At 29.1% G+C, this 72,089-nt stretch overlaps 2 protein-coding genes across 2 annotated transcripts; both read left to right on the forward strand.

Moving 5' to 3' along the window:
- Nucleotides 1-21,384: 21,384 nt before the first annotated feature.
- Nucleotides 21,385-47,842, forward strand: LOC100214879 (ubiquitin-conjugating enzyme E2 H). Its single transcript, XM_065817057.1, has 7 exons — nt 21,385-21,569; nt 41,045-41,121; nt 45,844-45,918; nt 46,001-46,040; nt 46,557-46,609; nt 46,746-46,874; nt 47,324-47,842. The coding sequence occupies exons 1-7, from the start codon at nt 21,517-21,519 to the stop codon at nt 47,446-47,448; spliced, it is 552 nt and encodes a 183-aa protein (XP_065673129.1). The 5' UTR covers nt 21,385-21,516; the 3' UTR covers nt 47,449-47,842.
- Nucleotides 47,843-64,271: 16,429 nt separating this feature from the next.
- Nucleotides 64,272-65,654, forward strand: LOC136091098 (uncharacterized). Its single transcript, XM_065818085.1, has 2 exons — nt 64,272-64,716; nt 64,783-65,654. The coding sequence occupies exons 1-2, from the start codon at nt 64,272-64,274 to the stop codon at nt 65,652-65,654; spliced, it is 1,317 nt and encodes a 438-aa protein (XP_065674157.1).
- The last annotated feature ends 6,435 nt before the right edge of the window (nt 65,655-72,089 follow it).

The following is a 72,089-nucleotide window of genomic DNA, read 5'->3' on the forward strand; positions in this document are numbered from 1 at the left end:
GAGGATGTAAATCAGTCTCTTGAAATGGCTGCTACCCATAGTGTTCATTTCAGTGCCTTACAAAATGCTACAGACCGAATGCTGACACCGTACCCTGCAAAAATCGATTGCCATGAACAAATTTCCAATTACATGGAATTTAAAAGGAATATTCGAAGCGAAGCAAAAGGTCAATAAAAAAAAGATATAATAAAAAACTATGCTTATACAAATGAGTTACGTAATATTTTGCATCCATAAAAAACTTTTTTTAGTATAAATATAATTTTCCTTGATCGCTTATTTGTCTCTTGTTAAGAGTACTTCACCGGGCCCATCTTCTGAAACTTCGTACCTACTTTTTAGGTGCCACCACGTCCCTGTTCTAACCGGCATTGGTTAGGAAGAAGGCGTGAACTTTCAGTTAAATGCACTTCCGCGGTGCTCTGTAATAAAGACTTCTTGGGGTACCTATAGTAAAAACTAAAAAAAAAAATTTAATAACAGTATTTATTCTGAAGATCTTTTAAAAAAATATTTTAAAAAGATGAAAACATCTATCATTTCATCAGAAAGCGAACTACGAAACTTTGTGACAAATCTGGAAGACGAGGAGAAAACTCTTTCTGCTTCCGAGGAAGTTGCTTGAATTCTGTGGATGACTTGTTCAAATTTCAAAATTGCTTCTGATTTCATACCAGTTACTTCGTATTCTTTTAACTGATCGGTGAAGGTCTTGACTTTTTTTGCCTTTTTAGCTGTTGATTGATTTTAATATAAAACTTCTTGAGTTTCGACAAAAAAAGACGTCGATTGTGATGGTTCTTCTTGTTTGCTTTTAGCGTAATCACCTGATTTTGTTTGGAAACTATTTTTTTTTTTTTGCTGCAAATGGTTGATCAAATAATGTTGCAGCATAAACTTGAATATCTTATTTAGAAGCGTAAAAAAATGTGTGGTTTTTATTTTTAAAAAAGTCGGGATTGTGCAAATAACGACTCAATGATACCAACATAATGTTTATACGATTTTCGTATCTGGAGATTAACGCCTCAGCAAAATTAGAACTGATGTTAGTTTCTAGTTCCTTCAATGTCCTTACTAACCTTTCCATAACGATGTCACACTTCAAAATTGTAGTATTTGGTTTTTCCAAGCGAACTGCAGCGTCAGTAATGACTTCCAATAAGTCAGACAGCGATTTTAAGAATTCCAAGTCAATTTCATATAACATGTATAAGCAGTTTAGTTCTTCGAGTGTTTTTTTTACAGCTTCTAAGCAATCCAAAATCTTTTGATCATCTGAAAAACACTGTTCCATCTAGTGCGGTTGTCGAGCAACAGTCCTTTGTCATGCGAAGATCCGTAAATTTTGTGTATTATTCTTTTAAGAACTTCATATTGAAACGATGAATATTTTAAAAACTTAATTATTATTCAAAGTTTCTGTAGATTTTTTTCGATATTTTCATCATATTCAATCTCATTCTCCAAATATTCAATAAAAAAACTCTCCTTCAGTCTCTCCATCAGTTTCCGTTTCTGTTTAAATATCCGATTCAGTTTCTTTGTTCACAGTTTTGCGACAATCTTTTTTAGTATATCAAATTACAAACACTCAAATGAATTGAATGATTCTGGCAGATTTGATGTGGAAACTTAAATATAGTATCCGATTTCACCATCCAACTAAAGCCATCTGTAGTTTTACTTGCAACATCTTCATCATCTATCCGAATTCTTTTAATTTTTGCATTATCAAAATGTTTAATGTTTCGGCAGAACAAGGAGTTTGCAATCTTACCATTCCTAAACAATATGTTCGCGCGTGATGAACATTTAAATTGTAGTATCTTCTACCTCTATTGCTACACCATTCGTCACCTGTTAGTCCAAATTTTTCTCCTTTTGCTTTTAATGTAACATCTTAATTTTTTCTGGAATTTTGAACGCTGACTTGGGCAAACTATGCCCATAATTATCAAAAAGCATTCTAAGTGTTTCAGATTGAGTTATGGACCTAATCGAATATTCATCAAGAGCTGTCAACTTGGCAAGAAGATAGTTTAACGACATCTTAGTCAAAACTGGTCTGGAACTGGATGGTTTTAAATCTATTTTCTCGCAACTTTTGACGTGACCAATTAGGCCGTTTGTGCTGCTTCCAAGTGATTATTTTATGGCATTTTTTGCAATCTCCGTATTTCTTAACATTTACCACAACTTTGTCAAAATACTTCCACACTTCCGAAACCATTTTTCTCTATAAAAGAAAAATTATCAGTTTGACTGTGATAGATATTTGTTCTTAATTTTATTTTAATTGTGATTAGTTATCACATTTTAAGTTATTAATTAAGTTATTTATTCTAATAGGTAAGTATAATGAAACATTAATTATTTTTATTTGTTATCAGTGATAACATTTTATCACATAATTTCGTCACAATGCACAGTGGGCCAAATATTAGACTTATGGTGGACAAAGTTATTTTGATCATACGATATACGACATTATTGTAAAAAAAAATGTATTATATGTTTAAAACTTACCTCGTTGTTACCTCGACCAGTTTTTGTATATATTATAAATAATGATCTTGATTTGAAAAATTTTTTTCTTATAGTAAACGATTAAATAGTTAAACTACATTAACTAATATCACACGCGCATAATATTTTAAAAGTTACTGTTTACAATCTTTGCTTAAAAATTAAAGAATTCTTGCTTTTTTGATAAAAAAAAGATATTTATTATGCATTACATTTTATTGCACCACAACTGGTTTTTGTGGATTTAAAAACTTCTATTATTAAAAAGATACTATTATACTCAAAAGAGTTTTGGAAATAGTACAATAGAAAAGTACAAGAATGTTTTATTATTTGGTTTTGAATAGAATAAGCTTTTTTTTTGAGGTTTTTTCATCCACCACCACTAAGCCCACTGTGCATTACTAATTGCTTTGTGATGTAAATTAGTGTTGGTATTGAACAAAGAGAACACTTATATTTTGAAAACAACATGAACTATTGTAAAAACAGCGTAGAAATAAAATAAGAATTTAATTATTTTACAAGTAAAATTTGATATTTTTTAAAAACCTCGTCGAAGTTCCGTCGAGGTTTCTCGATTTCTCTCGAACTCCGAAACTCAGAAAAACCGAGAAAAATCCGACTAGACGGAGTTTCGAATGGATCCTTTGATTAGTAGGTCTAATTGATTTCTTTAATAAGATAGATATATTTTATTTACCTAACAACGCCCATAGCAACAGTTTTTCAAAGAGTATTTTAAAATTAGCATCTCAAGAATTAATAAATACATAACAAAAATAAAACTGTTTAGTCTTACATGGGTTTTTGATAATTTTGGCTATATTTTAAAAGCCTATCGCGATGTGCATTTACGATAAAGTGATATATAAAGTGACAACAGCAGTACAAACATTTAAAGTTATATTTTAAATTGAAGTAAAAATTGTAAGTTCTTCACAAAAATGCCAAGATCTATTAAATATATTAAAAAAAGAGTATTTCGAGGTAACCAACATGTTAGGAATCAAAGCATACATAGTTTTAACCAAAACTGTGTTGAAAACAAAAAAGGAAGTTTAAGTGAAAAAAATTTGCGACAAAATGTTGACTTTAACGATGTAGAAAATAAGGTTGATGAGGATAATTACAATATTATTACAAACTTTAAAGTTTTAAAATCAATGTTTAATAATTGTATATGTAAAGAGTGTTGTTCAAATGATGTAAAGTTGTTACTAAAAAACAATATACAAAACAAAAATGGGTTCTCATACGAGTTACAGTTACCATGTGATACATGTGAATTTATCTCAAAATACGATACATCTCTTCAAAGTTATAAACAAATCTTAACCTCTCCAGGAAAACCTGTTATAAACAAATCTTAACCTCTCCAGGAAAACCTGTTGCAGCTGTAAATTGTAATGCCATTGTAGTTTATAGAGAACTTGGCAAAGGTTATGAATCTCTGCGTGCTTTTGAAGCATTCATGAATATGCCACCTCCTATGACGCAAAAATTTTTTAACTCTTTGACTAACAAATTATACAAAGCATATGAGACTGTTGCTATTCAAAGTACTATTAAAGCTGCATTCCAGACCAGAATGAATCTTTGTGTTGATCATAATGAACCTGTAAGTTGTCAGGTATCTGTTGATGGTACCTGGCAAAAGCGTGGACATCAATCGCTAAATGGTATTGTAACCATAATTTAAAATAGGTTGTTTGTACTGGAAAACGAAAACCCTTGATCTTGGATATCTTCATTGGAGTTTAAATCATGTATGTGATGCTAATCATAAAAAATCATCTGGGACAATGGAATCATGTGGGATGGTGATGTTATTTTCTCGATCGTTAATGAAGAATAATTTAAGGTACACTTCATATATTGGGGATGGTGATACCTCTTCATTTACTGATGTTGTTTCCTCAAGACCCTATGGCAATATAAATACTGAGAAACTAGAATGTGTCGGTCACGTTTAAAGACGAATGGGAACTGATCTTCGTAACTTGCGCTAAAAGTCAAAAAACTTATTCATATTAAACTTGGTCAAATTAGTCTAAGTGGCAAAGGTTCACAGACAACGCGATAAATTTGTTTCAAAACTATTATGACATGGCCATACAACAAAATGTTGACAATCTCTACAATATGCAGAAATCCTTATGGGCTGTACGCTTTTTTATAACTCTGACATTGAGGATGAAAACATCCGCCATCAATTTTGTCAAAGGACAAAAATCAAGCTGATACTTGCAAGGACACATGGAGTGCATGGTTAAATGGATGGAATTTTATAAAAGAGTCAAAAACGGAAAAACAATAGATGAGAAAAACAAGGGATTGATTATTGGTATAATTTGATATGATATATTGGCATAATTTGTTTGAAAGATTGATTGATATAATACTCTTTTTAGCCTCTCTCATCTAGCATTTAGAGGTCATCGTGAATCACTTATCCTGGACAATAGTAGAAATAGTGGTGACTTTATAGACTTATTTAAGTTGTCATCCAAATATGACTTGACGCAAAAGGAGCACTTGCAACAAATTAATGAAAAGCAAATTGCTCAAAATTATCTAAGCCAAGCCATTTAAAATGAATTAATTACATTGATGTCTAAAACAGCTATGATGAATATTGGTGAAATTATACAAAAGTTAAACATGCAAAATACTATGCCTTTTTGCTCGATTGCTCCAGATATGCAAGTTGTGTTGAGTAAATATTAATAATATTAAGATTTTGCAATTCCTCAACTGGAGCAATGGAGTAACATTTTGTTGGTTCAATTGCCGTTAGAGAAACTACTGGGGAGTATTTGGCAAATTCTACATTACAAGAACTAGAGAGAAATGGTCTAGATATACGAAATCGTCGACGACATGGATATGATAAAGGCGCCAATATGGTAGGCATTATTAAAGGTGTCAGAACAAGAAAACTAAACATTAATCCAAGAGCATTCTTCACACCGTGCGGATGTCATGCTGGAATTTACTTTTAACACATGCAGCGAGTTCTTCTACAACAGCTAAAACATTTTTCGGCTTTATTAATAAAATATATGTACTCATTTCAAAGTCAAGCAAGCGTTGGGAACTTACAAAAACCAAATTGAAACTAACACGAAAACCTCTTTCAGAGGCACGTTGGGAGAGTAGAATAGGCGCAGTAAAAGCTTTACTGTTGCAATTTGATAATGTTTTCGAATTTGTGAATAACTTGAAAAATAAAACGGACGATTCGGAAACTCTTAGCGACGGCAAAGCAGTTTTGAATGAAATGTGAACTTTCGAGTTAATTGTTGTTATACATGTATGGTATGAGATTTTATTACATGTAAATAATATAAGTAAACTATGGCAATCGATTTCAGTAAACTTAAAAGTCGTTGTTGATACTTAACGTTCATTTTGTACTTGAATTCAAGAACTCCATGATCAGGGCCGTATTTAAGATTTTGGCGCCAGTGGAAAACAAAATTTTAGCGCCCCTCCACCACTTTGCTTATAATTAAATTTAAAACTAGTTGGTAAGTAATACTACTAATACTAATTTTAAGGATTTGTGATGTCTGTATTAAGTATTTAAATAAAATAACAAAAAAAAAAGCTAATGCAGTGGCCTGGTAAATATTATTAATATATTTAAAAATGTAAAAAATAACAGAATAATATAGGTAATATACTAATAAAATATAAAATAAACATAAAATATATAATATATTATTAAATACATTATAATATATAAAATAATTACTTCAGTTTTTTTTTCTTGCTAGGTAAAAAATGACAGAATAATATAGGTAATATACTAATAAAATATACTAATAAAATATAAAATAAACATAAAATATATAACATCCTATCAAATACATTATAATATAAAAAATCATTACTTCTGTTTTTTTTTTCTTCCTTGTTTTGCCGCAAATGTTTTTATCACATCTGAGTAATTTAAGCTCTTTGTAAGAGTAGCTTCTATGTTAAGAACTGCAAGACTATTAAGTCTTTCTGATGATATAAATGATCTTAAATAATTTTTTATTCTACGGAGTGTAGAAAAAGACCTTTCCGTTGAACAGTTGGAAGGCCAAATTACAAAGGAACATTCTTAAAGCTACATCAACATAAGGAAAAATTGTATTTTCTTTTATAAATTTACTCATATCTAATTGGGTTTTAGGAGGGTTGGTGGTTAATTTTAATACATTTTGAAAATGAACACATTCATTTTCAAAGGATTCATCTAGATCTTGTTTGTAGATAGTTTTGAATTTTTTTGAATCTTCACGTATTTTTGAAGGGTCTAGTTCATATATTTTTAAAATAAAGCTGTATTTAGATATTATACAGTCGTAAGCAGATTTTCTTTTGTTGAGTTCGACTGTTAAATTGTCACATATGACATAAAATGTATTAATTTTAAAATTGTTTTGGCTATCAAATGTATGACCAGGATCATTGGATTCATCAAAATGTTTTTTTCGTTTTCTTTGTTTATTTTCAAATTCCGGAATTTTATTTCAATCTATAAATTTTTCTTTTGCTGCGTCTTCATAGGTTCGAAACATTTCTCGTACAGATTTAACATAACCAACTAATGAATTATATAACTCTACTACAGTACTCAAATCTATTTGAACAGACTGTAATAGTTTACTAGTTTTATGAAATGTATGAAGTACATCATTCCAAAACTTGGTCATAAATGATGCTTCTAGTCTATTAAGTTGTCGAAGTAGTCCCTCAGCTTCTGACCTTGTAAGTGGTTTTTGTAGTTTATCATGTTTCACATCTAATAATGCTTTTTTCACGCCAGCCCAATTTGTTTTCAAACTATGGCAAGCATCATCTCGAGCAGACCAACGATTATCTGATAAACTCTTAAGAGTGGAATTATTGTATTTTTTTAATAAGCTCCAGCGATAAGTTGAAGATGAGAAATAAACATATAGGTTTTGGATAAATGAAAAAAAATTGTTTGCTTCTTCGCAACAACTAGCAGCACACATTCCAACGAGATTTAGCGAATGAGCAGAACAGGGAACAAAATCAGCTAAGGAAATAACATCTTTAATTCTTGCTTGGACACCGGAATATATGCCAGACATATTTTTGGCGTTATCATAAGACTGGCCCCTAAGAAAACAAACATTTAAATCATATTTGTTCAATATAGAAAATATAGCGTCAGTAAACGACTCAGCCTTATGCCCAGCATCGTCAATGAACCCAATAAAACGTTCCACTGGTTCTCCATTTGGTAATACATACCTTATAATAAAAGAAAGTTGGTCAATGTGAGTTATATCTGGGGTTGAATCAATACTAATTGAAAAGTATGTTGCCGCTTTGACTTCTTTAATTATTGTTTCAAGGACTTTTTCTGACATTATACTAATGAACTGCTTATAAGTATAAAAAGATAAATATGATGTATTTCCTTTACCAGGATTCCCATATTTACTTATATGCTGACACAAAAAAGGTTCATATTCTGCAACTAATTCCATTGCCATAATAAAATTACCACTATTAGCAACAGAAGATCCATACTTTTCTTCAGTTCGTCTAAATGGTAATCCATGACTAGCTAATGACTTCACTACAGAACATACTCGAGTTAGCACATTAATCCAATAATTTGCCTCTATTTTTAATTGAAGAGTAAGTGTCTATTCGGCCTAAATCAGTTGCCCGTTGTTTTATTGGTTTCATGTTTTATCAATTTTTCTGGATATTTCCAATTTGAGAATCCTTTTTTAGGAAAAACAGTCTGGTTTTCAAACAAATAACAAAGGATGCAATACACTCCATTTGTTTCTGAGTAGGATAAATAATCTCGTTGGCATGTCTCTCCATTGACTAATACAGTTTTAAACCAATCTTTATATAAGTACCTATTAAAAGTCCGGTGACCTCCGGATTTATGTACAATGAGATAAAAAAAATAAATATCAATTAAATAGATTATTAGAGAAACAAATAACAATTTACAATATTGTACAATTGTCAATTACCTCTTTTTTGAAATGTGTAAAATCTGCATTTATATTTTGGCAGAATCCATTTCTACAAATATAATCTCTTGTTTTCTCGTCTAAATTCCACAATCCTGGATCAGAACTCAAATTACCACAAATTAAAAAAAAAAATAATTAATAATAATCACTATTTGCTATACCTATATGGCTATATGTTACAAATTTAAGTAATTTGTTCTCTAATAATCTATTTAATTGATATTTATTTTTTTTAAACAACATTTATTGGTTAGGTTTAATTTTAAATTTTACTAATTTTGCATAGGAGATTTACACAAGTCAACAAAGATAAATAACTAACATTTTTATACAAATTGTATATATTATAAAGAAATATTTTAAAATATTGTGAAATTACTCACTCTGGAATATCACTGGAATCTGGTTTATGTAAAACATCGATATCCAGATTAATATTTCTAGTCTTATTGAGTAATACTTGACTACTTGTTTTCTTGGACAGTATAACAGACTCAATTTCACTAAGTGCCTCTTCATTTTCTTCATTGTTACTTCTAAAACGACAATAAAAATTTAAATTAAGAAAATACTAAAACATATTCTTTTAAATAGATCTCAGGCTAGTTTTTAAAACAATTAGGCACAATTGAAAATACTGGAATTTTAATTTATTTTTCATACAAAGTTGGTTCCAGTCAGCAATTATAAAATGCCAACATTATTTATAAATATGTAACTTATTATTTTAAAGGAATATTTTAAAACTTATGAAATTACTTACAATGGAACACCACTGGAGTCTGCTTTATGTAAATCATTAATATTTCTAGTGTTGCTGTGTGATACTTGACTACTTGTTTTCTTAGACAATACAACAGACTCAATTTCACTTAGTGATCCTTCATTTTCTTAATTTTTTTTTAAACCAACAAAGTGTATAATGAGGTTATTGTGTTAATGTAATTTTAACTAAATTAATATTAATTATTTTAAAAATGTATTAAATGTAACTAGAGAGCTAGATTATAAAACATAAAACTAATAACCGACAGTTGCTAAAAACACTTACCTTTTATTTCTTGTTTTGAAAAAAAATCAAATATTTTTGGAAGTTTTGAAATATTATTTTCAATTTGCAATTTTCTTTTTTTGTTTGCAGCTCCGCTAAGTTTTTTTTTTGATTTATTATATATCAATAATAAATATATTAATTATAACTATATAAGTGTAATATATTTTACCGTGACCGTGCTCGCCGCTATACTCATCTATGACAGAGACCGAAACAATATTCCGCAGATTGGGAAACAAATAACAATTTACAATATTGTACAATTGTCAATTACCTAATATTTAGTATTTTGTATTATAATATTATATTTTAATATTAATATAATTTATAATTTTTCCGAAAACTTTTTATAGTCTCCGTAAAAATTTTGGCGCCACCTTGACATATTTCAGGGGGGCCATTTCATTGCCCCTCCGAACCACCCCTCAAATACCTGTCCATGATACTGGATTTGAGAAAAGCGTTGCAGATGCTCAATTGTATGTGGAAAAAAGTGCTTAAGAAATTGAGTCACAATTAAATAAAAAAGAATAGCACGAAAAAAAAGAATGTTCGGTTATGAACAGATGGATGAACCTATACAATCTGCTGAAACACAGTACAAAGTAAATTTTTTCAACACAACGATAGATGCAATCATAGTCGACACAGAATGTCGATTCAAAGCGCTTAATGAACATTTTGACCGTTTTTGTTTTATTTACGTTACCAAACATTTGAAATTTTTGCCAAGAGAGGACCTGCTCAACCATTGTAATAATTTAGGTACAATACTTCAGGAAGGTAAAAACAGCGACATCCTTTCGAACTTTATGAAGAACTGCAAATTTTAAAATCCACTTTATTAGAAAATGTAAATGACGTAAAGCAACTTATACAGTACATTTGAGAAAAAAATTTTGAAGAAATATATTCCAATCTTTACCGAACAATGAGAATTATGCTCACAATTCCAGTAAGTCAAGCTTCTGCTGAAAGAAGTTTCTCAAAGTTAAAACTGATTAAGACCAACTTAAGAAGCACAATGAGCCAAGAAAGACTATCTGCTTTATCCATTTTGTCCATTGAAGTTGAAATAGCAGCGGGTGTTAGTTATGACACAATTTTATAAAAAAATTCAGCGAGGCTAAAAGACGAAAAGTTTTCTTATTTAATTTGTGTTTGTTTGTGGATTTATGGTTATTAGTTCATATCATAATTAACGATAAAACTTATATGCTCCCCCTTAAATTTTTGATCGAAATTTCTAAACTTGTAATGAAACCTAATATATATAAATATATATATAATAATATTCAAATATTAAGAACAAATAAGTGTGAATACCTATATCAAAATTAAGTGTAACATAAATATATTTAAAATAATTAACAATAGCAGCTCTGACTTGTGTTTACACTTTTCAATAAAATATAGTGCTCAATAAAAATTTAAGTCCAGAGATTTGGTCAAATCAAGGTTTGTTTTAATTAGTTTTTTTTTTACATAAAGGGGTCTCGCAAAGCTAATTTCGCCGACGTCCACGATTTGCCTAGCGCCGCCGCTGTTTTTTCTTAAGTAAATCTTATAAATATAGAACTCGATGTAGTCATTAAAACATAGTCGCGTTGTTGTACAAAAATAGAAATCGTCGAGTCATTAAAAAATTGTATTGAAGTAAGACAAATTTTTTTAATTAATTTTTATTTTCCTTTATGTTTCTTTGCTTTTTTGGTTTGTTTCGAGTCGCTTTTAAACATAGAAAATCTTTTAAACATTTAATATTTAAAATTATGCATTTTCAGATAATATTTATATATTAGTTTGCATACGAGAGCGATGGCGGGCTTGTTCTAAAGTTTGTTTCGCATTATTCAAAGCAATTTAAATGTTGTTTATGTATTTCTTAGTTAAAAAGGAGTTTGTCATAATTGCAGTAATGTTTTTGTTAACGTTAAATGTTTTCGATGATTGACTGTAGTGATATGTCTTTAAAACGGAATTTTATCCGTCAATTTCTTTTTGTGATACAAAATTATTACTGTTAATAATATACCTAACCTTGAAACCACCGTCACTATTGCATTTTTATTAGATACTAGGGCAGATTATGGTATTATAAGCACCTTAAGCAAAAATTGGAATATTTTCAAAAATAGTTATGCTGGATCCAAAATTTCACTTGTCAAACTTTTTCATTTTACACTGTGTTTCATCCCAGCTAACATAATACGTTCAAAAAAACGTTTCCACAACGTTCATTTAAGTTCATGTAACGTTCGCTGTAAACATTACATAAACCAACTTTTGTGAACCGTGATTTACAGTTCTTGAACGTTCAATACGAGCGTTCAATACAAACAAACGGCAAACTTTTACCTAAAGTTCATTGCAAACGTTTTTTTGATTTTAAACGTTCACCTCAAACACGCAATAACGAACACGGAAGTTTACCCAACGTTTTAAGTTTATTTTTTTATTTTTAGACTAAATATATAAATGCATAAGTTCAGGCAGACTTTCTGCTTAAACCAACATTTGCTAGTTTTTGTGTAATGTAATTATTTTTTGAACTTACGTAATCCTTAAATAAGGAGCTAACCAGCACAATAATAATTACTATTATTTGATATAACTTTGTTTCAGATAAATATTGGTAAATATAATTAGGATTAAAAGACACATACTGAAACTTTTAAATCCTGTAATTGTTTATAAGAGTTTTCCAGTGACTGAGTTTCTTAAGTTACTATTATTAATATTATTATTTGCCGTATATTAAAATCTACAATGAAGTAAATCGTGTTAATAAATAAGAGAGCTGGAGCAAGCAGAAGACATAAACTGTCTTATCATCGAGCCCCATTTACATTGAAAAAATCGTCAGTTTATATACAAAAAAGAAAAGTAGCTAATTACGTAATAAGAATTTTACACATGTTAGTTACAATATAAATATTAATATAATATAAATATTAACGTTGAAATATAACTCAATATATCAAAGATCAACAACAATATAAAAGTATTAAAGTTTTTTAACAAAAAAAAAAAAAAAAATTAAATAAAAATAAAACTGCAACAAAAGAGAAGTAGTGTCAATAACAATTTTTTTAGATAATTTATATTATTTATGTATTTATTTTAAAAGAGATATTTTAAATCAAAGTCATTTTGTAATAAGAGACTAAGAGACATAGATTCTTTCATGAATTGTTCCAAAGAGTTGTCTTGAATATTCTTTTTTTTTTTAATAAATTTTGAAAAGTGTTTCCATAGAAACGGTCCACGGTATTGGATTTGGTAAGAACTTAGTTTTAAAATAATTTTTGGTACAATAAAGTTTTTAATTATAAATTTAGTAGGATACTTAGGCGAGATTTCACTAAAGTAAGACTGAAATACAATAGGAGAAAGCCCATGTTTTATTTTAAAGATGAATTGTAGAACTTGCTGTATATAAAATTTATAGATACTTAGGGCACCAAGCTTCCTTAAAAGAGGTTCACAATGAAAAGCTCTGTGTGCACCAAATACAATCCTGCATGCGTGTTTTTGCTTACTATAAATTTTGATTAATTTACTATAATTAGTACTACCCCATACAATATTACAGCTAGAGATAAAACAATGAATAAATGAAAAGCATATTTTTTTCAAGGAAGCAGTGTTAAGATATGGTTTAGTTTTATATAATATGGAAATATTTATTGAGATTTTATTTTCTATGTATTTTATATGCGGTTTCTATGAAAAACTTTCATCTAGTATTACTACTAAAAAATTAACGATTGGTTCCCTTTTAATAAATGTTTTATTGATTAAAAGATTAGGTAATTTTAGAGGAACATCATCACGTTTACTAGGTTTGGAGAACAAAATAAATTTAGTTTTTCTAGATTTAACGAAAGCCTATTACTTGTAAGCCACTCGTTTATTTTTAATAGTTCTTCATTAAATATATTAAAGAGAACTTTAATGTTTTTGTTGGAATAAAAAAGATTGGAGTCGTCTGCAAACAATATAACATTTAAAATATTTGATGCTAAGTACAAATCATTTACATACAATAAAAATAATAACGGTCTTAAGATTGAACTTTGGGGCACACCACATGTAATGTGTTTTTCTATTTTAATTTTTTTATAAATAATACATTGTGACCTGTTCGCCAGATAGTCTTCGAACCAAAGTAAGTTTTTATTTCTTACTCCATAGAGTTCCAGTTTTTTTATAAGTATCTTATGGTTAACAGTGTCAAAGGCTTTTGACAGATCAATAAAAACTGCTAAGGTAAAATAGTCATTATTGAATGCATCTCTGATACATGATTAATCAGTTCAATTACCGCATTGAATTATCTTTTTTAATCCCAAATTGTTTACTGTACAGCAAACTGTTTAACATCAAATAGTTATAAATTCTGTTGTACATAATTCGTTCCAATAATTTTGAGAAGCAAGGTAAGACGGAAATAGGTCTGTAGTTGGAAATATTAGTTTCGTCACCAGATTTAAAAACTGGAGTGATTACGGCAACTTTAAGTTTTTTTGGCACAACACCTAGTTTTAATGAAAGGTCAAAAATATGAAATAATGACGGTTCAATGATATCGAAAACTTTTATTACTTTTAAGACTATTAAAATAGCATTCCTTATCTCGCTTAGATTTAAATTAGATTCTTCCATAATAGTATTACACGGTTTAATATAAGATTTAAACTCTATGGTACTTGGCGGAATTTTACTCGCCAAGTTCGGCCCTACTTCAAGAAAAAATGAGTTTTTAAGCTATTTTTTTTTTTTATCATAAATCATTTCCCCGTCAATTAAAAGCTTTTAGGGGAGATTATTTTTTACACATTTATTTTTACCAATTATTTGTTTAATTATATTCCACGTTTTTTTATTGTCGCCGTTAGTTTTTTCCAGCAACTTTGCGTAATAAATTTTTTAGAGTATTTTTTTGTTTTTTCAAATAAGTTTTTATAGTTTTTGTTGTTTATTTCATATTCATTTGTTTTATGCCTTAAATATTTAACATAAAGCTTTTGTTTTTTTTTAGACGATTTTATTAGTACCTTGGTCATCCAGGGGTTTAAAAGAGACTTAAATTTTATTATTATTTTTTTAACAGGAAACACTATGTCATACTGTTTACAGAATCGCGCTAAAAATAGTTCATATGCATTATTGACTTCATGGGATTGTAAAATAAGATTGAAACCTATATTTTCTGATAAAAAAGTTCGAAAATACAATAAGGAGTTTTCATTGATCTGTCGCGTTAAAATTGTAGAGTTCGAGGGGGGATTATTATGGTTAATGTTATCAGTAATAAGGAATATTGGAAAGTGATGAGTTAAATCTGTTTTGATTATGCCCGTTCCTAAACGACAGTTTTGAAAATTGCTAGTAACTATATTGTTAAGTAATGACGATGTAGTCTTAGTTATTCTCGTTGACTTATTTATGGTTGGTATTAGGTTATATTGAGTTAGAGTATCTAATCAGGATTGAACATTTTTATTTGAAGCATAATTAAGCAAATTTAAGTTAAAATCACCAGCTAAGTAAACATGTTTCCGTGTTAAACTAGTTTTGGTTAAAAAACTGCTTTAATAATTTTTAAATTTTCTTAAACTACCAGATAGTTGGGAGATAATTGGGAGATAGTTGGGAGATAATTAGTAGATAGTTGGGAGATAATTGGCAGATAGTTGTCTATAAATAGAATTGTTTATAATTTCTATGCACAGCGATTCATAATCTGTTTCATTAACGTTAAGATTATTACATAAAATAAAGTTAATTAATTTGTGGACAAAAATACCAACACCACCACCAGCGTAGTTAAAACGCGGTTGGTGAACTGATGCGTAATTATTTAATTCAAAATTTGAATTTTTTCTGTTAGTTTTAAGCCAAGTTTCCGTGATACAAATTATTTGAAATTCATGGTTTAGTTGATGCAATAAGAGTTTAAGATTTTCAAAATTTTTGTTAATACTTCGAATATTTACATTTAATATAGAAAAGTTATTTTTGTTCTGACGGAGATATTGAGTAGATTCAGAAATTGAATTATACTGGCTTTCTGAATTTTTTCCATTAAAATAGTTATCATCACTAGCATTCTCATCATTAAAATTAAATGAAAATTTGACCTCCATTTTTATAAGTAAAATGACGTGTTAGGTTTTTTTACAATATAAAAATTGATCCTTAATCTAACCCAGCAAGTTTTTGTTAACAGTACCTTTTATAATAGAAAAGAATGAGCTCGGAGCAGCAAGAATAACAAGATTCACAAACAAAACAAAAAACAGGATTTTTTGTGTGTTACAAATCTCAAAAAAGACTTATTTTTAGATTTGTGTTGCTTTTGAGAATTGAGCAGGATACGAAAAGGATTCCTAAGCTGTTCCCCTATGAAGTGGTAGAAATATGTTTAAAAAACCGAAACGGTTAAAAGGAAGACACCTTTAACTCAAAGGTTTTATTCAAATTGTTTATGTTGCAGGTTTATCGAAAATGTAATAAAGTAAAAATTATTTCTGTTTCTTATTAATGAAATAGTATTACAGAGACAAAAGATATTAAAAATAGCAGATCTAATAATCTACCTTAGTAATAGTAGTAGCAGAGCCATGTAATAATTGAAGCGGATGCAATAATCTACTACTACAGAAGATTATTGTATATTATAGTATTAGTATATTATAGTATTAGTAAATTATTGTATATTATAGTAGATTATAGTATATTATTATTCCATCCACCTGATTTATTCCATCCGCCTAGATATTAATCATCTTTATTTGATTTATATGAATTAAAAATTTGTAAATGACTTTTAAATGACCATTATCTTTACAACATAAACATGAAAATAAAAAAAAGAAGTTGTAAAATTAGTTTTAATTTGATGTTTTACACATTGGGATGGAACAACCTACTACTATTGTAGACTATACCATCCGTCTGATTTATTCCATTCCACAGTGGAACTATTGTCAAACTATGTTCAGTCATTTCTAACGGTTATAACTTTAAAACGCATTCTCGAGTTGAGTTTGACCCAGTGGTATGGAATCAATCAGGCGGACGGAATAAACTACCACAGAATTCGAATACGTCTTTGCGCGTAAACTTTTAGTCCAGATTAGCTCCTTGTTAAAACTTCAAAAGATCTTTGTTTAAATTTTATTATAAAGAAATATTTGGTTGAAACTTTTTTTGTGAGCGAATCTAGGTTTTGCGTTTTTCATAAAATCCTGACCCGATTATAATAAGTGCTTGAATATCGAATTCATTTTTAATACTGTATAAATTATAACAAATTTTACTAAACACTATAATAAACCTATCTATCGAAAATTATTATAATAAAATGAGTATAAACACTGCACAAGTTGTTAGTTTGTTTTTTTTCGTCTTATGTGAAGTTGGTAAAAATGACTTACATGATGTTGTTAGCTTAGGGACGATCTGCCGATTGAAAAAATTATATTGTAGTATTTAAAATCTATTGTTAAGTAGCCTTTAGTTAAGATAATTAAAATAGTCCAATTCTTAAAAAATTTTTTACGCTTATTTACTTTTTAAAATCTCTACAATAAATTTTATCAGATTTAATTATAGCAAATTTACCTTCGATTATTGATTATCGATATTAAATCTTAAACATGTCAAATTTAAAAAAAAAAAGAAATTTTGAATTAGAATGTTGGAGAAAATTTCGAATTTTTGAATAAATTTCGAAAAAATGTCTGTGTTTAAATGTATTTAAAACCTATAGAAACACCAAAAGATTTGGTTGTACGTGATGCTGATGATAGTGACTCAGTCACAGATCGTGCTGATATACCACCACAACGTAATGATTGTGACTCAGTCACAGGACTCACAGTCGTCACAAATCCTGCTGATATACCACCACAACGCAAAACTGATAATAGTGACTCATTCACAGATTGAGCGGATATACCGCCACAACGTGATGCTGATGATAGTGACTCAGTCACAGTTTGTTCGGATATACCACCACAACGTGATGATGATGATGATGATGATGATGATGATGATGATGATGATGATGATGATGATGATGATGATGATGATGATGATGATGATGATGATGATGATGATGATGATGATGATGATGATGATGATGATGGTAGCAACTCTTTCACAGATCATACTATTTTGGTGAAGCTCATTATTAGTTTCCAAGTAAGCTACCCAATAGACCCTCACTTATTTTGTAATGAAAGCATTATACCTGCAGTTATTCGAGGCTTACTACAATACGGGCCGTGTCAGCCATGACTCTATGATATTTTTAATGATTTCACAAAAGATGACTAGGGAAGGCATTTTAGCACAGCGTGGTACAAAAAAAAACTGTTAAAAGGTTCACGAGAAGAGGAACATAATTGTCACAGGTTGATTTATTCCTCGTTAGTTAACGCTATGTTTTGTTTTGCCGGCTGGCTTTTCAGCAATAATAGAGAAGACTGTTCTTGGATTAATAGTCGAAAAGGTTGTTTAAACTTTACAAAAGGTGTCTCCAAAAATGAGAAGCACGAATCATCAAAAAGCCATGAAGAATCTATGAGACAATTATTTTTAACAAAGTTTCGCATATCTAATGACAAAACGGTTTTGGCAGAGCTTGTGACCTCAGAGAGAAGACTAAAACAGGAGAATTTTAAAGACTATCATAGATGGAGTATTTTTTTTTGGCAAACAAAGATTGGCTTTTCGTGGACACAGAGAATTCGGTGGTAGGAGCTCTTGTAATTGAAGGCAATTTTCTCGAACTCGTAAAGCTTCTTGCTAAATATAACAATGTATTAGAACAGCATGTCAATCAAAGTGACCCAATTCCTCCTATCTCGGTCCAGACATCCAGAATGACCTTTTTCAGTCTTTGGCATATGAAATTAAAGCAAAAATATGTTCAGAAGTGAAGAATGCAAAGTATTTTGCAGTTATTATAGATTCCACCATAGATATAAGTCGAACTGATCAATTTTCTATGTCTTTCGGATATTTTACAGCTCGTGGAAATTCAGCTAAAAGGTTTGTTCAGTTCTTAGAACTACCCACTGCAAATGCTGCAACCTTTTTTAATTTTCTAAATTCTTTTTTAGATGAACTGAGTATCCCAGCAGAACTGTGCTATGGTCAGTCACATGATGGTGCAAGCACCATGTCTGGTGAAATTTTTGGCTTGCAGAAAAGAGTTAAAGATACTGCACCATATACTTTGTTCACACAATGCTGTGCCCACAATTTAAAACTGGAGCTGGTTGATGCTGTAAATTCTAATGTACAATCAAAATTATTTTTTGGCCCTATAGAAACCGTATACACATTTTTTACTAGCAGTTTGCCTGGGTTAACTTTGCTCAAAGAAGAGCAACGTCAGAGTGTGGAAAACTTTGCCTAAAGTCTGAAACGTCTCAGTGACACAAGATGGGCATATAATAAAGTAGCTGTTGATTCCAGTTTACAGAATCTTCCAGCATTGGTAGAAGCTTTGAATACGGTTGGTGCAGGGCAAATAAAAAATTGTACAGCCAAGCTCCTAGCGTTGCTAAGGGAATTTTAGTATTTCTTTAAAAATTTGAGTTTGTTGTTCCTCTAGTCTTTTGGAGTAAGCTGTTAATACTTGCTTTTCATTTGTCTCCATACTTACAGAAGAGTTGTTGGTGTCATGGTTTTTGCTGCCAGCTACACCAAAATCTTTGAATCTCGACTTAACAATATTAAAGAAAACTATAATGCTAGTTTGACTGATCTGGAAAAAGAAGCTAATGACCTTGTTTTACAATGCAACATAGTAACAGCTTATAAGCAGAAAATATTTGGAAAATAGAAACGACATTATGACGAGCTTGCAATTGATGAGAGAAAATAAGATGCCCGAAAGAATTCTGTGGTTGATACTTATTTGGCCTCACTAGACTCTGTGGTCAGCACAATAAAGAATTGATTTCAACAGTTCATGAAGATTGCTTCACATTTCAAATGTCTAGATCAAAAGCATTATGAGGATGAGGATAGTTTAGAACTTATCAAATTTCTCTCAGAGCAATATTCGATTGGTATTAAAACTCTGGATGATGTTGTTCAAGAATTTTTTTATTCAGAATTCTTTTTGACGTTGCCTATTTCGAGTGCATCAGCAGAAAGGTCCTTTAGCAGATTAAAGCACCTTAAGTTACATTTACGGTTCACTATGAGCGAGGAAAGGTTGTCGGCCTTAGTATTACTGACAATTTAAAGAGACTTAGTGAATGACTTTGATCTTGGAGTTGTGTTAAACAGTTTTGCCCGGATGAAATCAAGATGAATTAAGCTTAATAAAGTTTCACACATCCAACTATTGTTGTACTGTTAAAAATAGTATATTAAATTATTATGACTGTTATTATATCAAATTATTGTAGTGTAACTAATTGTTGTTTGTTATTGTGGATGTTGCCTACATTTAGGGGGAAAATTTCTGAGGAGACTCCTCCCCCCCCCCTCCCATACCTCATACCCCCTCTTCATGGTGACCTGCCAGCCTACAGGCGCTTTTTCAAAAAACATTCCCTCCCCAGTTGTCAAACATGGTTTCGCCTCTGCTTACATATTCCTCTTGCTAAATAGTTAATTTCATTGCTGTGATTAGTCGCTAGTTAGTAGCTAGCGTTCCGCGTGGCCAAATCGCTGTCTTTATCGTTACGAATATCGTTAGCTAGCGTTCCGCGTGGCCAAATCGCTGTCTTTATCGTTACGAATATCGTTAGCTAGTCACTATCTGATTTCCCACCGGTATATTATGTTTTTCGTTTATTATTATGTTTTTTATTATTACATTATTGTAAGAATTTTAAAGGAATTTAAATATTTTTTTTGTTATTGTTTTTGTAATAATTTTTCACCGGAAGTGAACAGGCTATTGCTTTTTTTTGTTTTCTTTGCGTCAGTGACAACAATCAGTCGAAGGATATAGGGTTTAGATTTAATTTAATTTTAGCCGTTTAAAGAACATAACGTTAACAAATATAACATTTATAGTGCGGAAATCAAAGTATTAATAATAAACCAAACACGGCAGAAGAAAGTTCTTTCGTTAGAAAAATTGATCCACGAGCCGTTTTTTTAACGCTTGTGAACTCATATAAAAGTAATTATTAAGATTTAAATCATATTTTGGAAATATTCAATTACTGAAATTTTTGTAGAAATATAGAGGCAAAATATAAATGTAAGTATCATATTGTGAAATGTTATTTATTCATATAAATAACATTTCACAGTATAATACTTACATTTATATTAGACAAAACAGATATCTTTTTTTAGCCTTCCATGAATTTAGTGAAAAAGGTTTCAATATGAAGAATAGAGAAAGATTTTAATTATTAGCGATAAGTTAGTTTAATTTCATCGGAGATCGGAGGGGGCACGGGCATATTTTAATGAAAGTCATAAAAATGAATATCGCCTGTTTATTCACAAAAATAAAAAACAAAAAAGTATTTACGTCATTAACTATAATAAATTATAATAATTTTTTTTTTCTTGGGATAATTTTGAGAATACTTGTTTTTTATTTAATTCAAAGCTTTTTAAACAACATTTTTGCTAAACAATTAAATTATGTTTATGTTTCTTGTGTTATGAATTTGTTGTTCGGTTTTTAATTCAAGTAACAGGCATGTCATAATGGAGATAACAGTTTTTTATAAAAAAATACGATACTATCTAAATAAGTCCAAACTTTTATTTTTTAAATCAGTGTTTCTCCATTATCACAAGCGGCTTTAAAATAAGTGTTTTGCCAAATTTTAAAATAATTTTTTTAGTTTTTTTTTTTTTTTAATTATTTACTTCATACATAGTTATTTCAACCATACATTTAAAATGTCTTCCCCTTCACCTGGAAAAAGAAGAATGGATACTGATGTAGTGAAACTGTAGGTTGAAGTATTTATACATACATATATATATATATATATATATATATATATATATATATATATATATATATATATATATATATATATATATATATATATATATGTATGTATATATGTATATTTATATATATGTGTGTGTGTGTGTTTATGTATAAATATGTATGTATATATATGTGTGTATGTAGTGAGATATATATATATATAAATATATATATGTATATATATATATATATACATATATATATATATATATATATATATATATATATATATATATATATATAATATATATATATATTTATATATATATATATATATATTATATATATATATATATATATATATATATATATATATATATATATATATATATATATATATATATACATACATATATAAAAATTCTTATACTTTATGTCACATCACACTTGAATATTTCAGCAAATATACGCATTTTTTTGTTCTAACAAATCAAATAAAACAAAATAAACTATATATTAAGTAGCTATAATATTTGTAAGTAGAACAATGTATTGGAATGGTAAATAAATAAATTTAGTAGTCATTTTTAGTTTAAAACTATTCATCTGATTCTTTTGAATTACAGTTTTTAAAGAGACTCTTTACATTTCATTACTTTCTATTGATTGCTCCTATAATGCCATCTCTAGAATTAAAGACAACAGCTGCCTCTTTTACAGAGGATAGCTGTTACAAGTTTCACTTATCGTTCTACTGTTTGGTAAGACAGAATAATTTTTCAAAAGTTACACTCAGTTACTGTGTAACCTGTTTAGAACTTTGACCAAATCTTTATATCCAAGACTCTTAACAGAAAAGGTTTTGCGAAAAGCATAACTTTGTTCTAGACAATAATATTGATGATGTCGGTAGCAACAAAAATATTTTGTTCCTAATTAACTTTCTTTATTAAGCTAACCTTCCTGCTTCTATAACTATTATAAACCTAGTTCTCTAATATAAAGTTTCTGAACAGACAAAAAGGGCTTTTCTATCAATTATTGGTTTTATCAATTTCAACAAAACATCCTGCAGGAATTTTACAATTCAAATACATGTTATAGTCCATTTGTAAATTATTTACTTTTAATTGTGTAGAATCATAAAAGGACACAAAATACAAGGAGTTTCACAGCCAGATAATAAATCAAATTTTTTTTGAAAATTTGACTTTAAATTTAATTTTCAATGAAGATTTTTCTTTGGTATGAACATACATTATTACGCTAATTTCTTTCAATCTAACTAACAATTATAAAGATGTTGGTTTGTAAAAACAAAACGAACAATTAGTTAAGTCATTTTTATAAAAAAAAGTGAATATTTTGGTTTAGCAGTTTCACTTCTCTCCACCCCTCATATAAAAGTAATATAAAAGGACTTGGTAATGATTTTGGTTTCTCTGTTGAAAACAAAGAGACCGATATCATTACCAAGTCCTCACCTGTTCTCACTTTTATTATGTTGTGTGTTACATTAGGTCCACTAATTTATATGATTTTAGTCGCTTTTTCATCTAAGGTACGAAAAAAATGCTGGAATGGTAATTCATTAGAGAGTAAAACCAACTTACTCAGAGCCTGGTTGTTTTGAAATTAAACAAATGTAATTCATTATTAGTTCTTTGAAACCCTGCTGAATTAAATTTTACACTAGAAAACAGAGTTTTATCCTTTTACCCATCAAAATATAGTCATTGAAGTAAAAAAAGACACATACTGAAACTTTTTAGTCCATGTGTAATAAGTATTTGTGTTAATAAGCTGACTAACATATTAAAAAAGTTCACAACAAGGAGGTAATCCACTATTTTAAAAGGTGGTAGCCCTCCTTTCATTAAAGGTTATGAAATTAGAACTGTGGAAATGGCGACTGCTCAAAAAATCCTTAAAGGTTCAATAAGTGAAGTTAAAGATAAAGACAAAGTCACAATTTGCGAGAAAAATGAGTGTGGTGTTTGTGACAAGATCTACATTCTTGTCACAAGCGCTATACAATGAGTATAGCAAAGTATACAGTATAGCAAATTTACAGTATAGCAAAGACATCATTCAGTGTGAAATATGCAACAAATGGCATCACTGTAAGTGTGTAGGAATAATAAATGAGTTCTATAAAGTTGTTAGTTTGAATGACCAGGCATATTCGTTCTGTAAAGGTTTATATATAAATAAAAGGCGTTCTGTAAAGGTTTATATATAAATAAAAGACGAAAAACAGGCGTTCAAATAAATAAAAGCGTCAAGTATCAAAAGAAAAAATGGTCTGAAGTTATTTCTCAACAGCAAGATAAGGAACTAAAGACCAGAGCAATAGACGTTGACAAGATGCGAAATGTTCTACTACAAGTTCAAGAGAAAGTCATGGAGAATCTAAGTTAACTTAAAAATGCAGATACTAAGTATAATTCAACCAAAAAGGCTCATGATTTGACAATAAAAGAAAGAGAAGTTCTCAAAATTCTTGTCTCAGAGGCAAAGGAAAAAACAGCAAAAGAAATTTAAGGGGAATGAATACATATAGTAGGAGGCAGACCAGAGCGAATGAAAATCAAAATAAGGCTAAAGACATCTTGGGGAAATATATAATTGATAGAGTTTGCACAAATAAAATTGAGCAAATAATGAAGCCCTGTTATCTAATTACTTTGAGGAATCATCGTTAGTATGTTTGTACTTAAATGCAAGAAGTTTGATTAATAAAATCAGTGAATTCTGTTTATACTTTACAACCAGATATTATTGAGATAACTGAGAGTTGGGCTACAAAAAGGGTGTTGGACTCTGAACTTAAATTACCTAATTACATACTTTTTAGGCATGATAGACCAGTCAAAAAGTAAGGGGGAGGTGTGATACTATATATCAAAGCAGTATGGCAACCTGTTGCATATAAGCCTAAGTCTAACTATCCTGTGCATATATGGTGTTTTATAACTGGTTTGCAAAATGACAATCTACTGATTGGAGTCTGCTACAGAACAAACAATGTTAATATATTTGGTAAAGAAGTGGATAGTCTTCTGAGAGATCTTCTTCATTCAATTTCAAATTCAAGTTCAAACTTAAATGAAATAGTTTCTGACATGGCCACAGACAGAATATCCATTAGAGCTATCACTAGAAATCAGTTCATTCGCGATGCCATTAAAAAAGAAGTATATTAACTTCCAAAAAAAGAGAGATGGGTAATGAAGCTTATCAATGCTGATTTTCATAACAAGAAAAATCAAATGGTTTCAGAATTCGTTTTAAAAATTGGGAAGGGAAGAAAATCCAGTATAAATGTTGACAAGTATACAACTGTTTGTCACCGCCGCCTCTTTGGAATAAATCTGCATTGTAGTGAAGAAAATAAAGCATGCAAATTGGAATTAGTTTGCGTCTTTGGTTCATGCAATGCTGAAGCAATGGTTGAAAAAATATCAAATCACTTGAAGAGTTTTTTAATTAAATTTGAAAAAGATTTGGTAGGATCAACACAAGGTGATGCAGCAATCAACAAGAAATATATGAAAATTGTCAATATTATCGACCAGTGTTGCATTAATCATGGCATTCACTTTGGAGTAACTGACATTTTGTATAAAAAAAACAACCGAGTTAGTTTCAACAATCAACGATGAGTTCAAATGGCTAAAATAAGAGTTTTTGCTATTTCGGAACACAGCGAAAAGAACAGAAAATTTACAAAAATTATATGAGACTCTCCTAACAAATAAACCAATGCCCACAGACATTAAACAAGTTTTTTCAATTTCAACAAACTTTTGCACAAAGAATCGATTGTGCCTTTCGGACAAATTTCTAAGTTCTTTTGAGTTCCTTAAATTTTACTATAATAAAAAATAATGAGAGAAATTGGACTATTATTTTGTAAATTCCAGAAACAGAAACAGAAAACAGCTGTTAAAAACTTTTTTTTTTAATGTAAAACAGAAAACAGCTGTTATCTAAAACTGCCTGTTTTTGAGAAACTCTAATATGAAGTCAGTAGCAAAAAAAATTTAGAACCATATTTGACTATAATAAAGGAAAATTTGATTGCATTAGACAGGAGTTGCAAAAAATCAATTTAAAACTTAAAGGAAGCACCCTAGATTATTGGTCAACATTTAAATCAATATTGCTTGACTTAGAATCATCATATGTTCCAATATGAGAATATTGACCAAAATCTGAAGGTATCCTTAATAGGCCTATTATTGGTAGGATGAGTGAATGCATCTTTACCGAGAATGATGTGAGGACAAAATTGTCTAAACTTAGAATAGATAAATCGACTGGAGTTGATGATATAGGACCAAGGTTACTTTACAATATTCAAAATGAAATTTTTTTTCCACTTTATTTGCTGTTTTGTAAATCACTTGATGATGGGGTGGTGCCAGATGATTGCATGTAGTTCCACTATTTAAAAGCGGTAGTAGATCAAGCGTAGAAAATTACAGACCTGTTAGTCTTATTAGTCAAATTTGTAAGCTATTTGAATCACTAATAAGGGATGCTTTAATCAATTACCTTGAAATAAATAGAGTAATAGTAGACTTGCAATATTATTTATTATTGTTTTTAGAGCAGGTAACAGGATTTGTTGACAATGGAGATTGTGTAGATGTGATATATTTAGATTTGGCAAAAGCCTTTAATAAGGTTCCTCATCAAAGATTGCTAAAAAAGTTGAATAGTCATGGAATTGAAGGCAAACTTTTTCAATGAATAAATTCTTGGTTGATTAAAAGGGTTTTAAGAGTAGTTTGAATGAAAAAAAATTTACTTAGTGGCATACCACAAGGATCAGTGTTAGGTCCAATCCTATTTTTGATATATATTAATGATCTGGATACCGGTGTGACAAACCATATATTAAAATTTGCTGATGATACCAAAATATTCTCTTAAGTTAATACCAGAAGTGATGGTTTGCAACTCCAAGAAGATCTGCAAAAAAACTTGTTAAGTCTATTGAATGGCAAATGCAATTTAATGTTATGAAATGCAAAGTTATGCGCATTAGAAAAAAGAACATTGGTTATGAATACAGTATAAACAGGGTTATTTTAGAAAAAATTGAGACTGAAAAAGACCTTCGGATTGTGATATAACATGATTTGAAAGCATCTAACCAGTGTATGAGGACTTATGGCAATGCAAACAAAATTCTGGGAATGATAAATCGCACAATTGCCTATTTACAATCTGATATTATGATGAGACTAAATAAATCCTTAGTTCATCCACACAGAATATTGTACATCTATTTGATCACCTTTTTATGTCAAAGATAAAGAACTAATTGAAAAAATACAACATTGTTTTAGTAAAATTATAATAGAAGTGAAACATCTATCGTATGCAGATAGAATACTTAAACTAGGTCTTTGGACACTTGAGGAACGAAGGAACAGATCGGATTTAATAGAAGTGTACAAGATGTTCCATGGGTTTTCTACTATTTCATATAAAAAAAATTTTAAATCAGCCACAAAGAAAAGAACAAGAGGTCACCCACTTACACTCGTTAAGCATAGGTTCACAACTGTGGTCAGACAATATTTTTTCTCAGAACGCGTAGTGAGCCGCTGGAACTCACTTGATAGTGATACTGTAACAGTCACTTCCCTAAGTTGTTTTAAATCAAAACTTAACAAGTTACGCACAACAAGGATGGGCTTCTTTATGGACTAATGTCTACATAGCTCAATTGGTCATAACTGGATTGCTTTAGCAATACTGGTGTGGCCATACCAGGTAAATAAATAGTTAGGTAAGTTGGTTGTGCTTGTTCTTGCTCTGCATTCGAAGGTGTGAATGGTTATTTATGTTTTTCTTTTTGTTCGTTCTTGTTCTTCATTTGAAAGTGTGAAGTGGGGTTTTTCATATTTTATAACTTTTAACTTTATTTTTGTAATCATATTTGGTCACAATACTAAAATCATGCAAAACACTAAGGACAATAGCTCTTGTTGCTCTGTCTAATAATCAACAGTGAGCACTAGTTAGAGCATTCAGTTTCAGTTAAAATTTTAGTTGTAGTATTTTTTTTTGTTTTTTTGTTTCTTGAATGCTGATGATTTAAAATATAAAATTAAGAAGAAAACAAATTTTCAAATTTTCTGTGGTATAAAAAATATTAAATTCACCCCAAAACAATATATATATATATATATATATATATATATATATATATATATATATATATATATATATATATATATATATATATATATATATATAGAGAGAGAGAGAGAGAGAGAGAGAGAGAGAGAGATATTTTCTTTAGGAGAAAAGTTTTACCATATTTTGTTGACATAACAAAAATTTAAAAAAGATTGGAATTTTTTTTTTTATTGCCTGCTCTAGCCAAAACCCTGAATCAGTGTAGTCGCACTCCTCGCATGTTCTAACTATTTTTCAGTTGATGTAGCAGCACTACTAACATGATCTACCTATTTTTTTGTTGATGTAGCAGAATTATAAAATACTAATACCAATCTACTTATTGTTAATTTGTATATAAACTACTTGTTGGAAATAAAAAAAAATTTTTTATAGCTTTCAAAAAAAAAGCTTTGGCAATTTCAGTTAGCTCTAATTGATATAGCTTGATCAATAAATTAAAACGTTAATGATCATTTTTACATTAAATAAACTGCTGTTTGTTTTGTTTAAAAACTGATTCAGTTGGTTATGTTTTGTATGAACATTTTAAGAAATTTGTTTCTTCTTTTTTGTGATAGCTATATTGGAGCATTCATTGATTTGCTTTTGGTCAAAATGTCAGAGGTTTTAAAAACACTAAACCTAAAACAAAGGAAAAATATTGACTTGAAGTAATGAATTCTGAAAATATGTTAAAATACCAGTAAATATTCAGGTTTCATAACTGGAATGTGCTTTTATCTAAAAAAAAATTTAAATTAAAAAGAAAATACAGAAAAAGTTGCCAAAAAAGCTTTAACAGAACCGAAAAAGTCTAAGATTTAAACTTTTTTGCAAAAACAACTAACTTAAGAAGTGATTTCAAGACTTACAGCACTATTATTTTTCAACTACACTGGATGAGTATATTTCTTTGAAAAATCAAAGGTACACCAATGTTAATATTCTTCAAAAGCATGTAAAAGCTGGAATCTGGGTTGACTCAAGTTTCAGGATCTATATTGCCTAAAAAGGCTGCAGCAGTTGTCACAAAAAAAGTGGTTGAATTATGTTTGAACTTTGGTGACAGCAATGTCTGTGCAGTTACAGATAGAGCTTTCATGATGGAATACTGGTTCCAACTGAGTACCCATGGAATGCATTTGGCAGTTCAAGAAGTGCTGTACAAAAAGCCTTCTCAAAAATTGATAACAACACATTGCAAGTAACAAGCCACAAAGATGAAGTCAGCAGTGAGGAATCTTAATCTGACACAAAAGTCAGTTTTCTTGGTGCTGCCATGGATGAAAACATTCCAAAAGTGAAATTAGACTTGCAATCATCACAAAAGTCAGAAAAGTTATCAAAATCAAAACATCAAAAATCAAAACGGAAAAGAGATTTTGCTTTTGAGATTTTTATCAATATAACAATTAAAAATAAATATATTAGATCTAAATCTTATAAAGATATTATTTTAATTAGTTCATTTTAATAAAAAAAAATTTTAATGAGTTGTTATGATTTTTTACCAATTTTACCAGTAAATTATGCTTTTTTTTTTACCAATTTATTGGTAAATTTGATTGTACCAATATATTGGTAAAGTTTAATAATACCAATATATTGGTAAAGTTGATAAAAGTTGATACAGATGTTATTTAAAAATAAAAAAAATTAAGGAAATTATAGAAATGAGATTTTGACTTCAAGAAGTAATGCAGGCCTTGTTTTAAAGAGTTATGTTAGAGCTATATACGTACGCCTTAAGCAATTTTATGTAAGCAATTTTGGTTAAGTGACTTTTTTAACTTTTAAATTATTCTATAAACGGTAAGATAAAAGAAGTAATTTTTAAAAAAAATAACATCATGTTATTTATGTTAGATATAAGCGCTATTTATTAAGGAAAAAAATCTCAAATAAAATAAAAAATTTATTTTTGTTTTTATTTTATTGTAATGATTGATTTTTTGCTTAAAAATGCTTACACTAAAAGCTTGAAGCAATGATCATAATAATATACTTTAATTCTGATTTAAAAAAAATGATTTAATTTAAAACTAATTTAATAAAAATATATATTTTTTTATTCTGATAAAAAATATATATAATTTAATTTAGATTTAAACAATATATTAAGTTGATTAAAATTAGAGTTAAAGCTTGGGTTTAACTTAACTGTCAAATTTATTTAAAAATATTATTAAATATTGTTCAATATTTAAAAAATTAGCTCATTTTTATAGCAATTGTTTTTTCAATTTTCCTTCCTAAACATTTTTTTTTTACTCCAAATTAAATTTTAAATAAAGGGTTGCATCAAAAGTATGCTCACAGCGTAAGTTAAAATTATTTTTTTTATAGCGCAAGTTAAATCGCTTTTTGTAGTTGCAAAGCTGCTAATTGCAGCTTTGCAACTACAAAAAAATTTTTAAATAAATAATCATTTGTAGTTGCAGAGCAGCAATTAGAAATTTAAGAAATAATCATCTAAAAATTCAAAAATTTAACATACTTTAATTCATTTATGCAAATGTTGAGAAAAGAAAGAAATTTTTTACTATCTAACATTTTTAAAAATGTAATATTAAGTTGTTGTTTTTTTTTTAACTTAGTTTAGGTGCCCTAAGAAGTCCTTACAGTCTTATCACAGATCACCATGGATGAGCATTTAATCGGAAGTTCACGGCTCCTTCCTAACCCATTTTATAAAACTTGCCCAGAGGTGGAGTGGCTGCTCATTTTTAATTATTTTTTTTTCCTAATTATTCTAATATTAAAAAAAAAAAAATGAAATAAACATTCCCTTATAGTAATAATAAAAAAGAAGTTAAATAACGTTAACCTTGTTTCGTGGTAAATAATATTGCAGTAATTTAAAAAAGTTTATGTCTTTAAGAAATAAAAAAATAAAGAGAATTTTATGATGCTAAATTCACATTAAGCTATTGCGTTAAGCATTTTTTAATTTAAAACAAGGCTTGCAATGGTAGAAATTCTTCATTATAAACAGCTTTTATGAAAAGTGACATATTGCAGGCCTTCACAGGCAGGTGTTTATATCTTGCTATTATATGACCATGCAAATAATAATTTTATTTAAATTACCTTTGGAATAATAAACTTCGAATCTTTTATATTCACTCATTTTTCCATGCTTTATGTAAGGTTACTTTCTATATATATATGTTTGTGTGCCACAAAATTTGAAATCAATTTTTGAAAGCTTTTTTCTCAACCAATTTTGCTCAAATTTTGCACACTTAATCATTTTCGATGACAATACAAGGAAATGGAAAAATTTGACCAAAAAAAGTTAATTAAGTTAACAAAAATTTAATTTGTATTTCCCCATAAGAACACTGAATTAATAAAAAAAAAATTTAAAAACGTAACAGTAATTTTTCCTTCTACAAAAGATAACAAAAAAAGAATTTCTAGGCCCAATAAAATTCTGCTTGCATAAAGCATGGATTTGAAAAAAGAATTTTTTTTTGATTTACTAGTTTATAATATCATGGGAAACCATTTTAAATAAATTAAAAACTTACTTTTAATGATTGTTAATCAATCAATTATCTCTATCGTGACGTAAGCGCAAAAAATTTATACCGCTGTTTTAATTTTTATTGGAATTTTAAGATTTTTTAAAAAAAAGCTTAAAATTTCCCTCTCTCTCTTTTGTTTGTTATAGTATATTAAATTTTTATGTATCAATAATAGATCTTTAAAATGTTTTAATTTGTATTTTAGAAAATTAAAACAGATTTAAAAAAATTAATATGTAAGCAACTGAATTTGAACCCTCACTAAGACACACTAAACTGTCAATTTTTAACACTATTTAAAAAACAGAAAATGGAATGCAAATAAATAACTATATAAAACAAAAAATAAGTGCTTTAAATCAAAGTTAGGGAGATTTTGCCGCAATGCAATATTTATATAAAAGTAAAACTTAATAAAAGTAAAAGTATTGAATTAAAGATGTTTAATTTTTTGTTTTAAAAAATCGAAAGAGGTTTCAAAAAAAAAAAGTGGAAAAGTAAGGGTTTGAACCACGGTGATCTACTTCAGAATGCTGCAACCTAACCACTTTTGCCTCTAAGGGGTATATTTTGATAAAAGTTTTAAAAGTATTTAATTAACAAAAAACTTTATAAAACGATTAATAAATGTTATAAATCAAAATTAAGGAAATGTTGCCGCAAATCAATTTGAAAGTAAATGTAAAACTTGATATATGTTTTAACATTTTAAAGTGTTTAGTAAAAAAACTTTAATAAAATGTTTCAAAAAATAAGTTTTAAAGTAATTTATTTCAAATCTAATTAAAAACATAACAAAAAGTAAATTATGCTTCGAGTTAGAGTTTTGTTTTAGTGCTTAAATAACATATAGTAAAAATCTTACATAATAAAAATACATAATTAAAAAAAAAATTATTTTCTTTTTCATAGCGAATCGTTTTCATTTTTCTATAGTTTTTTTTATTTTTTTTTTTCTTCCTAGTTTAAGTTTAGCTTAGCGTTTCTTTTTTCAGTGCATTTCTGAAGTGTTTTCATCCAAACATCTAAACAGTTATGGTCAAGTTATTAAAAAAAAAATCATTTGTGTGGTCAGCAATGGCATTCGATTGCACGCCATTTCTGTCCAAGCCTATGTTTGGACTCAGCATAAACCACTGTGATGGAGCATTTGAAATCAATTAGTTCTGTTCATAATATTCTGTGTATTTCCACTTTTAATGATGACAACGCTTTTCTTTTTTTAATATTCTGATTTACTCCCAACAAGGCTGCAAGCAACCACTATTAAGTTGGGAGTTAATAAAAAAAAAGAATAGTATTGTATGAGTCAGAAAAACATGAAGATGGGAGAGAGTTCCAGAGCGTTAAAGTGCAAGGAAAAAAACTAGGTGAATAAAAGTTTTTAGAGTATGCAGATTTCTGGGACAATATTTTTTGCCATTGTTTCCTAATTTTCCTTTTTCTATTTAAACTTTGCAATTGTTTGAAGCAGTCTTATGGTATGGTTAGGTGTCTGTTCTGAAGGAATAACCCCATTGGTCAACTTGAACAAAGGAACAGTAAATCACATATTTTGTATAAGAAATTGATCACTGTAGCAATTGCTGCTACCTATTTCAGTAGTGTCCAATGTAATCAATTGCATTACATGAAAGACTATGTTTACAAATTTGTTTATATATATATGTACACAAATATGTTTATATATATATGTATATATATATATATATACATATATATATATATATATATATATATATATATATATATATATATATATATATATATATATATATATATATATATATATATATATATATATATATATATATATATATATATACACACACACACACACATATACAAGGGTTGAATTTAGCAATCGCAAAATGCAAAATCTAGAAAAATATCTAGTCTTCAAAATTTTAGTTTATGCAAAACCGTTTTCTTTGTTTGTTCAAGGGGCGAATCAACTTAAATTTGTTAGCAAAAAATTTATAAAAAATAAAACAATAAACTCCTAACTACTAAAGTAATAACACTCTAGCAACATTATTATAAAAGTAATAACACTAAAATAGTTTTATTACTTATATAAATAACTTATAACTTTTATAGTTCATTCTTTGTTCAAACAACATAAGTTCCATATTTTAATTGAAGTAGATAACCATCTAGTAAAAGAGTGGATATTCGAATAAAATTAAAAACTTGAGGAACTTAAACAACTTTATAAAAATGTGCTGTATTAAGGTACTGCATTAATTTTAAAATTAACCTATAAACATTTTTTATTTGTTGATTTTGAAATTAACGCGCATTTTTATGGACTATTGGTAACATTTTTCATTATGCTAAACTTTTATAAAGTTGTTTAAGTGTATTTGTCAAAGTTCCTAAAGTTTTTAATAGTATTTGAATATCCACTTTATTTTTTTTTGATGTTTTTCTACTTTAATTAAAGTTTGGAATTACTAATATTGTTTGAACAAAGAATGAACTTTAAAAGCTGTAAGTGCTTTATAAAAGTAATAACACTATTATAGTTTTATTACTTTTATAATCCAGTTAATGACTAGAGCATTATTATTATTGTAGACATAAGTTTATTATTTTGTTTTATTTTTTATAACTTTTTTGCTAAAAATCTTATAATAAATTGCTCCTTGAAAACAAAGCACATGGCTTTGCCTAAACTAAAATTTTGAAGACCAGATATTTTTCCAGACTTTGCAAACCGCGAACGCTCAATTCAACCCTTAATATATATATATATATATATATATATATATATATATATATATATATATATATATATATTATATATATATATATATATATATATATATATATATATATATATACATATATATATATATATATATATATATATATATATATATATATATATATATATATATATATATATATATATATATATATATATATATATATATATGTATATATATGTAAATATATATAAGATATATAGATATATAGATTTGACACTTACAGGCATTGTGCAAACTCCAAACTTTTGTATGTTTATGCTTATATCAAATAAGAATGTTTTGCAAAGAATTGGGGTGATTGGAGCTTGGGAACAAAAAAACACTAATTTTTGGGCCCACCCAGCCCTTAATGTGGGAGCAACGAGTTTATAAAATATTTTCTTTACTGTTTTTATCTAAATTTATATTGATCAACAAATTTCAAGTTTCATGCAATAATCTCATAGTGTTCAGTTTTTATGACCCTGCAATGTTTACAGCCCCCTCAAATTGAGGGGGATTAAAACTTTATATGGTCATAGTTTTTGAAAAATAAGAGATTATTGCATGAAATTTGAAATTTGTTGATGAATATAAATTTAGATAAAAATAGTGAAGAAAATATTTTATAAACTCGTTGCTCCCATGTTAAGGGCTGGGTGGGCCCAAAAATTAGGGTTTTTTTGTTCCTAAGCTCCAATCACCCCAATTCTTTGCAAAACATTTATTTTTGATATAAACATAAACATACAAAAGTTTGGAGTTTGCACAATGCCTGTAAGTGTCAAAACACAAACATCTAAAAATCCAGTGTACACCACTGTATATATCTTATAAAACTTTTGTATAAATAAAATAATTTACAATTCAAAAAAGCTTTCGCAAGACTATCCAGGCAGGGGGCCCCTGCCTAGATAGTCTTGCGAAAGCTTTTTTGCGAAAAGCTTTTTTGAATTGTAAGTTATTTTATTTATCCAAAAGTTTTTTTTTAATTAATTTTTACATATTTTATATGTACTTATTTAATAATATAGTTAAAATTTAAATAAATATGTGATACTGCTAAAATTGTTGTAACGGATTCATTTTAATAAAACAACCTTGTCAAAATAATGATAACCATATTACGTTGTTCTATAAAAACAATTAATGGTACTTCTACATATTGTTATAAAAGTTCACTCATTTCATTTCTTTTTTATGAATAAAAATGTCATTAATTACGAAAGCTTCAGCAAACTCTTTAATTACATTTGGGAAAATGACAAATCATTAAAAAAAACTTATGTAATTAAACTTTTTTATAAATAAGTTGGATGCTTGTAAAGTTAAGATAATATGTTTTTAAAGGTACTTTTTTTCTTTGCTCAGAGCTATTTGTATATATATATATATATATATATATATATATATATATATATATATATATATATATATATATATATATATATATATATATATATATATATATATATATATAGTATATATATATATATATACATATATATATATATATATATATATATATATATATATATAAGTATATATATATATATATATACATATATATATATATATATATATATATATATATATATATATATATATATATATATATTATATATATATATATATATATATATATATATATATATATATATAGATCTATAGTTTGTTGTCTTTGGGAAGAGCGGAAGGAAAAAAGTGATTCTTACGCCAACACATACGTCACTTTTAATTACTTTTGACTTTCGTCCAACACGAAAGTCAAAAGTAATTAAAAGTGACGTTTGTGTTGGCGTAAGAATCACTTTTTTCCTTCCGCTCTTCCCAAAGACAACAAACTATAGATCTATATATATATATATATATATATATAAAGTAAAAACCATTAATTTAATTACAAATAAATTGTTTTTTAAAAAAACCACAAAAACGCAAATTTAATTGATCAGAATGTTTTAAAAACATTCTGAGTGTTTTTTAACAATATAAACAATGTTTTTATTTTTATTTTTTTTAATAAAATGTTTTTATTTTTAATTTTTGTAATAAAATGTTTTTATTTTTATTTTTTTTTACATGTAACCATGCGCGGAGTGTTGCTACATCGACTATCTTATAGCCTGACTCGCAAGGGAGTGCTGCTACATCGACTGACAAATAGCCTGACTCGCAAGGGAGTGCTGCTACATCGACGGACAAATAGCCTGACCCGCAAGGGAGTGGCTCTACATCTACTATCTTTTAGCCTGACCCGCAAGGGAGTGTTGCTACATGGACTGAGGGTTTGGTTGGGGCAGGCAGTCTATCAATTAATAAAAAAAAATAATTCCGGTCTTGCGTTTTAATTTTTACTTTTTGTCAATAAAATATGGAAAAAACTTTCGGACAACATCTACGGGTTGTGTATATATATATATATATATATATATATATATATATATATATATATATATATATTTATTTATATATATATATATATATATAGAGAGAGAGAGAGAGAGAGAGAGAGAGAGAGAGAGAGAGAGAGAGAGAGAGAGAGAGAGAGAGAGAGAGTCTTTTATATATAAGCATAAAAGAGTGTCCCAAATAATAACAAATTTTTAAAATGTCTATACAGACTTAAATGTGTTTAATATAATAAAATATCAACTTAAAATAGTTTTTATTTTAAGTTTATTAAATAAAAATCGTTTTTTATTTAAATACTCAGTTTTTGGTATTCAGGAACTCCAAAAAAAATAAAGCTGCTTGTAGGCTACTTTTGGGAAGAAAAAAAAAAATTATTTATACATTTTTTTTTTTCTTTGTTTTTTTTTTTTTTGTTTAAAGAAAAGTCTAATGACTTCTTAAGTCCTTGGTTGATATATGTAGTGAAACCTATCCCTGGTAGTACCAGGCTCAATTTTTATGATCAACTTATTCATCAATTTTCTTGTTACATGACTGAGAAACTTGTAACAGCAATATAAAACAAACAAAAAAAAGTACTATTTAAAAAGTAGCCCCTTTAACTGTAGTTCCCTTCCAGGCCTTGGTGAGGTGAATTAAGTAAAAAGTATTAATATTTAATTTGTAATTAATAATATTTTATATAATTATTATAATTTTTAACATTAAATAAATTTTTATGTATAAATTATAAATAATTTAAAATTGGTTTACATATAATATTCAAGACTTTAAAATGTTGTCAGCAATATGTAAAAAAAACTTTAAATCAATAGCTTTCAGATGAGAAACTTGCTTGGCTTGCCAATTTCTGTCAAATAGATTGTTAGTTAAAAAAAAACTTTCATTACAATATGCTGTCTCAGAATTAATTTAAATTAGCAACAACAGCATTGAAAGATTTGTTTACTGCATGAGGTTGGCAAGTAAATTTGAGCGGCGAATTTAAATATCTTGTAAACTTTGTATTGGAAATTAAAAATATATATTTTTTTTGTTTTTGTAAATTTTGTTTTAACGTTTTGTCTTTTTTTTTTTCATATCACGTGTCATTCATACATCAATTAATTAAATGTCACTTGTTATTGAGTATCACAGGTACATGTACACATAAAATGATATTAAAAACAAGTGCAATGTTTAAATAATTATAACACATTATTTAACAAAATATTACACATAAAATTAGTTCACTACAATAGATTTTTTTCTTTTTCTTTTTTACTAGTTAAAAAAAATGCATAAGGAAAATATTATTAAATGAAAGGATATTGTTATAACCTATGTGTCTTCTTTGTGAATGTTATAGAATTGTAGAGATAAATTCATCTCTACAATTCTATAACATTCTCAAAATAATGATTTTATTATAACAACCAATCATTAAAGTCAATCAGCATAGTTATTATTCATGGTATTAATTTATTATGCAAATACATGGTTTTTATTATTCTAGTTATGAGCAAGAATTACTGTAGCATGTTAATTGTACAATTAGTTATTTTACATGATTATCTTATGCAAATCCCAAGATTGATTGATCAAGCTATTAATATTCTGTAAAATAATTGTGTTAAATAATTATGATTAAATAAAAGTGACCCACTTATTGACTGGTATCTAGTTAATCATTTGTATACAAGATTATACTTGGAAATGTCCACAAAATACCAGAGGCTTCAAAAAGCATTTTTACTTCCTGCTGGTACTTCTGAATGAAATTAAAGCCACATGTGTACTGCTCAGCATGTGTTCTTACAATGTTTGCCAAAAATGAGAGACTAATTTAATTTTTGAAAAGTATAAAAACTGGACAGCACAAAAATGAGTAAAAGTGACATTCTCTCATGGTTGTATGCATGGTTACACAATTCTGTTCTTTCTCTTTGCATGTTTATCAACCTATTGAAGGAAGATTCAAATAACAAAACTCTACCTTAAGGCACCATTCAAGCTCAACAAATTACTTTTTTTTTAACAAATTACATACACAAAGGTGACCACTAGCTTAACATGTTAGTTGCATAAAAGTTTTATTTTGTGTTAACTGTTAATTAACAGTTTATATTACTTGTTATTACCAGCGTAGTACTAATAAAATCAGCTTTTATTGATTCCTCACAAAACTACTAAATGTTTAATTTACCAGTTAAAATAAATGTTTAGCTCCTTATTAGTTTTTAATCTTTTCTTGACATATTTTTATCTGTAAAAATGATTTTTTAATGTATTGTTTTACTAATATATTTGCTTAAAGCAAGAATATCAACCTTGTTTATAACCAGAATAAGTACTTTTCTTATTACCATAATATCAAATTATGTTTTTTTTAAACCAGAATATAATCTTACAACTGCAGTCCTTGAAATTAGGGTTTGATTGCTAACCTAAAGCTGTCGGAGGTCGGCAAATTTTTGCTGACCTAATTTCTACATTGTTATGATAACCCTTTTGTGTTAAAAATTTTGTGCCAGCCAAATATAGTTTAAGGCTGGCAATAAATTGGGGATCTTAATTTTTAAACTCCAAGGGCTGTAACCTTTTAACTTAGCTCAAATAAAGCTGAATTAAATGGTACCAAAATACTTTAGTCTAACTAAGTTTCATGAGAAAATAATCTCAAGGGATTATTTTGTCATGAAATGTAAAAAAATAAAAAAAAAGCTTTGTGTAAGATTACAGTAGTCAAGTTTAAAATAAATAAAAAATTGACTTTTTTTTTTTATATTGATTTGTTTTTTGTTTTTTTTAATTTTTTATGTTAATTTACCTCCCCCAAGACCAAGAAGGCCACTACAGACAAGGAGGCTACTTTATTGTGGCTATAACCCTCTCCACTACAGACAAGGAGGCTACTTTATTGTAGTTATAACTCTATAACTCCAAAACACGAACTTTGACAAACAAAGCCGCTGCACATAGAAACAAGTTGAGCGCAGTACTTCCAGGGATGTGGTGGAGATTGAACTTAGAACCACTCACTTATGAAGCGACCCCTCTACCACTACACCACTACCACATTTAAAAATAGAATAACAAAATATATATATATATGATGAATGAGTAAAAGCTAATAAATTTTAGTACAAAATCCAAATGTACCTCAATATTGATACAATTTAGCATTTCTTATAAAACTTCTAAAAATAAAGAAATTTAAATATAAATATTTTTAGGTCAAGTTAAGAAATCCAAGATTTAATTTTTTGATTGTAAGTTAATTTGATGTATATTACCTTTATATTTATTTTACCTTTTTTGTATTAGAGAGTTTTGTATTTAATAAAAAATCATTACCAAAAGGAGATAGTTAAAAGTTTTCTTTGTTTGGCAATTTCAGGTAGTGAAATTAATTAAAATCTTAAATTTTTTGTTTTTTTTTTAAAAACTTTCAAAAAGTTGTTAAGATTATCATCACTGGGAAATTAATTGTAACTAAATTGTAACATCTACATCAAATATTTCATTACAACTAAATTGTAACATTATCAAATATTTTATTGTATTAATTAATTAATTCAAATGTATTAAAAGCTTCATATTTCTCTTTTACATTTTTGTTTCTTTTCTACTGTATTTTCAAACCTATTTACAAACTACAATCGAGGAGGCTTCTCTCTTTTTTTTTAAATCTATGTTTTTTTAATTGTTGTTACAACCCTTTACTCAAATTATTGACTCTGAAACATGGGCCTTGATAAACAAGGGCACTGAACCAGTACAAAGTTGGGATCAAATTCAGAATGTCTACTTAGCAAACAATCCACCACTAAATATAATATAATATTACAGAATATTTATTTATTTTTGGTTCTATTTTAATGTGATTTTTTTCCCTTGATGATACCAAATTATATTCTTTTTTATTAATAACTTTATATATTATTGTGTGTAAATATGTATATATATGTGTGTGTGCATATATATATATATATATATATATATATATATATATATATATATATATATATATATATATATATATATATATATATATATGTAAATTATGTTAGTGTATTTTACAAATAGAGTGCTCAATGTTCTTAAAGAACAGGCAATAATAAATTAGTAAAAAACACTAATCTAACTTTTATACTTAAAGTAGAAGATAAAAGTTAGATAAGTGTTTTTTACTAATTTAATATATATATATATATATATATATATATATATATATATATATATATATATATATATATATATATATATATATATATATATATATATATATATGTATGTATATCTGTGTGTATGTGTGTGTATGCATTTATACATATATATATATAAATGCGTATATGTATATATATATTTATATATATATACATATATATGTTTATATATGTGTGTGTGTGTGTGTGTGTGTGTGTATACATATATATATATATATATATATATATATATATATATATATATATATATATATATATATATATATGTATTTATATATGTGTATATATATATATATATGTGTATATATATATATATATATATATATATATATATATATATATATATATATATATATATCAATTGGAGTTTTTTTTCTTTCTTAGAATTGAAAGCAACCATGATGTTACAATTCTTGGCGGGTTAAATGAGTTTGTTGTTAAATTTTTTGGACCAAAAGAAAGTATGACTTCATATATAAATATGTGTGTGTGTATATATATATATATAAATTTTGTCCTAAAATACATTAACCGTGGCCTTAAAGGTTTATGCTTATGCGAAATGAGAATTGTTTTGCTAAAAGTAGTGATGATTGGAGCATGTTAACAATTATACCTAAAAAAGTTTGCAGTCTTTATCCTTTACGTTAGAGTGATGAGCTAATAAAAATATTTCATATACTAAAATCAAATTCCTTGACAGATTTTTTTTTTTCTAATAACCTTTTGGCGTTCAAAATTTTTCATGTAAAATTTACAACCTCCTTTATTTTGGGGTAACATTTAAAGATTATTAGATAAAATCTAATTCTTTTTGATGAGTTAAAATTTAATATAATAAAAAAAAAATTTTAAATAAAGAAAAAAATATTTTATAAATGCATTTATAAACCATACATTTGGGGTTACGACTGCAATCTTTTTGAGGTTATTTGTGTTCTTGGGCTAAAATGATTGCAATTTTTTGCAAAAAGTTCTTGTTTGACTTTTTTTTTAACATATTTACTTCCAACAAGACTGCAAGCAACCACTATTAAAGTTGGAAGTTTCTATTAGAGTTGGAAATTGCTATTAGAGTTAGAAGTTGTTATTAAAGTTAGAAAAGAAAAGATGAAGTTTATAAAGCAAGATGATGGTTAACAAAAAATTTAAAAGATTGCAAATCATATGAATCAGGAAAACAAGATGAAGCGAGTCAAATTCCAAATAACTGATGTTTAAGGAAAAAAACTAAATGAAAAAGAGTTTTTGGAGCACTTAGGAACAGTCGCAATAAAAGGATGAGACTTGAATGACGAGTAACACAAGAGTAACACGAGTAACACAGGAGTATTATTGAATGACGAGTAACACAAGAATGAATTTAATATAAAATAATATATTATTTCAAGAAAAGAGAAAGCAACATTATGACAATGCATTTTTGCACCTTCTCTAGAAGAGAAATGGTATCATTCGAAGATCCTCTTCAGATATGGCAACAGTTCATCCATACAAGGATGGATTAGAGATTTATAGAGATAAAGAATAGAATCTGTAGTAAGAAAGTGGTGAGCACAAAAAAGAGATGCAACCTTAGCAGATGTTAATTTTACAATGGATATGATGTATGGTTTCCGAAAAAAGATCGAAAGTAAGAATTGATTTTAGAAGACAAAAGGCAAATGACTCATTGAGTACATCACCGTTTATAAATATAGAAAGATCTAAATTATTGCAATAATAATTAGCTGAAAAAAATTGAGTTTTATCTAAGTTGAAGCTCACCAGCCACTGAGAGCCCCATGATGTAGCAAAAATGAGATCCTTTTCAAGCTCAGATGCCACCTCCAAGCAATCAGAGAGTGTTGGCTTCTTATTGAGACAAGAGTAAATGGTAGTATCATTAGTGAAAAATGCCACCTTAGATGTGAGATGGGAGGTCATTAATGTGAATTTAAAAAAAGTATAGAACCAAGAATAGAACCTTGAGGAACTCCTGAAGTTACAGGAAATAAAGAAGTGTGCTGTCCATTGAGGACAACTTTTATACTACCATTGGTAAGGAAGGATTCGAAAATCTTTAAGATTTTACCTGATACACTGTAAGACGAGAGCTTATGCAAAAGACCAGCATGCCAAACTTTATCAAAGGCTTTAGAAATGCCAAGAATGATAGCCTTAACCTCTCCACATCTATCTAATGCACAATAAAATCTATCAGTTATTAGCGTTAATAAATCAGTAGTAGAACGAAAAGATCGTAATCCATATTGATGATCAGAAAGTAAGTTATTAGATTCAAGATGAGAGATTATGTGTTTGTTAATCAAAACTCAAAAATCTTGCTTATGATAGGAAGAAGACTAATAAGACAGTAGTTAAACAAGTCAGATCGCTCTCCAGAATTTTTGAAAATAGGGATAACAGATGCTGCTTTCCAGCCGTCTGTGAAACAAGATTTTGATAAGCACTTGTTATATAGTTTTAAAAGTATAGATGATAGCTCAGGAGAGTACTTTAACAAGGCTATAACAGGTATGTTGTCTGGACCACAAGCTGTAGAAGAGTCTAAGCAGGAAATCACTTTAGATACAGAAGCTAGTGTGATATGAATGTCAAGCAATGGAGCAACCTGTTTTTTGGCTTTATTAGGTAGAATGTGATTAATGGAATCAACAGATGAGATTGATGAAAAGTTCTTAGCAAACAATTCAACTTTGTCTTTAGGTGAGGTAACCAAAATCTAAACCAAGCAAGAGAGGAAAAATATTAGATTTGCCCTTATTATTGACATTGTTCAAGATTTTCCAGAAGTTTTTAAAGCATAATTTTTTAGATGAAAAACAAGATTTAGTGACCTTAGAATAGCTTTAGCAATTGAAAAAACCTTTTTACAATGGTTTCTAACAATAGCAAACAGACGTTTGTTTTCTGGAGAACTGTTTTGGCAATAGATATGGAAGTAATGGATAAGCTTGGAAATTGCAGCAGCACAGTGCAAAGAAAACCATAGAGAAGTGTGAGGCTTGACTTGGAATCGGCGAGAGATAATAAAAAATTCCATGCCAGCCTGATATTACTTAAGAAGTACATTTGTCAGCATCAAGGCAAAAGATTTCTAATTAAGGGCCACTCGAAGAAAATCATGGAAAGAGTCCCAGTTAGGTTTAAGGTAGTTGTAAGAGGTATGGTGATGATGAAGAAGAATGAGGTAATAGTTTTAAAAAGATCAAACCATGATCAGAAGCACCTAAAGGTGAATTTGGAGAAACTGAGCACTGACTAGGACCAGAAACGAGACATAAGTTGAGTAGAGAAGCTAAATGATTCAGATTGTCTTGAAAATAAGTTATAAAGTTGTCTAATTATGTTAGAGGTTAAGAAAGGGGAAAGTTGTGGGTCTTTAGATATGCAAAGTCACTGACAATAGAACTAAGCCATTCAGTGTAATGAGCATTAAAGGCACCTACAACAACCATATTGGTTAAAGAATAAAGAGTAAGAGCTTGGTCAATTTCATCAGAAATAACAGAAAAGAATGCAGACTTGAGATAAAGGATAGCGATATAGAATGAAGAAAAAGTTGATAGAGTAAAGTAGTGCTAAACAAAAGCGCACACTAAAAGAATAGTTCTTGCGTTTTCAATGGAGTACGTTTTTGAAACCATGACAAATCTAAGTTATTATAATTCATATGCATGAAATAAAAAGTAAAATAAAAAATTGATGAAATGAAAAATAGACGCAAAAAAATATTCTTAGCTAAAAAAACTAAAAAGACTCTTTTTCAACTTGCAGCTGCAGAAGATATCGAGTATTATCTTAACCTAGGAGAATCCAAACCATCCACATCTTCAAAAACATAATTTGTTGTTTAAGCAAGGGTTCTGTATTTACGCTAAATTATTCAGAAGTGGATAAGAGCTGTAGCATTATATTTAAGCTAAAAACTTGGTGGATACAGAACTCGTATATTATGCGTTTTACGGTAATATTATTTATTAAATCTTAACATAAGTAAATTATATAGTTAACAAAACAATATTAATTTTAGAAAAGAAGTAGTGAAATAGAAAAAGTTGCAATCCCCTAAATCTGTCTGTGGATTCAAACCTAATTTTCAAACAAATGTGTGAATTCTGACGAATGTAAATGCCCAGGCCAAGTATGTGACTATTGGAGTCTTTACTAATTAAAGGAAGATAACCATCAGCATCAAGATCACAAGATGAGACAGCTAAACTCAAATTAGTTTTGCAAAGAGTAAGTTGGTCTGGTGAATTTTGCAAGTCTCATCAGAAGAAAAGTTACTTCGAATATTAGTGAACAATAGATTTAGAGAACTTGGTGATAAAGTTGGATTTTTGTGTTTTATAATTTTCGATACTTTATTCATTTTGTTAAAGAATTTGACTTGAAGCGTAGGTGGTACTCAGTACACTACCTAATAGTCTAAGCAATTGCCTTATTACTTTTAATAAACCCTGAGCCGTAACAAAGGGCTCTAAATGTAGCCTCAACAATGCACACAAAAGGTACAAACAGGGACGCCATCCTTGTGCAACATAACACTCTTAGTACTCTGATATTTTAAAGCTGTTGATGGAATCAACCTCTATGAGAGCTACCATAGAGTTTGGGAAACCTGACTACAAGTCAGTCTCAGAACCATAAAAATGAGTTTTAGAGCTGTACCCTCATTAGGAAACAATAGAATAAGTTGCCTAGTCATAAAAATAGAGACACAAGCAAATCCCATGCATTGAGTCTTGAAGATCCAACATTCAACTTCCTAAACTGGAAACAATATTACTGAAATCAATATATCTGAAACATCAAAATATCCTGTGTCTGCCCTTATACGATAGAAGGAATAGATTGCTGCCCCATGCCAAACTTTCAGTCAATGTAGTGGCTCTCCTTTGCGGCAGCAGGCTATAAGATAGTCAATGTATGTACTAATGCCCCTGGCAATTTCAGTGTGATGTTGCAGTAATTATCTAGGCCTAGGACCATTTAATATATTTCTGCGATTATTTTAAATAAGTTTTATTCTTTAATCTCTCATTGTCATTTTTTATGCATCCAAGTTTAGGAAATATGAATGAACAAAATGTTTTTAAGCAAGTGATAAATAAAATAAAATACATCAGCAGGCTTTAGATAATAATTGTTATAATATCAAAATCATTTTTATTTAGCTCCATATGAAGGTGGGATTTGGAAAATTCGAGTCGATCTACCTGATAAATATCCATTTAAATCTCCTTCAATCGGTAAGTAGAAAAAAATTAGAAGTATTTTTAATTTTTCTCTTTCAGATTCCTATATGAGAAATATAATTTTTTTTCTTTTTAGGTTTTTTGAATAAAATATTCCATCCAAATATTGACGAAGCGTATGTCTATTTTATGTGTATTTTTTATTTTAATGTTTTTTTTTCTGTGTCTCAAGGAATGTTGTTTATGTTACTAATGTTAAACATTATGACTACATTACAAATAAAAAATTACATTACAGGACTCGAATTAACGATTAAAAAAATCTAATCGCAAAAGAAAAAAAAATTTTGGACACGCCCCCCTCCCCTGGCGCCGCTCGGCGGTAATGGGGGGGGTTACGTTAGAATAAAGTTGTATCTTTTGTACATTAGTTCGTCATGTTATTTTTTTAACATGTTATCCATCATATTTAAATGTTATCCTATAATATATATATATATATATATATATATATATATATATATATATATATATATATATATATATATATATATATATATATATATATACATTATATAAATTTTCTAAAAGATGTTCCGTCATATCAGGATTTAGCCAAAACTGCTAAAATAGAATTTTATTGTCGCTGGTCTTTGTTGTTTCCTTTTATATAACTATTTACTCAAATATAGGTCAGGGTCAGTTTGTCTTGATGTAATTAATCAAGCATGGACAGCATTGTATGGTTAGTGTTTTTTGATATATTTAATAAATTTAAATTTAATAAATTAAACATGAGTTTCATTAAATCTACTTTTACTATTATAATAAATTTTTTATTTTTATTTAAAATAAATGAAATTGTTAATTATATTTTCTAGATTTAAATAATGTGTTTGAATCATTTTTACCGCAATTACTCGCTTACCCAAATCCTATCGATCCACTAAATGGTGACGCTGCGGCGTTGTATCTTCACAAACCCGAAGATTATAAAAAGAAAATAAAAGGTAAGTTCCTAAACTCAGTTTTGTCAGTTTTTTACTACTCTTTATATATGTATATATATATATATATATATATATATATATATATATATATATATATATATATATATATAAAATATATATCATATATAAAATATATATCATATATATATATATATATATATATATATATATATATATATATATATATATATATATATATAATATATATATATATAATATACATATATATAAAATATATATATATTATATTTATATATATATTATATATTTATATATATATATATATATATATATATATATATATATATATATATATATATATATATATATATATATATTAAATATATATATATATATATATACGTTTGATTTTTATATATATATATTTTAAACGTTTGATTTTTAAATTTATTGTGTTCTTGTTTGTTTGTTTTTTTTTGTTTATAAAGAGTACGTAAAAAAGTACGCTTCGCCTGAAGTTTTAGCTGAACAAGAAGAAGCAAATATGTCTGATTCTTCAGAAAGTTCGCTGAGTGAATTTTCTGAAGATGAAACCGCTGACATGGAGTTATAGTCTTTGCGACATGTTTGTAATTATATTATTTTCATATATTTTTGCGTATTTTAGAGCATATTATTGCTAATCTTTTTTAATTTCTCGCACTCGCTAATAAAAAAAAGTAATTGAGTGTAAAAGTTATGATTATAAAATGTAAAAAGTATAAGTATTTTATTTCAATTTATTTTTTCCAATTTTATGTTAAGGTATTTTTATTTATTTTTTTGCTTTTTTGTTTTGTTTTCTTTTTTTCTTTTTTCACTTTTCTCTTTGGTGTTTGCCAAATTTCTTTACATAAATTTTTTTTTATTATTATATCGCGGTGCCTTAGGATTTATTTGAAATAGTGAAACGAATTATGTACAGTTTGTAAATATAATATTTTCGTTCGAGTGAAATTACGTAAAAATTCAACGTTATTATATTCTATCGCGATAAGTTTTAATGTTTTATTGAATTTTACAGTTGCTATTTAAGACTACTTTTTGAGTTCAGATTAAAAAATTAACATTTATATAAACTACAAGATTATATAAATGTTAATTTAATTGAATAATTAAAAAACGTTTTAAAAAAATGAGATAATGAAAACTGAAAAAATGGTGCTTAAAACAAAAATATTAACTCTAAGTTTCATAGTACTAATAGTAACTCTGAATTTCTTAGTACTGTGTCAAATTGGTTTTGAATAATTAATAATTTTCGGTAGTTAATTGCTTTTTAATGTTTTAATCTTTAATTTTTTCTAGACAAATACGTCCTAGCAAACGTAATGCCTATATTTATGTTTTGCACTATTTAACAAAAAACAATTATTTAAATTGTTTTGAGACTGAAATTCTAAAGTTTCTATGTTTATATATAAACATAGTTAATTTAAACAAGTTCTTACATAGATAATGACATTGTTATTAGGGTATGGCAAATAATAAAGTTTTTTCAAAAGTTCAAGTTAGCAAGTATTTTCTGAGGCGAAATTTGACGCAGAATTCGATTCGGGAAAAAAGTTGCAGCTAGCATGACGGTTGAGGTTTAAAAAGTGCTTCTTTTTTTTTCAAGATGGATGCCAAAAATATCCATTGCCTCAAACTTTAAGTGATGAAGTCACAACCGTGGCCTCCAATATCTCTTTTTATAGGATTTCGAGATTGCTAATTCAATTCTGAAGTCGTTTCATGCATACAAGGTATTACAAGCCCGGCATCGTAATAATCTGGACTTTTTACTGTTAAAAACAATACAACACAATATTTGAATGATTTGTAACCCAACTCGCAAATCAACTCATTGAACTAAGAATTCTGCAAGCTGTTTAAAAGTCATTAACTCGGAGCATTTTAATAATCATTAAAATTATTAATTAATCATCGAGTTTTGTTCGTGTCGCTGTTTGATTTCAGGCGCTATCGTCAGACGTAGGTACAATATTTCATTGATCATCTGTTTATCGTTGAGTGAGTCCAAAATATCAACAGTCTTTGGAGTTGTGGAACCGTTGTGTTCTTTGCCGTTTTCAAGAAGCTCTAGGACTTTTCCATGTTTTTTTACCTTCATTTTTTGACGTTCAACCACCGCTAGTTTAAAAGCCTATTTCAGTGTAGCTAAGGAATCAGCTTCTAGCTTCCTGACTTGTCCTTCTCTCTTCCAGGTAATTCTAAAAAATCTAAATTCAGCAAGTAGGCATTGGTTGTCATAACATTCTTTTTAGAAATGGTCTGTATTGATGTAGTTCCACATTATATATTTTGCAATTTTCAAGCTTTGCTAACTCCTACTGAAAATACAAGATTTGTCAGTGGTATGTGCTCAATTTTGCCGTTTGTTCTCTCACTTTCAAGTACAGAGTCTTTCCGTATGCCATCAGAGTCTGGGCAAATGACTGGAGAAAAAAAAGTAAATCTCTTTTAACTGTTGAACCAATGAGCCTATAGTTTCAGCCTTAATTACAGCAAGAAGTTCTTTCAATTGTGACAATTTTCCTTTGAAAAACTCCCGCACACCGCTCCAGCTTGAATCATATCTAGTAGTTCTCTTCGTTTATTGTCGATTATAAGTAAGTTCGTTGTAAGAAAAATAATCATTTAGCCTACTTCGGCATACACTTCTGAAGAGAGAATGAGCCAATCATTCTGTATATAAAATTGGTACGACTAGTGCAAGTTTGTTCGAATTTTTTTGCACAGTGGCTTCAAAAAAGTCTTAGATTGATTGTCTCCTGGTTACAAACTCTTTCACTATTTCAGCACAAAGTGATTAGAGACTAAACCTCTGAATCTGCAATGTTGAATATTTTCAAGATTCATCCAGCCTTTGTGTTCTGTTTATAAGGATACGGAGTGACTAGCATGACTTGGCGAGAGTAACATGGCTATGGTAATTTGTTGACGGACACTTGAATGCTTTCTGTCCAGCTGTACGTCCAGCAGTTTCTGAACTCCTACTCTCTGCTCGGTGTTGCGAAATACCTACGTAAATGATCTCTCTCGCTTTATATATTACTTACTCTCTCTCTCTCTCTCTCTCTCTCTCTCTCTTTATATATTTCTAAAAAAAATTACTTACAATTGTATGCAATTTGTACTGAGCCCGACTAAGTGTTCTCTGGTCTCAGTATTAATGCAGAGGTTTGTGGCAGTTATCCTGATGGGATACCCTGAAAATAGTCCTTTTGGAATAACACAAAGGATTACTCTAACAAAAATATACCCTGGTGTACACCCAGAGTTGAATTTCTTATGGAATACCAGTCTCGGATGGAAGCTGGAGATCTTCTTGTGTTCATACTCTACCAAAAGGCGCGAATCCATACCATCCTTAAGATGACCATAAAACACATATATCTATAGTGTTTGTTTATTACGCTAATAATACAGACCGCATGGTAGCTACTTATAAAAGGAATAATTCTGCTCTATCACTGACACAGTCTATACATCACATTTACGCTTGACACTAAAAACGTTTCAGTAGCATAACAATTAATGGTTTTTACTTTCCTCGACTATTGTTTCTTGTTCCTATGTATATTTACAACATTTTACTTAGATCAATTTTATTAAATACTATTTTTCTTTTTAGAGGTTTTTTGGGTTCATACCCAAAGAGCCACTAAAATATAGGGTATCAATGTATATCATGTATATTACCCTCTAAAATATAGAACATCAATTTTAGAACCTTCACAAGGTTCAAAAATTGATTGTTCCGCTAACCTAAGAGTCCTGATTTTTTTTTCCCTGCAGTTTCCCAGTAGTAGTTTATAATATATATATATATATATATATATATATATATATATATATATATATATATATATATATATATATATATATATATATATATATATATATATATATATACAGTATTGGACAAAACATTTGCAACCAACATCGAACAATGCTAAAAAGTGTTTCTAATTTTACGTGTCTTAAAAACGAAACGAACTATACTACCACAGCAAACAGTTCAGGAGTCTGAAGTCATAGCATGCCATGACATGAGCAATGAGCTGACAGGTGACAGCACACAGGCAGAATTTCGTTGACAAGTGCCATTTTGAATACGGACAAAACAAGTGCAACTTTTTTGGTTTGTTTTATTTTCTTAAATCTGGTCCGTGTCAACGTCACGGAAGTTTTTTAATAGTTAAAGAAAGTATCCAGAAGTTTCCAGAAGCATAATATGTCTGGATGCTACTGGATGCTTCCAGATGCTTCTTCTGGAAACTTCTGGAAGCATCCAGTAGCATCCAGACATATCCAGAAACAATCAGAAGCATCCAGATGGACCCAGAAGCTTCCAGAAGCATCAAAAAGAAGCATCTAGAATCTTCCAGAACAGGTTCACACAGGTTCATTTTACTATATAAGAGACATGTAAATCGACATGTAATTCAGTCATTATATGGAAGTCAATCAGTCAGTATTATCAAGACAGTTTATCGAAGTGAGTTTTATCAAAGTGTTTTATCGCAGAACATCAATACAAGAAGTGAAATACAACAAGTGTTTCATTACATCAATACGGTCCACATCCAACCAAGACGTTGTGTTCCACAGAGCATTATTGTATCATCACAAGATAAATGTAACACGGTAAGCCTTGAGAAGCGTGATTATTTATTTTTATTATTTTTATGACTTCAAGTGCGAAAATAGCTCCCGACAGTTTTGGATTGGAACTAAGAAAGAAAATTATTGGCGATTACGTAAGTGGAAAGTCACAAAAAAGTATTTGTGATAAATATCGCGTGAAAAAATGGACCGTATCAAGACTATGTTCCAAATATCGTTCTACGGGGAAGTTGGCAGCAGATAACAAAGGTGGAAGACCGCGTTCCACCACTTCTAGAGAGGATTCTATGATCGTCAGATCCATCAAGAAGGATCCATGGATATCATCAATCGAGATACAAAAGCAATTAGAGCTGCCTGTATCGGACCGAACAATCAGACGACGTGCTGTTGAAGCCGGATTGTTTTCTCGACGCCCTGCAAAGAAACCGCTGATTTCAGTAAAAAACCAGAAGAAAAGACTCCTGTTTGCTGCATCTCATATTGACTGGAATATGCAGAAATGGCAAACTGTCCTGCTTAGTGATGAATCGAAGTTCAAAATCATTGTGAGCGATGGCATTTGCCGTGTACGTTGACCGGCCGGAAAACGCCTCGATTTACGTTACTGCTTCAAGACCATGAAGCATGGTGGAGGCAATGAAATGGTCTGGGGGGTGTTATTCTGCTAACGGTCTTGGTCCAATACATCGAAACGATGGAATAATGGACCTTTTCATGTATAAAAATATCCTAAAAGATGTTATGTCACCTCATGCTGAATGGGGAACATGCCAATAAAATGGGTTTTTCAGCAAGACAACGATCCGAAACACACTGCAAAAGTAGTCAAGCTGTGGTTTCAAGACAACCACCTATCGGTGATGGATTGGCCGCCTCAAACTCCGGATCTCAACCCTATCGAGAACCTGTGGGAGATTGTCAACCGCAGATTTAATCTTGAAGGTGTTCGTAATAAGGATCAACTGTTTGAACAAATCCAAAAGGCCTAGGCAGCGATTCCACAAAGTTTCATTGATCACCTGATCGAATCTATACCTCGAATATGCAAGGCTGTAATCGACAACAAAGGATTCGCCACGAAACATTGATAGCGAAATTCAGCTTAGTCAACATTTTGTCGAGTTGCTCTTGTTTTGTCCAAAAGAAAATCAACTTTTTTTGATACTTTTGATTAATTTATTAATTTTCGTGTACAAATAATGAACTTTGTGATGAATAAAACTTGAAGAACTTTGTCTCTAAACAGTTACATCGTTATTTCTCTAAATTGAAAAAATGCAGCACTTTTATATAAAGAAACTAAATTAGCATTATTTGGTTGCACTCGTTTTGTCCGATACTGTATATATATATATATATATATATATATATATATATATATATATATATATATATATATATATATATATATATATATATATATATATATATATATATATATATATATATATATATATATATATATATATATATATATATATATATATATATCATATGTATGTATCATGGCCTTTTCACGGCCGTATATCTTACATTTTTGAGGGGGAAATTAAAAGACCGATTTTTACTGAAAAAATGGCTGCGCAGAATATTATATTTTTAAAAAGCAACTCTTTAATGTAAGTAATAACTCTGTAATGCGCAGAATATTATATTTTTAAAAAGCAACTCTTCAATGTAACAGTGGCAGTTGTTTTTATTATATATACTTTTTAAGATAAAATAGATATCAAAGATTTAAAGACATTTGTGCAATATTTGTTGGAAAATTGTCACAGAAATTATTCAAATCAGTATAAACTTATATCTATGTATATTATAATTATTTATAATATATATCTGTATTCATGTATATTTTAACGCTTTGAAAAAAATGTCAAGATGTAGTTTAAAGAAATCAAACAATAGGTAAATTTTACCTATATAATAGGTAAAAATTAAATTATATAAACAAATGCTTTGCAACTGACATATTAGCAATTTTGATTTCACTTTTTTCTTTGCCTCTTTTTAAATGTTTTTAAGTTATTATTGGAAACCAAATCCTTCAAAAGTTATTGTATGTTATTAAAAAATATATTAACAAGAATTTTTGTTAAAAATGTTATTCCCCAGCTTTCACGATTTTCAGAAACAAATATGCTTTTTGGTATTTATGTAACAGATATGTTGATGATTTAATGACTGGAATTGATAGAGATAAAATTTCATTCTCAATTAAATCCAAAAAAGCAATAAACGCTACAAAAAAAATCTGCAAAACTGTTTGAATGAAACAATTAGTCAACCATGTGATAGGAGAGATAGATAAGAATTATTTTTAAAATCAATGTCTCCAGCTTTCAAGCATGCTTTGCAGTTTTCACATTTAGACCTTTTTGACAATTTTTTTCCAACATAGCCTGCTATGGGTATTGCCACTTTATGACTATTATAATCAAGGGAACTTTCTATAATTTTTTCTATTTGATTTTCAAACAGTTTATCAAGTATTGTCAAGGAAGGAGGAATATCTGATAATAGATTATCTTCCCAGAAGTTTATCTGCTCCTTAATTAAAGAACGACATGACAAAATTCTTTCTGAATATAAAACTTCTCTTAATTTACAAGAAACCTTCCCCCGCTCATTTGTCTGTATTGTGAGAAACGTCTCTCAACTGGATCACTTTGTAAACGGGCTGTCATCACGTCATCATTCAGTTATGTCCACCAAGTGTTAAAAATAGTTAAAAAAATTTGAAGCATCTTTTCTATTTGGATAATAACTTTTTGAAGCTGCAATTGTAGTTTCATGTATAATTGCTGATGCAAGTCGCACATTTTGTTTATTATTTCAAGGATGTAATGCCTCATACGTAAGCTCATATGGTTGTGTAGTTTCTCATATAAATGTGTAGTTTCTCATATAAGGAAAACTTTCTAGCATACTAGTTTTATTAAGTTTTGCATTATGTCCTTTAACAAACCAACTGGGAAAAGGAAGTGGTGTTCGTTTGTATTGTAAACATACATTTAGGTCTACATCAACTGTTGATTCTAATATAGTTGGAAAATATGTCTGTTCATTAAATACTATATTATAAAATACAACACCTTTTTCAAATCGTTTAAATTGAAACCCTGGTGGTGTTACTGCTTAATTCAAATTATGTACATTAGAGGTTGTACCGTTTTTCTGAAGTATTTATAACTGATCTTTTTGGAATATTCTCAATTTAGGAGGACTTCGAGAGGTTTTTAAAAATGGATGATTTTTTTTGCAAGAGTTCACAAGAATACTTAAAAGGAACAGGATTTAAAAGCTAATTCAGGGTGCATTTATCACCTCTAATTATATATTTATCTTCAAAATGAAGTTCACATAAAACAGAATGTTTTGTTGGAGTCCAATCGGAACGATTACCAAATCGTATCCAATGTTGATTTAAGTTTTGGTCTGTTGGAAAATGAAAAGATGCAATTTGTTTGTGTTTGTTGCTTAAGTAAGAGTCTTTTTTTAAATAATATTTTAGCGTATTTTGTGTCTAAAACTTTTAAAACCGACCTCTTAATTTCTCCCTCAAAAATGGTAGATATACGGCCGTGAATATAGTAGGCCACGGTATTTTACATTTTTGAGGGGGTATATATATATATATATATATATATATATATATATATATATATATATATATACACACACTTTTTCTATGTTGTTATATTTGTTCAACGAAAAAATAAAATTTTCAAAAAGTGGTGTTTTTTACTAGGTTTTCTGTCTGAGTTTAGCATCTAAAATGACCACAGATTTACAATTAGAGTAAGATCAGGTGATAGTGTCAGCCACTTAAAGCTAGGTATTCCAGCATTTTGTATATAACTTTTATTTTTTCTTGCTGTATGCTTTGGATCATTGTTTTGCTGAAATAGTTTCCATCCGATTTGTTATACTTTGTTTTAATTGGTGATTTAAAATAAAATACTTATGTTGATCCATAATTTTATCTCTGTACAGGTTTCCAAACCTTTACATAATCTAAAGTCCAGTTTACGTATTTTTATATTAAAGATATAATATTTTTCTTAATTTTTTTTTTATTTTGTAAGCAAAGGACACTTGCTACATAAAGAGTTGCACCCTAGGATAATTTCGTAACAATAAAGTTTTTACATTTCGGTTGTTGTGGTATTTTAAAGAAGATAACAAGCGCTGTTCTAAATGCTGCAGGTTGACGGTACCATCTTTGATGCTACTCAAATTTTATGATCACACGAAAACTTAAAAGTGCGCAAAACAAAGAGGTTGTTAGTTTTTCTATTTAAAAGGGCGCAGATTTTATTGTCATTATCTTTACTTTGAACAGTAATTGTTGTCTTAAGTGGTATTTTATAGAGCTGTATGCTATATACATAAGCTATGGTGGTTCAAGATGCCGCAGAATTTGAATTTTTGATCTTATAGATTATTTTGTTAACTTAAATGTGGTTCTTAGTTTATTAATGAAGCGTTTAAAAAAAATCCAGCATTACTATAGTACTAATAAATCATCTGCGCCGGACAATCCGGCAATTAAGTTTGTGCAGCCACTATCGTTTTTGGCAAAAAAAGTTGTGACACATAATACAGCTACTCAGTGGGTACAGAACATTCTCTGAACGTCTTAAGGACGTCCTGCAAACTTTTAGCGTCTGTAAGACGACGTGTAGACTTACGGACTTCTTACGAGCGATTTACGGACTTTTACTTTACTTATATCTTACGGAAGTTTGTGCCCATTAAGTAGAGTTACGAACAATTTAAAAAATCAAAAAACGAATATTAAAAGAATAAGAATTTTATACGAATATCAAATGCTTTGGTTTTCTGCCACAAAATGATTAAAAATGATGACACTAGCATAATTAAACCAAACGCTATACCACATGAGTTTATTAAATTTTTTACTGAAATAGGTCCTAAACTATTAAATAAGATTCCTATCACCATAACCTTATTTAGTGATCTCTTATTACCCTTGGATAAGAGCATATGCTCGGATGAGCTATCCTCTGATTTATCAATTAAAGAATTTGAATAGGCGTTCAAATCTATTAAAAAAATAAATCACGGGGACCAGACGAAATAAATGAAAATGTGATTATAGATTGTGCAATTATGTGTGACAGAGTATATAAATACCTTGACAAAAATAATCTACTCTTTGTTAATTAATTTGGATTTAAAAAGGATAACTCAACAGATCATGCAATGATCCGATTTGTAAATATAATTTCAAAATCTTTAGAACAATTAAAATATACCTTAGATATCTTTATTGACCTATCGAAGACCTTCGATACGGTTCACCATCACATCCTATTCGAAAAACTGAAATACTTTGAAGTAATTAATTATGTGTTTAGATGGTTTAGAATTTACTTAACAAATCAAAAACAATTTGTTGTTAGTAATGACAACTATCACAACAATTGTTTAATTATGACTTGCGGTGTTCCACAAGGTTCAATCCTCGGACTTCCTCTTTTTTGAATCTATATAAATGATCTAAATAAAACTACTAATTTGATGAACACCATGTTTGCTGATGATACTAATTTATTCATTTCTAAGAGTGATATTACCGAACTTTTTTTCACCGTAAATAAAGAACTTAAACTTCTATCTCACTGGTTAAAATCCAATAAATTAACATTAAATACTGACTAAACTAAATTGACTCTTTTTCATTCGCTTAGGAAAATTTTTTTTTACCTACTTACTTAAATTTTTAATCAAACTTGCCTCAAATCTTTACTGATGAAATTGAAATAAAAAAGAGACTCCGTTATTATATACTTAGGTGTTTATCTCGACGAGAATATTACTTGGAATCAGCATATTAATTATGCATGCACTAAAGCCTTTAAAAACATTGGAGTTTTGTACAGGGGTCATTCCACGCCAAACGGTCCAATTTCCGAAATAATCCCCGCACTACCATCTCAGATTTTAATAAAGTTTTGTCAGTATGTTGTTAAACATGAAGATTACCAAAATTTCAAATCAAAATGTTTATTATTTCGAATTTTGTGGTACTTTTTGTAAGGTTTACCCAAACTTCAACTTAAGTCAGTAGCTAAAATTCGTATATTTGGGGTCCTATATTTTTGCAATGAAAGAGAATATATCTTAAAAACATGGTTTCTTAGTAAACCGAAGGTGCAGATCACAAATAATTTATTACAAGTTTCATATTATGCCTACATTATAGTCTATGGTTCGCCAAATATCGTCACAAACGCAACACTATAAATATTTTTTATTTACTTGTAGGGTCATATCTCTAAAACTAAAGGTTTTTGAATATTGCTATTTTGTCTAAAGGTTCTACATACTATCATAATGATATGGATTAAAAATTTGCTATTTCAAAAATTTCTCTGCAGAGTTATTCTGAAAGCAATATGGCGAAAAAAGTGAAAAACCCTAAAATAACGTGTGTTTGAACCCCTAAAACATGATGTGGGCAAATTTTTTTTGTTTTTTTAATTGTAATATTGGAAAGACCTTATTTCAAAATTTTAGAAACAATAAAAACTGTCTTGGAGAGATCTTTCTTATGAACGAAAAAAATCTAGTTTTTATAAGCTAAGTTAGGTCTACAAAGTTTTTGATATTTTAAAAACAGTATTAAGGTCCGTATATTAACTATTGCCATGTAGAGGTAATTTTAGTAAGTAAGTATATTTTTATTCTACGCACAAATCTCTCTAAATTAATTTCAAAGATTTAAGTTTATCACAAACATCTAATATTCGAAGACGAAAATTAGAATAGATGTTATAATAAGAGTTATTTTAAATTTATCCTGACATGTCTGTTGAACAAAACTTAACTACTAGTTGTATTGGAAAATTTGATGGAAGTTTATGTCATTTAAGTACTTATTCTCGAAAAAAGAGTTTTATTGACTTTTGCTCAGAACTTTTGAACGAGGAACAGAGTTTGATTGTGAGGCGAACTTATAATTTAATTAAAAATATTACTTCAATTTGTTTCCACCACAAATCACTGCTGTTGGTTAAATACACGCATTTACAGCGCCATTTAAACCCTTGTGATATGTTATGATATATTTTGTTCAACTGACACTATTAATACTAGCCTCTCTGAGCTTGGAATTACACCTTTAAGAAAACGTGTTAGTAAGAGATATCATGCTAGTTATGTAAAAAGCAAAATTTAGAAAGTGCAAATAACAGTTGCAGAAAAAATAGCTGTTGTTAGTGGTTTATCACCAGATAATAGTGTCCTACCACTAAGCAGTGTAAGTGTAGAGTGTGATTTGATGTTAGAATTGAAAGATAAAATATCTACAATCAGTAATCCCCGTGAAAAAGTTCAAGTTTTAACTCTTATACCAAACAGTTGGTCAAGAATAAAAATATGTAGTGAGTTTAAAGTATCAGACAGAATGGCTAAAGTATCAGACAGAATGGCTAAAGCAGCAAAAAAAGTTAAAAGCAAAAAGTGGAATCTTAGCACTTCCAGAAAGAAATGCAGCAAAGAAATTCCCAGAACATGTTAAAGAAAAAATTTTGAAATTATATGAACTCGAAGCTTTTAGTTGAACATGTCCAGGGAAAAAGGATTTTGTATCTGTACACATTGGTGCAAAAAAAGTGCATATGCAAAAAAAATTACTGTTAGTTAATTTAAAGGAACTTTTTTTAAAATTTAACGCCCTTAAAATCATATGATTTTTGCAAGGAAATTATCACGGGTATTTCATTTATTTATGTTGATAGTGATGAAGTAGACAATATTAAAGACAATCAAGAGAAACGATTTAGTACTGGAAACACAGTTGCAGGTACTCGCGATAATCACAAATTTGTATCTGTAAATGAAAATCAGGTTTGTGTCAGTCATATTTCAAATGACGATACATCTTTTATTTCAAACGTTAATGAGAGTTACAACAACAACTCAACCAAATTAGTTTCACTGTCTGATCTTAGTCCTGGAAATTTTGTTGCATGTATTTACGATGCACATTGGTGGATTGGACATGTTTGTGAAATTTCAGAAGAACAGGAAGATGTTTTCATTGATTTTATGCATCCTCATGGTATGGCTCAGTCATTTTACTGGCCTAGCACCAAGGACAATTGTTGGGTTCCTGAGCAGCATTATATTGGAGTCATTTCAAATCCAATCAGTTCTGCAACAGGTCGATATTACAATTTACCGTCAATTGTTGTTTCAGACATTAATTCCAAATTTGAAGCTATTTAAATATGTAATTTGGAATCAAGTTGATTATAGTTTCGTACGACTGAATCACAAATTTTTTTTTTTGTAGATAAGAAACAATATATTAACATAAAAATATTTGGTTTTAGTTTTTTGTTGCAGAAAATGTGTTGTAAAAGCTGTATTGTTTAACTAGATTTTGCATCTATAACCAGGACCGCATTTGTGACGTGTTGGATTGATGGTGCTCTTAGGCATATGAATAATCGTCGCCTAAAATTTCGTAATAATATTTAAAAAAATACATATATAACAAAAAAACAAGCGCGCCTTTTTGGTTGGTGCCCATAGTCAGTTGCCTCAACTTCTCTAGTATTTTAAATTGCCAATAATATGCATCTATCCGCAGTATTTTATAGATAATAAGATAATCTCTTCAATAAATCTGTTGTAAGTTTTTTTCTTTTCCTTGGCGTATACCATTTTCAAGAAATTAAAATAGCTCTTCTAAATCTTGAATTTAATGGCTATATATTCTAGTTTTTATTGTCATTAATAGCTATCTACTTAAAGTAACATAAGATTCTTTTAATTTTCTTAACATAAAATCAACTGCTAATCGGGCTGTTGCAAGATTAGCAGCGTTGCAACTAAAAGCTACAACATTTAATTTAATAGGCTTTAGCGTATTGTCAACTCATGTTCCATATTAATATTTTCTTAAAGTGCACACTTCCAATACCTTGAAGAGTTTCTTAAATGATACAAAATTGTTTTAAAATACATTAGAAAATATTATAATTTATATTTTGCCTCTTTCTGGATTAGATTTACCCAACTATTTTGTAATTGACAGTTTTGATCCAACCGTTCATTTTATGAACTTTTTTTACCGTGGGTTGCCCTAGCAATAATATAACTACAGAATTATCTATTAAGCATCACATACAGATGAATGGAGAGGTCAGGGATTCAAAAAACACCCTGATGCGTCCGAAACAAGTCCAGGCATTCAAATCACGAGACTGGCCGAGTCTTAGACCGGGTACTCAACCACAGACTCGCCGTGTCCGGGTACCCAGACCCGAAAATCCCTAGAAATAACTCAATATTTTGATTTTTGGCACAATAAGCTTTGATTTTGATGCAGTATGATAAATCTTTATGTTTAGGACCAAATTGTAAAATTCAAAAAATTTATATATTGACCAAGTTTTTTTTGTTCATAAGAAAGATCTCTCCAAGACAGTTTTTATTGTTTCTAAAATTTGAAATAAGGTCTTTCCAATATTACAATTAAAAAAACAAAAAAAATTCGCCCACATCAAGTTTTAGGGGTTCAAATACACGTTATTTTAGGGTTTTTCACTTTTTTCGCCATATTGCTTTCAGAATAACTCTGCAGAGAAATTTTTGAAATAGCAAATTTTTAATCCATATCATTATGATAGTATGTAGAACCTTTAGACAAAATAGCAATACTCAAAAGCCTTTAGTTTTAGAGATATGACCCTACAAATAAATAAAAAATATTTATAGCGTTGCGTTTGTGACGATATTTGGCGAACCATAGGCTAAAATGTAGGCATAATATGAAACTTGTAATAAATCATTTGTGATCTGCACCTTCGGTTTCTAAGAAACCACGTTTTTAAGATATATTACCCTTTCATTGCAAAAATATACGAACTTTAGCTACTGACTGAAGTTGAAGTTTGGGTAAACCTTACCCAAAGTACCACAAAGTCCGAAAAAATTAACATTTTGATTTGAAATTTTGGTAATCTTCATGAAACATGCTTAACAACATACTGTCAAAATTTTATTGAAATTAGAGATAATAGTGCGGGGACCTCTGAACCACATGGCGTGGAATGACCCACAGCTAAATCTCAATGAGAAAAACTTAGAACAACTTTATTTATCATTTATTCACTACTACATAAACTATACTAATATTGCCTGGGAAAGCACTAAAAAAAGTAAATTGCATCGTCTTTACCGCAGTCAGATACGAGCAATTTCATAATTAAGTTTGCTTATCATTTTTTTCATTGTAAACCTTATTTTATTGAAATGAAATTTTTGAGTATATTTAAACTTAATGTTTTGAAAATGTTATATTTTGTTTATATGTGGAAAAACAATCTATCCACCCCGCTCCTCCCCTAGTCTTTAAAGATCTTTTTAGTTTTAAAACCCAGCAACAAATATGCTCTTAAATAAAATAAAAAAATTTTAACGAACCTTTTTGCCAAACGTATTTTAATCAATTTTGTCATGCCAACCGTGCACCGCACTTATGGAACTTGTTTTGCCAAATTTTGATTTTGATCGAGCAAGTTTTTTTTTGTCTTTTTCAGAACAAAATAAAATATTTAATTCTTTCGATAACATTTTACAGTATTACTAATTATTTTGTCTACTATTTAACTTTATTTTTGGATTTTTATTATCTTTCTCTAAAGTTTTGTAGTTATGTAGTTTACAACCATTTATATAGCTTTTATATATATATTATGTTTATACCGTTTATAGTTTTGCTTATGTAAACGATTCTCTATCAATGTTCTACTTTATTATACTTTACAAGGTATTTGTAAACTTGTTTATATTTTTTAAGGTTCCGGTGATAAGAGCTTAGTGATCTTCTCTCGGAAACCTAGTTTACGCTGTTATCACGCTTTGTATATATATATATATATATATATATATATATATATATATATATATATATATATATATATATATATATATATATATATATATATATATATATATATATATATATATATATATATATATATATATATATATTTATATATTTGTAAGGAACTTTTCATAGTTTATTTTATTGTATCACGACAAACATTGTAAACTTAAAAAACAAAAAATATAAAAAACTTAGCAACACATCAGAATATAGTGGCTTCATTAAAAAGTGTGCTCAAGAACAACAAACAGATATTTCTTCAATAACTCCTACAATTTACTTACCATTATAAGTTATGAAGCACGTTATATGCGGCCGCGGCGCAGTGGTTAGAACGCTTGCTTTATAAGCAGGGAGATCCAGGTTCGAAACGAGCTCTGGACATATTTTCGCGTTACGGTAAGGAAGGAGGCGTGAACTTCCTGGTTAAATGCACTTCCGAGGTGCTCTGTGACAAGACCGTTAGGACTTCTTGGGGCACCTAAATAAAAAAAATAAAAATAAAAAGCAGTCGTTTATGAATATCTCTTTATTAATCACAGTTTACTTACCAATGTAAGAAATAAAACCGGCCGATCATCAAACTATAATCACTGCTGTAGAAAGTGTTAATGGCTCGCTCAGATAGGTTTAGATACTTCTATGAATGACTAAGCATAATGCACACCTTTATGTCATTTATGTCGAGCAATAAGACAGTATCACGTATGACTGTGGAAGAAAAAATTTTACCTTTTGTTCTTTAACAAAGATATAAGTGACTTTGGTTCATTAATGATTTAAATGCAAAGTATGGCGTAGTACAAGCCAAACATCAAAACATTGTTTAATAAAGCCAGTCTTCATCATATTAATGGTCATACGTGCTGAACGCATATGATCAATAATATGAAGGTAATAAAGGTAACTGGCCGTTGTGGAAAATTTGATAAGCATTCTGTAGCCTAGGTTGTTGTAAAAATCTGTAACTTTTAACTAATGTTAAAGAAAGCAATTCACTTTCTATTTATTACTTACTTTAACTGTCATAAAACGTATTTTATGTTGAATTGTTATCTTATAATGTTAGAAAAGTATAGTATAGGGGAACCTGTTGTACCTTTGACCACGTTGTACCTTTGGTCACTCTACTCTGTTGGCTTACTATTATTATTTAAAAAAAACGGGAAGTGTCATTTGAAATAGTAGTCCATGACAACTCTTCTTATCGTAAAACATTATACTTGGGATAGATGGTATTGATCCACAAGCAATTATAAGTTTTGACTCTTAAAAAGTAAACATTTGTGTTAATCTTATTCTGATTTTAAAACGGTGATAAATTGTTGTTTGATTCATCTACGACATTATAAACAAAACCCAACATCTTTTTTTTGTTATGGAAAATTTTAGATGATTATGTCTGACCGTAAATGGGGATTAAGGCAATAACTGTTAAAGAAACCCATCTCGTGTACCTTTGACCAGTCAAGGACGTTGTACCTTTGACCAATAAAAACTGCTTCCTCGGTAATTTGCGGACTTTAAGAGGACAAGGTTATAAAATTTATTATCTACCTTATTAGGCGTCGTCTGTGCTTTATTGCTTTTTAATGCAAAATTGTTTCTAGTATTATGATGATGAAATAATTCCATTGAATTTTAATGCAATTCACTATTTATTCTTGAACCACTACTACACTTAGAATAATCAATTTTGTTAATTTAGTTAGTTGGACAGCTGAAGCAATATTATTGTCAAGTTCATTTTATTACCTAGTTTCTGCTCAGCTATAGGGAATTAAATGTATCGAAATAGTTAATTAATTTTGTTAATATATTTCAGTTTTAAAATGCCAAGGAGCAAGATTGGTGTTTTTCGCAAAAAGATTTCCGAAATGGATATGCTAAATGCAGTGAATTTTGTGCTTCAACAAAAAATGAGTTTAAGTGAAGCTGCAAGACATTGCAACATTAAAAAGTCAACTTTAATATATCAGTTGAAGCAGTTTAAAAAATCTGGTAGTTGCGAATATTTATATTCACATACCAAACCAAAAAAAGTATTCTCAACTGAAGAAGAATTAATTTTGGTAAACTACTTGGCAGATGCTGCAAATATGCATTATGGACTTACATTAAAGCAGATAAGATCCTTTGCATATGAGTATGCTTTAGCAAATCATAAAAAAATTGAGACTTTATGGATGAAAAATAAATGTGCAGGTGAAAAATGGCTGCGAGATTTTCGCAAAAGATATAATAACAAGCTACGTAAACCACAACCTACAAGTCTTGGTAGATCTTCTGCATTCAATAGAGAAACTGTAAGAATTGTATATAAAAATTAGAAAAATGTTTTAGAACGTTATCATTTTGACCCATCAAATATTTGGAACTGTGTTGAAACAGGAATTACCACAGTCCACGTACCACCAAAAATTCTAGCTCCAAAAGGTAAAAAACAAATAGGGAGCATAACTAGTGCTGAACGAGGCAACAATGTAACAATGATTGCAGCCATTAATGCTACTGGAAATAGCATCCCACCATTACTTGTATTTCCACGTGCTAAATTCAAAGACTACATGTTAAATAATTGTCCTCCTGGAAGTGTAGGAGCAGCTAATAAGTCTGGATGGTCAAATGAAGTCATTTTTGTGCAATTTCTTGAACATTTTATTAGTAATGTGCGACCGTCAATTAAAAAACCTGTTCTTTTATTAATGGATAATCATGAGAGTCATGTAAACATTTCTGTTATTGAGTTAGCAAAAAAATCAGGCATAGTTTTAATGACATTTCATCCTCACACAACCCATAAAATGCAACCTCTTGATCGTGGTGTTTTTGGACCATTTAAAACTTTTTATAACAATGCCATGAATAACTGGATGATATCACCAGGCAATGCTGGTAAACCAGTCACAATTTATGATATATCTTACCTTGTTGGTCAAGCTTATCCTCATGCTTTTGTACCAAATAATATTATAAACAGTTTTAAATGTACTGGATTTTATCTATTTAATGAAAATATTCTTACTGATATTGACTTTTTAGCTGCAAATGTTACTGATAGGCCAATAGTGAATACTGAAGCTTGCCTTTCTAATGAGATTATTGATGTTAAAACTGCTCCATCCACTGTACCATCAACGTCATCTATTGTTTTAGGGGAAATCCCTACTGTGAGTTTACCATCAAGATCAATTGTTTCACCTGAGATAATATGACCTCATCCTAAAGCCAAATTAAGAAAAACAAATACTTCAAAAAGACATAATAGAAAATCATGTATTTTAACTGATACCCCTGAAATTAAAGTTATTCTAGATTCAAAATCTAATAACCAACAATTTAAAAAGACCTCTTCAAGCAAAAGAAAAAAAATGGCAAAGCAGATTATTTTTAGTCAGTCTGACATATGTTTAAATGATGAAAGCTCTGATGAAATTGATTTTGGAGTAAATATACTTGATAATGAAAGTGAAATTGTTTCTGGAGATTTTTTAATTGTCAAGTTGGCTGGAAAGAAATGCTCTAGATTTTATGTAGCAGAAGTTTTAGAAGTTGTTGGTATAGTTTACAAAATTAAGTATTTTAAGAAATCAGGAGACTTTTGTAACAAGTTTATAAGAGAAGATGACAATCTTTATGATTTGGAACTTAAGGATATTATTATGAAACTTCCACCACCAAGTATTGGTCATGGTTCATCTAAGTGTCAGTATCTTATGTTTGATGTTGATCTGACTATTTGCAATAGTTAATATATTTTACTCTTTTATCATTGTATTTTTTGTTGTCATCATTAAGATATTTTCTATAAAAAGCATTATGATCATATGTAAATGAATATAGACCGCCAGCTAACATAAGTTATAAAAATATATTTTTGCTCTTTTCTTATCTAAAATAATAAAAATAACTGTATATATTAGAGAATATGTTTTGTACAATTAAATCGCGTTTAAAGTTTTGGACCTTAATCCTAATTATTTCATGTAAGTAGCATCTAACTAAAGAAAATATGTGACTTTATCTAAATAGTTATAATAACTGATTTTATTGAAAAAAAATTAGTAATACTGAGTATCGTAACTTTAATACACAAGTCTTTGCAAGATTGTAAGGATTGATTTTTCTAGTTTTTTTTTAGACAATTAGGATTGATTACAAAATAATTAGATTTTTTTTTATTGATATAAGATGGACCAAAAGTTTCTATATAATATATAACAAGCTAAAATATTAAAAAGGGTTCAAACATTGCATGATTTTTTAATAATAACATTTTGGTCAAAGGAACAATGCGCATCGGTCAAAGGTACAACGTACGTGTTGTACCTTTGACCAATAGACTTCTTTTTTTAAAACGCGGGAAAAAGATACTTCTTGGTGAAATGAAAAAAAGGTTCTAAGTATAATTTTTGGGCAAAATATAAGAGAATATTATAAAGTTTGAATTGTTTGGATTTACTCAATAGGCTACGCAAAAAACGCCTTAAAGCAAAAAGTGGTCAAAGGTACAACAGGTTCCCCTACCTTTATATTGCATAGTATTCACAAAAACATGTATTTAAATTCAACTATTTATTTATGGTCAGGAAAATCCCTTTATTGGTAACAAAGTTTGTGTTTATTCTATTTTATTGACCACGCGAACTAATATTATTTAAAGTTCTCTTAAGATATCACTCTGCCATCTCGCATACTTTGACTCAGTGTATCAAATGGCACTAGAATCAATCATAACATGTTAGTTGCTCCCTATTTAGATCTGTTGGATCTGGGAGAAAGTCTAAATCTTCAAAAAAGAAGATCGCTATGTTCTTAATGCCATCAAAAAAGATTGTAAAATTGCACGCTATAAGATAAAACTAGATTTGAACTTTGTTAATATCTCAAAATTTCGTCAAATAAAAGCATAAGGTGAGTTTTTTGCTGGAAAGCAAATAAAAAAACCCTTTGTTAGCGAAATCAATTGCAAAAAAAAAGATTAAAGTGGTCCATTGAGCACAAAGATTAGACATGTGAGCAATTGATAAAGTTATTCAGAACGATGAATTTCTTTTTGTGTTGTTTTATAATGGTCAATCTCACTGCTGGAAATTAATTGGGGAAAAGTTCAACCCTTAAACATGCAAGACAACCATTAAACATGACAAAAAGATTAATGTTTGGGGTTGTTTTGGTCACACAAAGTTGGAGAGCTTTACGGGTTCCAGGGTACCATAGACCAGCATTTGTATCACAAAATCTTACTTTATCAACTTGGACCAAGCATAGAAGAACTTTTCCCAAATAATGACTAAATCTTTCAACAAGATAACAATCCCAAACATACGGCACGGTTAAATAAAAGATACCTGGAATGGAAATTGATACCAGTTATGTCTTCGCTAGCACAGTCTCCTGATTTAAATCCAATAGAAAATCTTTGGTCTTTATTGGATAGAAAATTCCAAGATCGTAGGGCAACAAATGAAGATAAACTGTTCCAAATAATTCTTGCTTGTTGTAATGCTTTACCAAAATTTAAAAAAGATTTGTAAATAATATGCCTTCTCGATGCGCAGAAGTCATAAGAAACAAAAAAAGGACCAATTAAATACTAATCCAGCTAAAACTTGAAAAATGCTTTACAAGTCCTAATTTCTTTTCATTACATGTAATTTACAATAATCTTGTATACATTTTTTGAAAAATTATCATGAATTACATTTATTATATGAATTTAAGACATTTTATGGTGGATTTTTTATCAAAAAATTGAGTGCGGCTTTTTTTTTGCACCCCCCGTTAATATAAATATAAATAAATATAAAAACTCGTAGAATTAAAATAGCCAAGTAAATGTATCTTTATAAATATAAATACAACTAAATGCATTTTTATAAATATAACCATAAACATTTCCAACTATTGTGTAAATAAATAAAAAAAATTTCAAGACGTGTAAAAGTTTTTGAAAATATGGGATTTCAGTGGTTTCAGTAACATTGACGTTTATTTATTTTTTATTTATATATATATTCGTCATTATTAATATAAGTTTGTACAACACTTTACCGTGAAATATATGACTGGAGCAGTAGAAGACAATAGTCTTATCATCTTGCCCCATTTTTGTCGTTGACAAAATATAACAAAAATATAAACCAAATACAAATATAATAAAATATTTATAATACATATAAATTTTTTTTTTTTTTTTTTTTTTTTTTTTTTTTTTTCAAGTAACTGTTGTTAAGTAACGTCAAGTAACTGTTGCTTAACAACGCATTTAAAATGTTGAAATATTTTAAATGTATTTAAAGTTGCATGGCACGGCAATTAGACTTTAAAAATTTCCAATTTTTAACATTACAGTAATTTTTCTGAAATATTGTTACTTTTTTATGAAGATGAATTACAATACAAGATTTACTTTTGTTGAGCCAGAATACCGTTCTTATTCATCCAAAATTCCGTTGTTCCGAATGTACCGTATATTATATTTCCGGATGTACCAAAAATTATAAATAATTAATCAACATATGTAAAAAATTTATTTTCATGGATAATAGGATTTTCATAGAGACCCCATGTAAAGTTTCACTTAAATATAGGAGTATATTAAAAACACTAATAAGCATAAAAGTACTACGCTGATAAACAAATCAGAGCATAAACAAAAAAACCTGAAAAAACTATAAAATGACTTCAGAATAGTTACTTAAGCACAAATTTTTCTCAAGTTTGCACTTAGATGCTTATAGATTTATTCTAAATACATATTTCATTTATATATTTTTTATGAAAGATTTGGCGTATTCACGTTTTTTCTTTGGAGTAAATTCTGCAAGCGTATTTTTGTAACTTTTATATTTTAATTAAGTTTTGATGATTGAGTACTCGCCCATGATAAGTTTGCATAACAATGAATTAGCTTGAAATATACAGTATCGGACAAAACGAGTGCAACCAAATAATGCTAATTTAGTTTCTTTATATAAAAGTGCTGCATTTTTTCAATTTAGAAAGTACTTCAAGTTTTATTCATCACAAAGTTCATTATTTGTACACGAAAATTAATAAATTAATCAAAAGTATTAAAAAAAGTTGATTTCCTTCTGGACAAAACAAGTGCAATTCGACAAAATGTTGACCAAGTTGTATTTCGCTATCAATATTTCGTGGCGAATCCTTTGTTGTCGATCACAGCCTTGCATCTTTGAGGCATAGATTTGATCAGGTGATCAATGAAACTTTGTGGAATCGCTGCCTAGGCCTTTTGGATTTGTTCAAACAGTTGATCCTTATTACGAACACCTTCACGATAAATTCTGCGGTGGACGATCTCCCACAGGTTCTCGATAGGGTTGAGATCCGGAGATTAAGGCGGCCAATCCATCACCGATAGGAGGTTGTCTTGAAACCACTGCCTGACTACTTTTGCAGTGTGTTCCGGATCGTTGTCTTGCTGAGAAATCCATTTTATTGGCATATTCCACTCAGCATGAGGTAACATAAAATCTTTCAGGATATTTTTATACATGAAACGGTCCATTATTCCATCGTTTCGATGTATTGGACCTAGACCGTTAGCAGAAAAACACCCCCAGACCATTACATTGCCTCCACCATGGTTCACGGTCTTATGGCAGTAACGTAAATCAAGGCGTTTTCCGGCCGGTCGACGTACACGGTAAATTCCATCGCTCCCAATGATGTTGAACTTCGATTCATCACTGAATAGGACAGTTTACCATTTCTGCATATTCCAGTCAATATGAGATGTAGCAAACAGGAGTCTTTTCTTCTGGTTTTTTACTGAAATCAGCGGTTTCTTTGCAGGACGTCGAGAAAACAATCCGGCTTCAACAGCACGTCGTCTGATTGTTCGGTCCGATACAGGCAGCTCTAATTGCTTTTGTATCTCAACTGATAATATCCAGGAATCCTTGTTGACGGATCTGACGATCATAGAATCCTCTCTAGAAGTGGTGGAACGCGGTCTTCCACCTTTGTTATCTGCTGCCAACTTCCCCGTAGAACGATATTTGGAACATAGTCTTGATACGGTCCATTTTTTCACGCGATATTTATCACAAATACTTTTTTGTGACATTCCACTTACGTAATCGCCAATAATTTTCTTTCTTAGTTCCAATCCAAAACTGTCGGGAGCTATTTTCGCACTTGAAGTCATAAAAATAATAAAAATAAATAATCACGCTTCTCAAGGCTTACCGTGTTACATTTATCTTGTGATGATACAATAATGCTCTGTGGAACACAACGTCTTGGTTGGATGTGGACTCTATTGATGTAATGAAACACTTGTTGTATTTCACTTCTTGTATTGATGTTCTGCGATAAAACACTTTGATAAAACTCACTTCGATAAACTGTCTTGATAATACTGACTGATTGACTTCCATATACTGACTGAAGTACATGTCGATTTACATGTCTCTTATATAGTAAAATGAACCTGTGTGAACCTGTTCTGGAAGATTCTAGATGCTTCTTTTCGATGCTTCTGGAAGCTTCTGGATGCGACTGGATGCTTCTGAATGTTTCTGTATACTTCTGGATGCTACTGGATGCTACTGGATGCTTCAAGATGCTTCTTCTGGAAACTTCTGGAAGCTTTATCATGCTTCTGGAAACTTCTGGATACTTCCTTTAATTATTAAAAAACTTCCGTGACGTTGACACGGACCAGACTTAAGAAAATGAAACAAACCAAAAAAGTTGCACTTTTTTTGTCCGCTGCAAAATGGCACTTGTCAACGAAATTCTGCCTGTGTGCTGTCACTTGTCAGCTGATTGCTCATGTCATGGCATGCTATAACTCCAGACTCCTGAACTGTTTGCTGTCGTAGTATAGTTTGTTTCGTTTTTATGACATTTAAAATTAGGAACACTTTTTAGCATTGTTTGATATTGGTTGCAAATGTTTTACATGTCCAATACTGTACATGTATTGCTAAGACAACCCGGTCCGCAACTTTCTAAAAATTTTTTAGTATTTGTTACTGTATTTGTTCTATGGTGTGAATATGTAGTACACCATTCTCTGATTTTAAGGTATTCTAACTTTATTATTAGAATAGAGCCATCTTTTTTTTAAAAACATCTTCGCTTCCAAAAGGGCTGCAAACAACCACTAATAAGAGTTGAAAATTACTGGAAGAAAAAAGATGAAGATTGCAGAGCAAGATAACGATTGACAGACGACTTAAAGGATTGCAAATCATATGAATCAGGAAAGCAAGATGAAGGAAGCAAATTCCAAAGAACTGATGATCGAGGAAAAAAACAAGACAAATAAGAGTTTTTGGAGCACTTAGGAACAGTCACAGAAAACGGATGAGACTTAATTGAATGACGAGTTACGGGAGAATGAATTTTAGTAGATGGCACAAGAGACGCTAGCTCTTTAGAGCAATGCCCATTATAGTATTTGTAGAAAAGAGAAAAAGAAGCAACATTACGACGATGAGATAATGGTTGGAGGTTGGCTGCGAGAGCAGGTCCAACTATGTTAACAATGCGTTTTTGCACCTTGTCTAAAAAAGGAAGGGCATCATTAGAAGATCCGCCCCAGATATGGCAACAGTATTTCATACAAGGCCGGATTTGAAATTTATAGAGATAAAGAATAGAATCCGGAGTAA

Source organism: Hydra vulgaris, chromosome 14 (genome assembly GCF_038396675.1).
Source record: "Hydra vulgaris chromosome 14, alternate assembly HydraT2T_AEP".
Lineage (NCBI taxonomy): Eukaryota > Metazoa > Cnidaria > Hydrozoa > Anthoathecata > Hydridae > Hydra > Hydra vulgaris.

Excerpts from the sequence above, each read along its gene's own strand:
- LOC100214879 (XM_065817057.1), top strand. The coding sequence starts at position 21,517 with ATGTCTTCCCCTTCACCTGGAAAAAGAAGAATGGATACTGATGTAGTG. Across the intron at positions 45,919-46,000 it reads ATTTAAATCTCCTTCAATCG|GTTTTTTGAATAAAATATTC; the intron begins GTAAGTAGAAAA and ends TTTTCTTTTTAG. Across the intron at positions 46,041-46,556 it reads CATCCAAATATTGACGAAGC|GTCAGGGTCAGTTTGTCTTG; the intron begins GTATGTCTATTT and ends ACTCAAATATAG.
- LOC136091098 (XM_065818085.1), top strand. The coding sequence starts at position 64,272 with ATGCCAAGGAGCAAGATTGGTGTTTTTCGCAAAAAGATTTCCGAAATG. Across the intron at positions 64,717-64,782 it reads ACCACAACCTACAAGTCTTG|AACGTTATCATTTTGACCCA; the intron begins GTAGATCTTCTG and ends AAAATGTTTTAG.